The 60057-nt window shown below is 44.4% G+C and overlaps 1 protein-coding gene across 1 annotated transcript; it reads right to left on the bottom strand.

Moving 5' to 3' along the window:
• Positions 1-1881: 1881 nt before the first annotated feature.
• LOC128832113 (transmembrane protein 68-like) lies at positions 1882-32532 on the bottom strand. Its single transcript, XM_054019177.1, has 7 exons — positions 32387-32532; positions 29755-30138; positions 20759-20923; positions 13462-13655; positions 8267-8327; positions 7658-7797; positions 1882-2450 (listed from the first exon to the last, which is right to left on the bottom strand). Exons 2-7 carry the CDS (start codon positions 30065-30067, stop codon positions 2346-2348), a joined length of 978 nt encoding a protein of 325 aa, XP_053875152.1. The 5' UTR covers positions 30068-30138; positions 32387-32532; the 3' UTR covers positions 1882-2345.
• Positions 32533-60057: the final 27525 nt, after the last annotated feature.

Below are 60057 nucleotides of genomic sequence, written 5' to 3'. Positions count from 1 at the left end.
TGGAGCGATTCCCCGCCCTGAGACCAGCTCTGGCTGCATTGCTGGCTCAGCCCAGCAGACACAGTCGCCCCCCAGCAGGGCCAGTGAGTGCGGCCAGGAGGCAGAGCATGGGGGAATGGGTCTCTGGCGGGGGTGCTGGGTTGTGAGAGGGCAGGGAAGGTTCTAGTGTGTTGGGGCACTAGGGAGTAGGGTTGCCAACTTTCTACTGACACAAAACTTAACACCCTTGCCCCCCCCGCCCCTCCTCAGAGGCCCTGCCCATGCCCCACCCTGTCTCAGAGGCCCCCGCCCCCTGCTCACTCCATTCCCCCTCCGTCTGTCGCTCATTCTCCCCACCCTCAATCACTTGCTCATTTTCATCGGTGCGGGTTCTGGGGTGGGGTCAGAAATGAGGGGTTCAGGTCTTAAATACCATTTTGACACCATTTTTCTTTATTTGTAAGTTTGTCCTATATGTCATGTATGTTGTCTTATGTTCTGTGTTGTCGCATGACTAATTTTTTTTATTTGCAACAAAAGTCAATTTTATACTCAATTATAATTTATTTTTAACAAGAGTGGTATCACACTATTTAAATATTATGGTTGGGTTATAACCATAATACCACATTTTTTTTTGCAGAGCTCAAAAAGGCCTCAGATCTAAATACAGTAACTCCTCACTTAAAGTCATCCCAGTTAACGTCGTTTTGTTGTTACGTTGCTGATCAATTAGGGAACATGCTCATTTAAAGTTGCGCAATGCTTCCTTATAACGTTGTTTGGCAGCTGCCTGCTTTATCCACTGGTTGCAGAAAGAGCAGCCCGTTGGAGTGAGCTGGTGGGGGCTTGGAACCAGGGTGGACCGGCAGCCCCCCGCTCCCCTAAGTTCCCTGTGCGGCAGCCGCCCAGCAGGCTATCAATTGCTGGCAGTTCAGCTGTCCCTCTCTCCACTGCCATGTGCTACTCCTGCCCTCTGCTTTGGAGCTGCTCTCGGGAGCCTCCTGCTTGCTGTGCAGGGGGCGGGGGAAGAGGGGAGCTAATGTCAGGGTGTCCCCCTACTCCCACCCCCCGCTTACCCCATCTCCATAGAGCAGGGGGGACATGACAGGGCTCAGGACAGAGGGAACTTGCTCACAGCAGCTGCTGTCTCAACTTGCTGATCTACTTAAAAAGGCAGTGTACTTAAAGGGGGTTCAGCGTACTTAAAGGGGCAATGCGAATCTCTCTCTCTCACACAGGGTGTGTGTCTCTGTCTCTGTCTGCCATGTGTCGCCTCTCCCTCCATTTGTGCTGCCTTGTAGAGTGTGAGGCTACATTAACAACAATGTGTTAACCCTTGAGGCCTCAGCCGAGTACTGGTTCATCATTTAGCAGTAAGGCATTCCCTGGGAAATATCCCACCCTCTGACTCCACCACCTCAACCAAGCTTCACAATCATCATTGCTGTGTACAGAATTAAATTGTTTGTTTAAAACTTATACTCTGTGTGTGTGTGTGTGTGTGTGTATTGTTTGTTTAAAACTTATACTCAGTATAAGTTTTAAACAAATAATATATAATATAATAATAATTAATATAGTCTTTTATCTGGTGAAAAAAAATTCCCTGGAACCTAACCCCTCCTATTTACATTAATTCTTATGGGGAAATTGGATTCGCTTAACATCGTTTCGCTTAAAGTCGCATTTTTCAGGAACATAACTACAACATTAAGCGAGGAGTTACTGTATATGTACTGATAGATTATCTCAATAATTCAATTGCAATTTTTAAAAATTAATAAAATGCTTTTTGTTCAAAGGAAAAAATTGTAAGGGAAAAATCTCAACATTAATGCAAAGGCAATAGTGATAAAAGCATAACTTTTTTAGCCATTTCTAAATTTATTTGCACCTTTATTAGATATTAAAATACAGTTATAAGTGTGTTATAGCCAAAATGTCTCAATATTTCTCTCTCTCTCATCTGGTCTGGATATGGGCTGTTTTTCTCCTATCAACAATTGGAAACAGACCAAACATCAAAATTTTCTAATGTCGACTTCCTCTATAATCAGCTCACCTTGTGTGCTCCTAATGCTACACAAGGTCTAACTTTTATCTGAGAATAATGTCTGCTGTCATCTGGTTTAACAATCTCTAATCAATTTCTCTCAGGATAATGAACCTCTTAATTTCCTTTTCTTTTATTATTTGGATTGAAGTTGCCAGACCAGATGAGAGAGAGAGATTTTAAGGCAGTGATATGATTGAATGTTTGATACATGTAGTTTGCAGTCTCTTGTACTTTTAAGAAAACTATATTTTTCTTCCCACAAGTTACAGTAACAGTTTTTAATATTTAACAACAATATTTAAATACACTAGTCTTCTTTCTGATGTTTATCAAATCGTTCCAACAGAGCTCTTAGTATACTTCCTGGTAGTTCTTGGTGTCTGTCTCTTAGCGTTTCAATGGCAATCTTTGTCTGTTAAGAGAAAGAAAGAGGGGGAAACCTTTTATATTTCAAGAATGACTACTTCAATCATCATTCTCTTCTAGTTTTCCCAAGGATGCTAAAGGTATACATAAAACTCAGTGGAAAATGTTGGGGGAGGAGAGGGCAGGAAGGGTAAATCCTTCACAAGATCCCATGAAGACCATGCTGAGGGATAGTCTCATTCCCACACACCAGTGTATTTTTCCCTGTGATAACCAAGCATACAAAACAGCTAGATCTACATATGCAATAGTGCCATGGAAATGTTAGCTCACTACCACTCCATCTTGCAAACCCTGAGGCACATGAATAACTCAGGAGATTAGTTTCATTAACTTCAATAGGACTACATATTTTATTGAAATTATTCACTTGTATTTGCAGGTTTGAGCCCTTAAACTGTAAGTGTGACTTGATATAATTTCATATTTAAGTTTGACAGTTTTTTCAATTGGAGTTGTTGTAAAGATCTTTTAACTAAGCTATCACTGCGGAAATCCTATTCCAATGTAAAACCTCTGTTGCAAGGTTTAGAAAGCAGTTGCCCCCTACAAAAACAGCTATTACCTTTTCAAACCCTATTTTAAATGTTTACTATTAATTAAAATATGCATCAAATCATTAAATAAAACGGGAGGTTCAGAATGTAAAAGCCTGTTTTTTCGGGCATGTTAAATCTCATCCACTGTAATTTTGCTCAGACTAAAATCTGATAAATATTCAGCCTAGACCCTTTCCCTTGCTCTGTTGTAATGATTAGGGCCCAGAGGGCCTTCTCTAATTATGGGCTTAATTTATGGAAAATGGGTAAAAGTTCATAATTGTCACAATCACCTTCTATAGAACTTTATTTAAGAAGGAAAAAGGAGACATCTGAATTAAACAGAGAGGATCTACTGATACCACCCAAGGACTGTGCTTAAAATCGTGTCTGGTAAACAAGAGGAGTATGGGACTGGAACTCAATGGACCAAAATTGGTACTTCAGAAATTAATCCTAACTGGTGGACAAAATAAAAAAAGGATGGGCTATTCTGCCCATCACCCCCTTTTGGGGTCCTTTTAAAGAGAGACTTTGTGAGGGAAAGGAAAAACCATTTGCACTACTGCCGCTGCTGCTGGGGGATTTTCATTGTGACCTGGACCTTGGCACATCAATTGGGAGGCTTAACCAACACACTGCCCCAGCAAGGACCCAACTTGATACATATGAGATCCAACTCTGTCCTCCTGTCTCTTGTGTGTCCCATCCTGTCCCTCAAAACTAACTACTGTCCTCTCTCTCAGCTTTCTGCCTAATCCAGAGACCAAAAGCACCACACAGCCCCAGCACAACAAGGTGAGACGGTCCATCCAGCTCTGCCAGTCAGAGAAGGACTAGCAGAGGTAAGGGACCTGACCAGACCAACCAGATGATATCCCTGACTAGCCTCTTTGTGTCCTGAGAACATCAACAAAAGCCATATTTCCCCCAACTTTTACAATCCCATCACATCTCCTCCTGTGTCTATTTTGTCAACAGCAAAACTAACTCTTCCCCACCAAGATGGGCTGCTTGACAGAGCAAGAGACTCAAACCCTTATTCTTTATCTCTGAAAAAGGGATTGTTTGTTTTTCATAATCACTTAATTTCAATGCTTTTTGCCTTGTTTTGATTCTTTTCCTTTTGGGTATCTCAGTCAATACATTTCCAGCCTTTGCCATGAGTTTTCTAGTGTGTTTTTCACAATAACTAAGCAGCCTGAGGTCTCTGTACTCAAGACCCCAAACCTTGTTTAAAATAGTTCATGTTGTATACTGACAGTCATGTAAACACCTCCAGTTCTCTGGGCCCACTTATTCCACCCAAAGTGACACAACAGCTTCCCCTCAGCATCCAAAAAAATGTTTTAGTTGGGTGTTCAACACTTGTGGAAAGAATCATATTATTTATTTATTTAGGCACTTAGCTATGGATTAGTGAGCCTAAGATTAGGCATATATATTGGCCAAGATTTTCTAAATTATTTAAATGGATGGGAATCAGGAAATGAAAAACATTTCTGATAGTAGCATTAATCCCCACAGGGCTCCAGTAAGGCCAGAACCTCAGCCAATTCATACCAGCTGAGGATCTGTCTCATAACATTTATCATTTGCAGATATATAACTATATATCTTGTATGTAGTGTTGTTGTATCTCTGTTGATCCCAATAATAAAAGAAAAAATACCCTAATCACCCATGGGCGAACACTTTTCCTGAAATGATCAACTCCATATCTGACCTCTCTGTCCTTGTATCAAAGGAAAATCAAAACCTGCATAACATCTTCAAAAGACGAGACTGGGAGCTTAAATTCATAACCTTGCTAGACACTAAAAATCATGGACTCAACAGAGATGTTGGTTTTATGTCTCATTAACACAATCTATGACCAAACTAACTCTCCTTTGTCCTAAGACTGCAGATATGGTAATTGTCCACCGCATCTTGAATGGTCTCTTGCGACATATGTTAATTTCTTATGCTTAACAATCTGCTCCACCTTCTATTAGGCGGTGACACCCTGAGTACCTTTCCCAGACCTGAAAAAAGAGCTGTGTGTAGCTCAAAAGTTTGTCTCTTTCACCAGCAGAGGTTGGTCCAATAAAAGATATTACTTCACCCACCTTGTCTCTACTTTGTATGTGTCCATGCAAGGGAAAAAGTGACTGGAGTGTGGGTCCTTATTACACATTTTGAAGGGCTCTGCGAGGTATTTAGTGTTTAGGAGGCTGAAGAGTAGGACTTGACTATAATGTGTGTAGTACAGATTCAAGGACAGACTTTCAAAAGGCACAAAGGGCAGTCAATGGAAGTCAATGGGAACTGGCATCTAATTCCCTTTTGTCTCTTTGAAGATCTCCTCAAGTCACTGTGCAAATATCGACCTTTTCTGTCTTTAATTTCATGTTGTATTAATATATTTTCTTTGATTTATTTTCCATTTAAAAAAAAATCAAGAGAAACTACCTTTGAGTTTACATATTTCAAGATGGCCTGCAATGTGAGACCTTTCTGCTATTAGTTTCTTGTGACAGAGCGCTGAGGCCTGACAGGTGTGTCAGCACTCTGATCACTGTAGACTGAATTAGTTTCCCAGTGATGGCTGATTGAGCAAGTAGCTAATCAGAAAGCTATGCTGGGGAGGCAAGGAACTAATTAGGCCTCAGTTGGCTAACCTGATAAACCAGAAAGGAAGTGTTACAAGAGGGGAAGACTGGACTAGCTGAGTCAGACTGAAACAGCTCCCAAAACAGAGAGGTCTCATTTCCTAGGGTCCTGGTAAAGAGGGACTAAAAACTGTAGGAATTAAAAACTGTGATGCTGCACTGTAGTTGGGAGAAGGGTTTGTAATAAAATACAGACTGAACTCAAAGAAAGTGGGTGTGATCAGTTTCTGGGGCAGCAGAGGACAGGAACAGAGCATTGCTCTGAAACATTGCTCCTTTAGGATAAGTAAATTAACCAGCCTCAGGGATTTTATTTCCATATATTTTTCATTAGAAATAGACTTTTCCATTCTTCTTTATAGGAGAACTTGATAAAATCACTGTAAGATTAAATTAGTACTGCAGCCTTATGTGATATCCTGAGATAAATCTCTGTTTCCCTCCAAATAGTCCCTGAGACTACCCACAAATGGTTATTCCCTCTGTTCCTCTCCCCCATAAATCAAACAAAGGCTAGATTGTGTTTGAAGAGTTTCAGTTTAGGATACAGCCTTGTGAGACATCACTAGTCAGTTCCAATACCAAAGAAAGGGAAGTGACGACTATAGATACCTGTCATTTCTATTGCAAAACAAACTTAACGTGCCACTGAAAAATGTCTTTGGGAAAAAAAGAGTGGCCATTTCAGACAGTTGACACTACTCATTACAACTTCAAAAGTTATTTTTCATTCCTTGGTATCCTGCTGTTAATTGAATTGTCTCGTTAGATTGACCTCACACTTGGTAAGGCAACTCCCATCCTTTCATGTATTTATACCTGCTCCTGTATTTTCCACTCCATGCATCTGATGACGTGGGATCTAGCCCACGAAAACTTAGGAGTGATTGCAGACACTCAGCTGCTGTTGGACAATAATATGACAGCAGTAACCCAGTCAGCTTTTTATCTTCTTTGTCTGATTAGGACCTTGTATCCTTTAAAGACCCACCTCCGCCATTTGCACCCTTATTACCCAAGATTAGATTTTTGCAATGTGCTATCTTTAGAGCTACACATTAAAAGCATTCAGAGAGGAACACTAGGGCAGAACACAGTGACATCATTCTGGGAACGCATGCCATCCGTGCCCTGGGATTTGTGTAATAGTCTCTGGTGAGATTTAAAGTGTTGGTTATGACTTTGGAAGCCTTAAATAGCCTGTGACCTGCCTACCTGAGGAATTGCCTCTCTCTCCGTGCCACCGTGCCACAGCTGTGGTCACCAGAGGCACTCAAGCTGAATCCCCTTCACTAGAAGGGAGAGAGTAGCGGATAGCAGGACACTCTCTGTGAGGGCTCTAAGATTTTAGAACTTGCTCTAAATAGCTGCCAAACATCTGTTAGATGGGGTTTTTGGCACGGGCTGAAGTTTACGCTCTGGAACTATGAATGTGTGGAAAGAAGCTCTTCTGTGGGTGGCTGGCTGGGAGAGTTCTTCTCTGAAAGATTGTTTTAATGCTGCTGAGGTTTTGTTGTAATATTAAGTATGTGTTAGGGCACCAGAGCCTTGTGTGGGCATTTCTAAAAGTTATTAATTTACTTAAGTTTAAATAATGTAATGTATTTTAGCTTCTTTTAAGACAGATTACTATCTGGAAACAAGGAGCACAGCCAGGACCTTGTGATCAGCCAGCTCATCACAGATCAACAGCAAGTGGTCCACAGAACACAGTCCAGAAACCTCTGGTGTAAAGTATTGAGGCAGAGGGCCAGGGAGGATGGTGACGAGTTTAGAACAATGCACAAATCTGTGGAGGAATCTAACAGTGTCAGAAGAAAATGATATTTCAGCCAGAGATATGTTACACTATGTAAGATGGCTGATGTACTGTAAGAAAGTTTTACTTCATAAGAAACCAATAGACATGGAATTTAACGTCAGATACTACAGATCTAACTAACATCATTTAAACTAAGACTGTAGACTCCCGAAAGTTTCAAAGAGAACACCCAACTTACCTTTTCAACTAGTTCTGTAGCTGTTATATTTGGATCATATAGAATGGGATCTCCAATATATGTGCGAAGTTTGACTGGGAACCCTCCATACACAGGAATGAGTGGCAATCGAGAACGTTCATAGAACCACCTAAAAAACCCTGTGAATTAAAAAAAAAGGTGGGACGGGGTGGTGTTACATTTTGAGGGAGAACCTTAGAAGCCAGCAGAGTCCCTGAATCAAAATGATTCTGGATTGCAACTAACAAATTTTAAATTATATGGGTGTTTGATGAAAGGCTACATAAAGTACATCAAACAATATGCAAGGCAAATAATCTTGAAAATAATTATCTACTCTTACATTGCCTCCTGCATATTCATTATCATGTTAAGATGGGTCACCATGTAGAGAACAATTAATGTTTAGTCTAATAAATGCATAATCACATTAGCTAACCAATTTGGACTTCAGTTTACATCACAAAGAAACAGTTCCAGAATTAAAAGAGAACAAAAGATTAAAAAGAAATTCACAAGACGAGTATTTCCCAGAAACAGTTGGTTTTGAAAATATAAATAAAAGAAAACTCTAAGAACGTGAAAAGCTACATATGAAGTAAATCTTACCTATTTTTCCAAATGTCCTATATCCTTCCCGAATATTCTGTGTAAACAAAGGGATGATGGGCTAAGAAATAAGGAAAAAGAAGTGGTAAGACTTTGGACAATAGTTCAGCCTCAGTTTTTGTATTTAAATATTGCATCTATATCATGTGGTTATAGGCATCCTATTAAATCAAAATGAAACTGATAAGTTATCACGACTAAAAACTCAAAAGGAGTCACATGTTTGTCAGGAAAAACTACAGCTAGTTATGTACCAGGTGAGGCTCCATTTTCTGAGGGTTCTTAGAACCTATGTCACATGTTGCTATTATCAGGATGAACACCAAAACAACACTGACAGGATAACATTTAGAAGCAGAAAAAATAATTCCACAAATATCATAATTTTCAGTTTCATGAGTTTGTTCAGCAATTTTTTTCAGTGCCTAAGAAGTCAGAGTTACTGAGTTAGCCAAAAATCATCCAGACATATATTATTTTGGTAACCAAATCTTTCAAAAGTTCTATAGAAAACAGACTATCAATGTACTATGAAACACCTGCAAATCTTGGGGCAAGGGACAAGAAAGGATGATCATGTGTAACTAAATGTTTCCTTTCTAATGCCTTTAATACTAAATAGTTTTAAGAAGTTGTAATTTCTAAGAAAATTATTTCCCCTCAAATATGATGCAGATTATTGTCTCTCTGAAGCACATATTGAGCTAGTATAGGTCACATCACGTCACAGCAGAGGTTCTTCCTAAATCTTATGTTGCGACAGTGTCTTCATTATTGTTATTATAGATCGAGTGCCAACCAGGTACAGGCATGGTATAGAACTTTGCTTCCCCTTCAGTTCCTATCCCAAGAGGTTTATCAGAGATATGAATCAGAGCAGGGGTTCTTAAACTTTTTTATAGCGTAGACCACAACTTAACAGAGAGTGTATTTCTTGTGCAACATCCCTACAACAACTGCTTAGAGGGAAAAGTAACATCAGGAAATAAGTTATTTTTAAACTATTTAATTTTTTTAAAAAGTCACACTATCTGAACATGCTTTTCATTTAATCTTGTCATCATGCCGTCTGTTCCAAATCTCTCACTCATCCGGACTAGGCTTCTCTGGCATTAGGTCACCTTCTTTTCTCACTCAGTATAACATCTTGTCCCCCTCTCTCCTGCAAATATTGCCTGGCTCTGTTCTACCACTGATGGCTTGAGTCCTATTTTTCAGCTTCCAGGTCCTCTCCTGCCTGCAGTTCCACTCCTGCTGGTAGCTTTGGTCAAAGAAAGCAGCTCCCGTTTCCTTTCCTCTTCTTTTGAAGCAGCAGCCCCTAGTGGAGACAGCTAAGCTGACTTCTCCTTCTTTCCTTCTGCTTTTATTTCTTTAAAATGTATCTCTTTCAAGTCATATCTATACAGTTGATAGAAATTTGACTAATAACAGAGAGGAAGGATGATGTTCCTTGGACCACGTTTTATATTTCCAAGACACATTGAACTTGTGCATTAATCTTGCTCTTCGCCTTTCTTCTGTTATAACAGCTCTATTCTTCATTAGTCAAACAAAGCTGCAGTAAAAATATAAGCCAGAATACCGTATGCTGGATATTGTAACACCTACGTGACAAAATGCTACCCATAGCACCCTGATCACGGAGGTTGCTGCAGCACAGAGAAGGCTGCTGACTTAACTGAAAGCCAATAACCCATTTCTGGTGGGAGGATTACTGACACCGGGGTGCTAACTGTTGGGCTAATGATACAATTGGCTCACTCATCAGGAGTAACAGGAAGCATGGGAGCTCAGAGAGTGACCATGAGGAGAAGAGAAGGCTGTGTGTCAGTCTCCTCCTGCTGGATATCCGTGTCATGTTCTGTTTTGCTTAGGAACTGAAGAATAAATGTACACATGGTGAAAGGGAAACAGCATGAGTGAGTTTCTGACAGAGACCATGAAAACAGTCCACTGGGTAGCTGAAGAGGCACCTTGTGACAACCTACTTTTGTACATCATAAAACAACCGTACACCTGAAGAATTCTTCATTCTACTCCACTGATATAATATTGAATTTAAATTAGTCCAATTTACAGTTAAAATAATCACTTTGTCCCCTTCCCTCTTTTGGGGTTTGCGGATTTTCTACCACATTATTTAAGAAGGGAATCTACAATCTTTTCAAAAATTTAAAGTTAAAAGTCCATTGCTCCATTTCCATCACATGTCCTGTGGTGCATAACCAGTCACTACAAGGTGGGGGGAGACTCATAACTTCCATGTTCTTACTATAGTATATTTGCCTGCTAGAAAGAACAGGCCCAATCATCTTTTGCACCAGTTCTTCCTAAAGCTGGCTTAACCAGCCACATGTGGAGTTCCTCTGCCTATGAAGTGACCCAGAGACATCAGAGCAGCTCTCATTACACCTTCTTCTCCAACCCCCAGCATGGGGGAGGAGGAGTAGCTGGGGAAAAGGAAGCATGACCAGGGGGTGTCTACACCCTGGAGATCCATGGTTGCCATTATGGTCCCTTGAGGCCAAGGGCAGCCTACTTAAAATAGAGCATCCTCAAAGCATAACCAACACTGAGGCCCAGTAACCCCAGGGTCAGGAGAGTGCAAAGGTGACAAATCTACTTTTGCACCTCCCATGTTGAGATGTACTGAGCACAGATCAGATACAGCCCAAGATCTGAGCCAAAATTTTTAAGAAAAGTTTTGAGATTTTCCATTTAAGTTGCTATTGTTTATTCCTAAACGTGCCTCCTGCAGGGAGAACTTACCATTTCTCAGTCCATTAATGTTTTTGGTATCATTTATAATTTTCTGTCAATAATTCTGTATTTTCAGGTAATGCCAAATTATGTTTTCTAAGTCTTCTTCCACACTGCACTACTTATGTAGCAGTAATTTCAGGGACAACAGTCTTATAGGAGTATGACAGAATCTATATTATGGAGACACAGACAGTAGGACATCTACTCAGTTTTCCATTTAAAGCAAGGATTCAACCCGTTTGCTTTGTATGAAGAACTCCCAAATTTACAGCATATAACTGTGACTGAAGATTGACTTGAAGACTCAGAAAACACAATCTGAGAATTTATAGAATGAGAAATTAAAAATGGGCCCTTTAAGAAATTATTTTAGTCCCTTCCACTAAAAAATGTGTTAGTACTAACCCTTTAAATTTTTGAGATGGAAAAACAAGAATTCTCCATGTTGAAGCTCTCCACTGCTTCTACAATAGCCCACACAAAGGCATGTTTCGATACAATAATATTGTCAATACCAACCTTATTCATCATATTTTTATACACAGACACACACACTCACTTTAATGGTATGTATACATAAACTATGTTCTGGAGCATGACTAGAATCTATCTCAGTAAAATTATAATCTCTCTCTAGAATGTAGCTTGCACCATAACATCACTAATTGCAGTTCAGTGCTAGCTTTTGGGTATTCTTTTTCATATTTCCCTACTTCTTTTTTTAAATAGTTAAGCTATCTTTAGTTCAAGGACCCAATTAAAGTCCTATATCAAAAAATACCTTTGACATGTGGGTTAGGATCTCAGGGCAAGTCAACAGTTAAAATGCTGCATTGATGTAGCTGCACTGATGCAACTACTGATGCTGTAGTGCTTTAATGAAGATGTGCTACACCAATTGGAGAGACTGTAGTTAATCCACCTCCCTGAATGGCAGGAGAAGCTCTCCCACCGACATAGCACTGTCTACACCCAGGGGTAGGTTGGTATAACTACGCCACTCAGGGGTGTGGATTTTTCACACCCCTGAGCAATGCAGTTGTAATGTAGACCAGATCAAAGGGAAAATTAACAAACTGTTTTATCCCATTGGGGAGACAGGGTGGATGAGGTAATATCTTTTATTGGACCAACTTCTGTTGGTGAGAGAGACAAGGTTTTGAGACACACAGAACTCTTCTTCAGGTCTGGGAAAGGTATTCCCAGCACTACAGCAAAATGCAAGGTGGAACAGATTGTTTAGCGTAAGTAGTTAGCACATATTGTAAGGGACCATTCAAGGCAAAGTGGCCCGCTAACACCTCTGCAGTGACAGGACAAAAAGAGGATGTTAGTGCATTACAGATTGCTGTAATAAGCCATAAATCCAGTATCTCTGGGCTTGGCTACACATACAGTGAGGCCGCTGTGCTGCTGTAGCACTTTAGTGAAGACTCTACTACACCAACGGGAGAGCTTCTCCCATCAGTGTAGTTAATCCACCTCTGGAAGAGGCAGTAGCTATGTCGATGGGAGAAGCCTAACTTTCATTCACAGCCTGTAGTACAGGCCTCAGATCTTGCACCAGGCCCAGTGCTCCAGGCTCACTCTCTCTACTACAATAGGGCCTTCAGGCCATAGCCAAGTCATTGAATAGCCTCAGTGTATGTCCTAGGCTGAAATCTTGGAGAAATGCTGCTTGAAGCACACAAAGTAAGTCTCTCAATACTATTCCTTTTTTAGGGGAGATTCATTTTATTTCTTTTCTATACAATAATCTGGTTTACAGAAAATATCTTCTGCTGACACTTCACACTGTTATGGGATTACAATAGATTAAGTGTTTTAATGTCGGTTTTTGTTTAAAAGTGTTCTGATAAATCCAGTCTAATTCTTTGGTTAAAAAGTTAAACAAAACTAGAATGGACTCAAATTAAAAAACATAACAAAATACGACAATAGCTTTTTTTACAGATAAATAAGAGGCTACTTAACTGGAGACCATTAATCTTAAAACCAAAGTCCTCTATATTATCCCTCAAGTACACAGTCTCACAAAATTGCTATTCTTATATTTGACATTAGACTATAATAATCCTGTTAATATAAAAATAATTGATTTTGAACCTTCTTAGGTCACATTTTATAATCCCAGAAAGAGGATCCATTTTACAAAACATACTTGAAATCAGAATTACTTGATTGATCTTTGGATCCCTGTGTTGTAGAGTATACATATGTGCTAATGTGATGGCTACCATCTGGGGGATTGAATCAGGGCCTTTCAGAGCGAAAAGCATAAATATTGAAAGCTTCAGTTAAAGAGCTAGTGTTTGTAGCTAGCAGCTGTAATAGACTCACATTCTTTGTGGCTTGGGCACAGAGACGGGTATGTAACACACAGTGATCAGTGGGTTAAACATATTTATATACGCACACAAGAAACCACTCACCACTTTTGCATCTATGGCCACTTGAGCAAAGCCTTTGCGATTACCCCACAGGAGGTTGTAGTTTTCATCACTAAAGAATGCTTCTCGACCTCCACCTGGTGCGACACCCAATAAGTTGCCTTTCTTCAGAATTTCAACACTTTCATCTCTTCCACTATGCACTCCAGGTAACAGGTTTAAATACAGTTGTATTCCTGCAATAAACATAACCAGTAGAGATCAATATGGTGCATTAAACCTCATTACATAATTATTATTTGCAATCTTGAAAATAAAATCTAATCAAAAACTCTCCAACACACACACACGCCCATCCACCCCTTCAGCAATTTTAAGTGTGTCTACATATTACATATCTGATAAAACTGGAGATGTCATAGTCATCAGTAATAAATCTGTTACAAATACTCAGATATAATTAGGGGTTACAGCTTCAACCCACAGTAGCATGGAAATGTACTTGGGCTTTCCAAGTGTGGCAGAGTTCCAGCCATAATAATCAGTATGATGGACAAGGAAGGTATCAAGAGACCTTTACCCAACACTGGACAAAAGAACTGGCAAAATAGATGGAATAAAAAAAACAGAAGAGTTTCTGCAGGATGACTGGACTGTGCTGAATGGACTTCGTATTTTTCACTTACTGCTACTGTAGCTGTTGATGGGTACAAATTTAAAGACAATGTTTGACTTTATTGAGAATCTTGCCTGAACAAAGGCTGAAGAATTTGGTCCATAGTTTCACTGCTACATTAAAAAACTTCTGAGACTTTGTATCAGGCTCAACTGGCAATAAGAAATGTTTTACAAATTTACAGCTTGAACTTGAATAGCCCTTTCATGTTCGTGCCGTCCCTGATTTGAATGTGTTAAAAGAAAGTCACACATAGTTGCTTATCCAGAAATATATACACACACACACAACACATGATAATAAGCCTAACTTTACTATTACTTTATTGTGAAATGAATAACTTTTGTTTGGATTATAGGCTATAACTTCTTGTAGTCTGAGGACAAGGGGCAAAGAGTCACAACACAGGGAAACATGATATATATCCGAATACCCAGAGATAGATTACAAATGGTAGCAGACACAGATTTTCTGTTTTTCTAATTTGCTCCAATAACATAACTATGCTAAGCGTAGTAAGATTTTTTTAAAACTACAGATGTATACTGGGAAATTTTACAACCATTTCTTTCTTTCTTTCTGAGTTCACAAGTTAGTCTTTGAGATTTTGAGTTACAAATGAAATAAAGATTACTGAAAGTGAGATGTTCCTCAGCAACTGTTTTCAGTTGTCTTAAAGACACTTCTTACAAAAAACATTTAACTTTAAATGAAAACAAAAGTGGAATCATACACACCACAATGAGCACTATGGGGAGATCCTAAGGAGAATAGCATAGGTGAACAAACCACTAGCTCTTAGGGAAATTTGTATATAATTAACAAACCTCTAGATACAGTAAAGGTAAAGGTAGTGTAATAGAGTCCTTCGTGGGTTAGTGGCCTAGTGGTTAGTGCACCTAGGGCCCACCCCTCCCTCCACAGTGGGCCAGTCTTACAGTCCTGGTTGCCCTTTGCTCAGAGGTGCAGTGAGGAGCACAGGTAGTTCAAGTCCCTCCTGTAGTAAGGGCAGGGGTAGGGGAGCCTTGGCCTGCCCACCCCACTGGGAACCAACCCTGGGCCCAAGTAGGGTCAACGATATCTGGCCCTCCCAAAGGTGCCCTCTGAGTCACCCTCCCTGGGTCACTTCCTATCACTGCTTTTCTCTCCCCACCTTCAGTTCCAGATAAGGAGAAAAGAAAAAGAAAGGATAACCAAACCATCTGTCCCAACCGAGTTGAGCATATATTTTCACTTCCCTCAGGGAAGCTTCTCTGGCACTCTTGTCAGAAGCCTTCAGAGTAGGTCTATCCTTCGCCCCCATCTTCCCCCTTCTGAGCTGTGCTGCTCCCTTTTCAACCCCATCTCCAGTTGGAGCATGCTCTGCAGGCTGGAGGGACAGAGCTACCTGGGCCCAGTATTGTCCTTTAACCCCTTCCAGCCCAGTGTGGGGTTTATATACCCTATCACAGGTAGCCTAATTCGGGTGGAAAATGACTGTGAAGAATCTTGAAGCATTAAACTTCAAAAGGTGAGGTCACTATACACCTGAGAAAGAAAAAAAGCTCTTGTATACCAAAAAGGTACAGTATAATAAGATATCAATCTCTAAAAGAAAAGAAAAGTTCTCCTTCGAGTAGCCTCTGCATCTCTCACTCATGGGATGTATTGGCCAAGCAGCTCTTATGGGGAAACCTAACTTGCAGTGCCCATTGGAGAGCTGACACACCCTGTCTTACCCGTCCTTCCCTGATTCCTGAACAGTCTAAGGGTCAGGCTATAAAATGGAGTACAGAGATCCACAGCCACCTGGTTTCCTTTCAACACCTGCAGCCACAGACTCCGAATCGTTCCGGACCATTACTACAGATGCTAAAACCCCTCACGTAGTTCTGCAGGTAGAGCTAAGGATAGCAATTAATTTATAGTGTAGACCATTAGGGTAGTTTAGTTTTAAAGTAAGAATTTTAATGGAAGAATTCAAATGGTGGTTCTGAAGAGGAAACCTGGATTCAAACATGTCTCCTGTCCGGAGGGGTTTTCAGCATCAGATGCACATTCTGGGTGCCTTGCTTCCTTCCAAGAGGCCACACAAAGGATGTCCATAATTACTGTAGGCCATCCCTCCCCATCAGTCTTGAAGGGAGGTCATACCCTCTTACTACCACATATCTATTAAGGCAAGGCTCAATGGAGAATTAGGAGTCTCAGGACTCTGGCCCTCTGGGTGGAACAGAGAAAGAGGCAGTCTCAGGGCTCTGGCCCCCTGGGCAGGGCAGAGCAAGAAGCAGTTTTAAAGTGGCTCTGACCCATTGGGAAGGGCAGAGCAGTAAGCAGTCTATTGCTTGCCCTCCTGGCTCAGGCAGGCAGCAGGCAAACACAGGCCTCTTGGCCTAAGGTGGGTAGGCAGCCACCCCAGGGGTGGGGCAGCTGCAGAGGGTAGGGAGACCCAGACCCACCCTACTCCACAGGGCCCTAGCCCATGGCCCCAACAGTGGCAGATAGTTCTGCCACTGGGTCAGTGAGGACCTGGCCGAAACAAGCTGACCTGAATTCTGCCAACACAACTGAACTATCATCTGGTGTCCCTCTGCTACTTCCTACTACCCCTTTGGCATGTACTTATGTCTCCTGGGATTCCTCCGTCTCCCTGAGGTACACAGCCAGTGGCAGTCCCAGTAGCTCCTCTGGGTCCTGGCCTGTCAGCAGTCCTGCCATCTCCTCTGGGTCCTCAGTGCAGCAGAGCTCCGTCTCAGGCACAGGGCTCGGCAGCAGATGAACAACGTCTGCTTCCTTCTCTGGCTCTTGAGCAACTGAGCTGCAGGGCCTGCCTTTTAAACTTCCTGTCCCACTCCTCTGCTTCCAGCAGGGTGGGCATGGCTTGCCTGGCTCTGCCTACCAGAGGATGGAGAGTGGTTCCTCCCTGTCAGTCTTGGAGGAGGCCAGGCCCCCTCACTACAATTACCTTTTCCAAATCTGAGGAGCTCAGATTTGGCTATGGAAGGGAATTATCACCCTCAATTGCCTTCTGTGACAGCCAACATTTTGTCTGAAGAGGAGGAACATATTCAGATACAAGACATTCAGATCCAGGCAACTGAATACAGATCACTAAACTTCCCCAAATAATTGCTAGAGTAGGGGTTCTCAAACTGGGGGTTGGGACCCCCCCAGGGGTTGCAAGGTTATTATATGGGGGGTCGCGAGCTATCAGCCTCCATCCCAAACCCCACTTTGCATCCAGCATTTATAATGTTGTTAAATATATAAAAAAAGTGGTTTTAATTTATAAGGAGAGAGAGGGTGTCACTCAGAGACTTGCTATGTGAAAGGGGTCACCAGTACAAAAGTTTGAGAACCACTGTGCTAGAGCATGTATTATAGAAAAACAACCAATCTTGATTTAAAAATTGTCAGTGATGGAGAATCCATCACAACCCTTCATAAATTGCTCTAATGGTTAATTATCTTCACTGTTAAAAATGTACACCTTATTTCCAGTCTGAATTTGTCTAGTTTCATCTTCCAGATATTGGATTGTGTTATACCTTTGTCTGCTAGACTGAAGAGCCCATTATTAAACATATGTTCCTCAGCTAGGTACTTATGGATTATAATCAAGTTACCCCTTAACCTTCTCTTTGTTAAATTAAATAGATTGAGCTCGGAGTCTCTCACTATAAGGCATGTTGTCTAATCCTTAAATAATTCTTGTGGCTTTTCTCTGAACCCTCTCCAATTTATCAACATCCTTCTTGAATTGTGAGTACCAGAACTGGACACAGTATTCCAGCATCAGTCACAGCAGTGCCAAATACAGAGAAAAAATATTCCTACTCAATATTCCCCTGTTTATTCATCCAAGGATTGCATTAGCCCTTTTGGTCAGAGCATCGCAGTGGGAGGTCATGTTCAGCAGATTATCTACCATGACCCAAAATCTTTTTCAGAGTCACTGCTTCCCAGGATGGAGTCTCCCATCCTGTCAGTACAGCCTATGTTTGTTGTTCCTAGAGGTATACATTTACGTTTAGCCGTATTAAAACACATATTGTTTGCTTCTGCCCAGTTTATGAAGTGGTCCTCATTGCTCTCAATCAGTGACCTGTCCTCTTCATTATTTACCACTCCCCCAGTTTGTGTCATCTGCAAACTTTTATCATGGATGATTTTATGTTTTCTTCCAGGTCACTGATAAAAATCTAATATAGGGCCAAGAACCGATCCCTGTGGGACCCCACTGGAAATATACCTACTCAATGACAATTCGCTGTTAACAATTACATTTGAGACCTATCAATTCAGAAAACCTTTCCAAAGCATTTAGACACACATCTATGTCATCCCCCTCTCCAAAATGAGGAAGTAATCTGGAGTTTATACCACCTACCAGGAAAAGTACCTGACAACTAGTTCTACCTACTGGATTAGGACTTTGAAGCTGTTTGTCTTTCTTTCTCTCCTCATGCTGGTAATACTTCTCCTTTTCTTCTCTCTTGTACTTACGCTGTTTCTCCTAGTCTTCTCTCTGTTGCTCCTGATCTGCTAGCTGCTGCATTTCCAGATGCAGTTTGTCCCTTTCCAGCTGCAGATTCTCCTGATCTACTTGTAGATCAGTCTCTGATCCCAGTTGCAGTGATGCACTCAGACTGCATAGAAAAGAGGTAGTGCCTCTGCCAGCCACTTACCTGCTTCCCTCCAAGGAGCTGGCTCCAAGATTTACCCTGCCGGCTGTACCCTCTGCCAGTGGGCTGGAAATTCCCTGCAGACCTGGACCATTATTCCTCTTCTGTTCATTAGAATACAGCAAACCTACTAACTGTGTTTTCATCAGGTCCTCAATGCTGAGCTGCCTTTCTGTGCACACCTCAACCAGCCAAGGTCTCCTCAGCTGTTCATAATTCATCTTCCCCTGTCTCTTTTCACAAAACTTTCCCGAAAAGATTGAGACTTTTCTCTGTACTTCTCCTTTCTAGGGTACTTACCTCCACTGCTGTGGAAACTTATGCAATTCACACTGATACAGATCCCACACACACAATGCCATCATATATGTCACAGTTCAGGGCACCTGTATTTCCCCTCAGTGGTCCAGCAAGGGCACCCACTCTCAAGCTTCCGGCTCCCCAGCCATTGCCTTTGGATTGAGCCATTGGGTGGAGACATGCATCGCTCTCCTTTCTGACTAGGGTATTTCCAGGTTGAACCACTCCTTGTCTTTACCGTGACTATCCCCAACAAAACACAGGCTGCCTGAGCAGGCTTGTTTTGCCTTCTCTTCAGAGGTGGTTAACAGTGTAATTACCACTGTTAATCTACCAAACGTCTCTTTTTAAACAAGCTTATTTTAGTCTTAGTATAAAAGCAATACAGAGAAAACACATTAAAAACAACACAAAGACCTACATGTGTGCTAATAAGCTTACTAGAGATCACTCCAAATCCAATAAGGGCTCTGGCAGGAGCAATCCTTCAAATCCCACACGGGTTTTCCTATAGTTTCAAGTTCATAACACCCTTTGCTCAGAACAGGAACCCAGACTTTTGGGGCCTAAGTAGGCCAAAGTCCTTCCAACCTTCCCTAAGGATTGGGACATTCTGTGGACCACAGATCCTGTCCGACTGCTGGATCACAAAGAAGGCCCTGAATCAGTTTACCACCAGACCATTTAACCAAAAACTCTTCCTTTGTCTCTTGGTCCCTGAAGAATCCAGTCTGAACTAGTTTAGGCAAACCTCGCCAGTAGCTGGTGCTTCTCTAGAGATTTTGGAACCTGTGTGACTTTGACTAATCACCCCATATTGTTCTTAGTTCTGGGGGGAGCTATATTTACCCTTGCCATGGAAATACATGCAATCCCTGCCCCGCGAGGATACATAAACAATTCATTTAATACAATAGGTTCCAAAGATTTTAAACTTAATTCAGTAAAGTTCATCCAGGATATTTCAGGAGATTACCCTATTTATCACACATCCCATGACTGTGAATATGCAGAGTCCATCTTGAAGAATCTCAATTACAAGTAACCAATCTTCATTTTCAGAACATCAATTGGAAGAAGCCAGGAAAACAAAATTATGAAAGAAAACGTGCTGGAAGACTACATACAAAGACTATAGGCAAAATTCACCCTTGGTACCACTTCATTAACTTCAATGGAATTGCATCAAGGATAGATTTGCGTTCCGAGTCCAAATTTTCTTGTGTAATGCAAGTTACTGGTTCCTAATGACAACCTTAATGAGAGTTGGATGCTTCATAGGATTTCTATTTAAGGATTTCTATTCTCACCCTGAGAAAATAAGTTTGTTAGAATAGTTTATATTTTAGGATTTGCTCAAATATAGCCAATAATAAAACTCATTAAATGTTGCATTCTTCCAATTTACAACAGTTAATCATACCAATAATAAGTGAACATAAAGAACAGTTCATTTTTATGTTAAAGCTACATGCAAAGTTTTTTGAAATCTAGAAATCTTTAGCTCTAATTAAATTCAAAAGACCATAGAATTTCACAAATGCTTGAAATTATACTATTTTCTGTAGTGCATACCTGGAAAGCATTTTGTTTAAGTCTCAATATTTGTAATAATGTATGTATCTCTAAAATGGTATTAATTAATATCTCAGAATCCAAAATATTACTAATTCTCTTATTTACAATAAAAATACTTTACCTGGTAACTTAGCAAAGAAGTGATCAACTACTGAGTAACAGAGTCTTCCCGTCTGTATATAGAGAGTATGGATAAAAAAGCAGTAGTCTACAGGAGAGGCTCCATGGTAATAAACTATAAGCCCTGGTCCTTCCGGAATTTTTTCAATACCATGAAGCTCATAACCTGTCAAGAGTACAAAGTACAATAGTTTCAATACTAGCTTTATACCAGTCAACCTGTGATATAACATAAACTCCTTACTAGAGTTGTGGAAACTCTTGACCATATGTGGGAAAGCTGCACCAGGAGTAAGTTTTAGCATAACAATTAACTCTTGGTTCTGATAGTCAAACATTTCACTTGATAGTCAAAATGCAGTGAGAAAATAGCAGCCTTATTCTTGATTTCCTGCATCACTAGGGTGACCAGATCACCCAAGTCCAATATCGGGACGCGGAGGGGAGAGTGGGAGGGGGGAGGGTGACGCGGGGGGGGGGGGGGCTTGACGGGGGGCGGGGCCAAAAAAAAAAAAAACCAACCTTCCTCCGCAAGTGCTGGAGGGAGGCCCGGGAGACTCAGGGGAAGCGCGGGGCCGGGGTGAGTGAGAGTCCGGCCTGGTCCCGAGCAGGCAGGACTCAGTTGGGAGGTAGGGCGAGGAGGGAGGTGGCCCGCGGGGCCAGGCAGTGGCTGTTCTCACCCCCGGGCAGCGGGACTCGGGAACAGCCACTGCTGCAGCTCCCACTGCCGTGGGGGGAGGAAGTGGCCATGGCACTTGGTGGCTGTGGCTCTGGTGCCCCCGAACCCCCCGAGCCGGGGCCTGCTGCGGGGACCCAGTAGCACGCACGCTGCACCCAGCCCAGCCCCTGGCCAGTCGCGTCTGGGCTGCTGCCCAGCTGGTGCTATCGCGCGGCGGCCCCGGAGTGGGGGCAGCAGGCCCCAACCCCCCCGTCCCGCTCGGGTCCCGCAGGGGAACGAACGGGGCTGGGCTGCTGATGCCTCCATCCCGGGACCGCCGCGCGATAGCACCAGCTGGGCAGCAGCCCAGACGCGACTGGCCAGGGGCTGGGCACAGAGTGCGCGCTACTGGGTCCCCGCAGCAGGCCCCGGCTCGGGGGGTTCGGGGGCGCCAGAGCCGCAGCCGCCGAGCGCCATGGCCGCTTCCTCCCGCTGCGGCAGTGGGAGCTGCAGCAGTGGCTGCTCCCGAGTCCCGCTGCCCGGGGGTGAGAACAGCCGCCGCCTGGCCCCGCGGGCCGCCCCCCTCCTCTCCCTTCCCTACCACCCAACTGAGTCCTGCCTGCTGGGGGCCAGGCCGGACTCTTACTCACCCCGGCCCCACGCTTCCTCTGAGTCTCCCGGGCCTCCCTCCAGCGCTTGCAGAGGGAGGAGGAATGGTGAGCCTGGGGAAGAGGCGGGGATTCGGGAAGGGAGCCAATCGGGGGAGGAAGGGGGGGAGTCGGGGCGGGGGGGGGGGGCGCGAGCACTTCCAGGCTCCGGTGCATTTCCTTGTTTGTCCAGTGTCCCAACCACACGTCGGTCGGGACGCGGGACAAACAAGGAAATATCGGGACAGTCCCGATAAAATCGGGACGTCTGGTCACCCTATGCATCACTGAACCATATGTCAGCCCACAGAGGCCTAAAGTATTGGTGCACTCTTGAGTCATTGTTCTTATTTTTGTAATTGTAACCATGATTTAAGCGGAGTCAGAAATCAGGGGAAATATTCTTACCTGTAAATGGTATTTGTGACATACCCAGAGTACAATCTAGACTGGTGAATAGCTGTTCCACGCCTGCCTGGTGTGCCCTTTACACTGTCAGTTACTGTAGCTTCCCATCAGGACTGCTCACAAACAGCCTCCAGCATGTAAGTCACTCCCAGCTATGTCTGTGTGCACTTGCAGCCTGCCAGTCACACCTAGGCTTTTACCAGCCTGAATTATGCTGCAGGGTGATGACAGCATACTCCCAGTCCCAGATTTTCCCCAGAAATGTATGTCTTCTACTGCCCAGCCCTTCTCTGGACAATACAAGCTTATAGAAAGTCCATCGTTCTATTGATAGAAATGATATGCACAGATCTTGTTATCTCAAGTGGAGTTTCCCAAACACTTCAATTCAAACACACTAGTTTAGATAAAACAATAAAACAAGTTTATTAACTACAAAGAGATAGATTTTATGTGAATACAAGGAATAAGGCATAAAAGTCAGAAATGGTTATTCTTACCACATGATCTCAACCGTCTTACTGACCAAACTCCTTGGGTTAGGACCCCTTCTTCTGTGTAATGGCTGTTTCCTTTTTTCCTTCTAGTGCACTGAATTGATGGACAGAGCGTGAGAGAGGAGGTTGGGTGGGGTCCTATGGGGTGTCTGCCCCTTCTTTTTTATAGTCCTGTCCTCCATTTGAGAAGCATTTCTAACTGGGAGCATGATGCCAGGAAAACTGTGTACTCTGGAACTTTTGCTAATATGTACATTTTCTGCCCATGACCTTTTTCCTGCCAATGAATAGCCACTTAGCAGGTAATGGCCCATTGACCTTGTTTATACTTGGCTGATGTGTCAGTTTGCCCTTTGTCTCTGAGGAACTGGTTTGACCACTCCCCAGACTTGGAACATGTTTCAGTAACATCATACAAAGGAATGTTATAACTTCAGATACAATATCACCACACATATTTTACCAGGACAATAATGACCAGCAAATTATGAGTTTTCAAATGGTACCTCACAAGGCATACTTTGTACAGAGATTATTACAATAGTGTGAGTATAGGAGTACAGTCCATCACAGTATTCAACTAAAGATCCAGGCTATTTTCTAACTTGATGGGTTTTTTGTTTATGTCGCACTTGGATAGTTATTAGCAACCAATGAATCTACAGACTATTGAGCACCACTTCAAATGAATAAGCCTTCTCATAGTTTTCCAGAGTTGTATATGCTACAGCTCTGAAAACTAAAAACACGTCAGACCTAGAGGAGAGACACATGGATGGGATTAAAAAAATATCCTACTCAAGGCAAATCTAAAGTGGGGGAAAAATATCTAGAACTTGAAAGTGAAATCATGAGTAAAAACAAACCCCAAACACAAAATAAAACCATGAAGCCAATGCTCATTAAAAGGATGTCAAAGACTAAAACAGTAATAAAACAATAGAAAAATCACCACATAATTAGAATGACTATAGGGCTGGAAGTACAAAGAAGGGCCTAGTGAACTGAAAAATACCATGTCCTATTAACTAACTTTAACTGTTCAACTTGAACTAACAATGCACCAGCTCAAGTATTGGCTTTGGAGATGTTGGGATATTTCCTCCAGCTTCAGATTGGTGGATGACCGCTCAGAGATCAGTGACAATCAGAGATATGTGAATGGCCATAGTTTTCCTCTAAACCTTCTCAGTTGTTTCTCAGCCATTTTTATGAGTCCAGGGATGCTTTAGGGAACTACACTGGAGGAGGTCTGGAACACTGGGGAAGAGCTCAGCACTTGCACAGTCTGCTCACTGGAAGGCAATGTGAGAATAAAGAGCTAAGAAGAAGCTTGACATCATCTAGACTCAACTGGCTTTCAAAAATTCAGTAATCTCATTGGTCACTTGTGCCTATTCAAGTGTAATGTAAACAGAAAACCCATCAAGTTAGAAACTGGCCTTGTTCACTCAGAGACAGAGAGTGAAGAATGCTTTTGGTAGATCAGGATTTAACGTGATAAATTTCAGTCACTGAGTGAGACACGGTTGATGGCTCAGATACCAGTCTTGAACAGTGCAACAAAATGAGCTGTCATGGAAATTGCTTATCAAATCTACCCCATCAGAAAGAACCCATGGTATTGTTTCTGTGTTAGCTTTCACTACTATATCTTTTTTGATTTAGTGCAAAGTTCTGTCAAGAACAGTTATATTGTATTTTTCCCCATTAGAAAATCAGCCTGAAATCATACTTGTCTATTCTCTGAAGTGTCTACCTTTTCCCCAATAATATAACTTTTCCAACTAAATCTAATGATTTTATTTAAAACCCGTTAGTTTATTAAGTACTATCCTAGTTATTTTTCTTGATGCAACATGCAGTGCAGCTGCATTATGCTGACCATTATTCCTAAATTATGAATCCTAGGAGAATCTTGAGCACATGGGGCCCAATTCAATAACCTTTGAAGTCAACATAAGAAGCCCCACTTATGTCAGTGCCCATACTGGGAAATTCACCTTGGAAGGCCTGCGCAAGCCTTTTGCCCAACTTAATCCTAAGAGTGAAGCTGCTGGAAAGTGGTAACATAGAAAATGCTACACAATATTACACCAATGGTCCATCTAATTCAGTAGCCTGTTTCTAACAATGACCAACAGAAGATGCTCCAAACCTCCACAATGGACGATTACCAAAAAACATATCTGGAGAAAGGGTTATGTCTAACCATGCAGTTACAAGTTGGCTTGTGTCCTGAAGCACAAGAGTTTATATCTATAATACATTTTCAACCTCATAGAATTGTGGATATTCATATTCAGATAAAATTGTCTAATTCTCTTTGCCTCCATAATACACTGTGGCACTTAATTCCCCAGTTTCATGATGCTTTATGTAAAAATAATTTTCTTTATCCAGTTTAAATGTGTTGCTTTTAATTTCTCCCTTCTTGTAATATGGTGAAAATGTAACTAGAAGCACATGATTAACTTCTCTATACTGTTCAATAGTTTCTCTCTAAACTACATACTCTTAATCATTTTAATCTTTCATCATATTTTTCATCAAGCTTTTCCATGGCTCTCATCATCTGCAGTGTCCTTTTTTGGACCTATTCTATTTCTACTATATTCCCACTTATAGTTTCGATTTATAAGCAGTGCTGATAATAGTCCGGAGGTGGGAACAGAGTCCCCATTGAACAGTGACTGAATCACCACTCTCCTGAATGTAGCATCAGCCATAGCGACCAAATCCAGAGCATATTGCCTGGTGAACGTGTGTACAGAATTCCAGGTTGCAGCTCTTCAAATTTCAGCGGCGGGGACCTGATTATGGCAAGCAAAAGAAGTTGCTACAGCTCTAGTAGAATGTGATTGTACTGAAATAGGTACAGGAATTTCTGCTAATATGTAACATTCAATAATACATTGTTTAATCCATCTAAAAATAGTCTGTGAAGAAACCATAAAACCCACATGATTCTTAGCATGAGACACAAATAATATACATGATTTTCAAAAACCTTTAGTTCTATCTAGTAACAGAGGGTCCTGTGGCACCTTTAAGACTAACAGAAGTATTGGGAGCATAAGCTTTTGTGGGTAAGAACCTCACTTCTTCAGATGCAAGTAATGGAAATCTCCAGAGGCAGGTATAAATCAGTATGGAGATAACGAGGTTAGTTCAATCAGGGAGGGTGAGGTGCTCTGCTAGCAGTTGAGGTGTGAATACCAAGGGAGGAGAAACTGTTTCTGTAGTTGCAAAAAGAAGAACAGGAGTACTTGTGGCACCTTAGAGACTAACAAATTTATTAGAGCATAAGCTTTCGTGGACTACAGCCCACTTCTTCGGATGCATATAGAATGGAACATATAATGAGGAGATATATATACACACATACAGAGAGCATAAACAGGTGGGAGTTGTCTTACCAACTCTGAGAGGCCAATTAATTAAGAGAAAAAAAACTTTTTTTTTTTTCTTAATTAATTGGCCTCTCAGAGTTGGTAAGACAACTCCCACCTGTTTATGCTCTCTGTATGTGTGTATATATATCTCCTCATTATATGTTCCATTCTATATGCATCCGAAGAAGTGGGCTGTAGTCCACGAAAGCTTATGCTCTAATAAATTTGTTAGTCTCTAAGGTGCCACAAGTACTCCTGTTCTTCTTTTTGCGGATACAGACTAACACGGCTGTTACTCTGAAACTTTTCTGTAGTTGGCTAGCCACAGTCTTTGTTTAATCCTGATCTGATGGTGTCAAATTTGCAAATGAACTGGAGCTCAGCAGTTTCTCTTTGGAGTCTGGTCCTGAAGTTTTTTTGCTGTAAGATGGCTATCTTTACATCTGCTATTGTGTGGCCAAGGAGGTTGAAGTGTTCTCCTACAGGTCACAATACTTGTGTTAGTCTTAGAGGTGCCACAGGACCCTCTGTTACTTTTTACAGCTTCAGACTAACATGGCTACCCCTCTGATAGTTCTATCTAGCTAATCAGCAAGGGCCCTTCTCACATCCAAAGTATGTAAAACAGATTCCTCTTTATTAGAATGTGCCTTTTGGAAAGATATCAGCAAATTAATTCTGTGATGGATATGAAATGAAGTTATTTTCAATAAGCTCCAAGGCTCCTGATTGGGCCACTTTTTACTGTTTGTCAAAAACCGTCTCTTCAGATTTTATTCCTAATAGACATGAGGGTTTCCTGCTTTCAGAAGTGATATTTGCTTTTAAAAATATGAACCAAGGCTTTTAAAAAGAAAATTAAGAAAAAATATTGTTTAAGAACTTAAACTACTAGCAAAATACCCATACCACTTTAAATTTACAAAAAGTACATGTTTAAAGATATAGAGATCAGTCAAGGACCTGTGAAAAGCTGGTTGGTTTAACAAAAGAAGGTCTCTTAATAAAAGAAATATGCCAAGTGTGGGGATATTCTGGGGCAGTTTCTTGAGACAGGAGGTTGCCTAATAAAGGAATGCAATCCAGGCTGGAAGCTTTTCTTCTTTTAACATGCAGATTCAGAGTCCTGCATGTCTCCTGCAAGAGCTGACAGTGACACAACAAGAGTTCTTTAAATATTTCAGTTCCCTTTTCTGCTTTAGGTGTTTGCAATGTTATGAACACTTGCACACAAAAAAATTACAGAGGTCATGACAAGTAAATGAAATAAAAAGTGATTTTTCCGCTATGTTATTTCACAGTGTATTTGTATATATACTTTAGTTATGGATTTAGGATCTTAACTATTTCCTTGTATTTGTTTAAAAAAGCATCTCAGTTCATCCCAAAGTGTAATTTTAGTCTAAAAAGACTATGTAAAAGTAGCAGCTTACTCACAAATTAAAACTAGAAAAAAAGGTATAAGTGGCTTTCCCATCTATTTGTACAGAATCTAAGTACTGGTTTACCCCTCACAGGGTCCCAGAGCCCAGGCTCCAGCCCGAACCCGAATGTCTACACCCGCAATTAAACAGCCACTGAGCCCGAGCCCAAGTCAGCTGACACAGGCCAGCCGCAAGTTTTTAACTGTAGTGTAGACATATTCTGAGAAGCTGAAATACACTGATTCTGCTACAAAGGCCTTACACTTTCATGGGCAGGGAAGGGGGGAGGGAATTCAAGGCCAAAAGGAGTGAACCCCTTCATTAAATGAAGTGTTGATGCTTGTGTGTCTTAGTTTTACCCCTCAAAACTAGTGTGTGTCTGGAAATTCTTGGAAGCTTCAACACTCCCCTCTCATCCACACAAAAATTTGTGCACTTTGAGCAGCAGGTAACATGATAAATAGTCTCACCAAATCATACAGTGAGGAATTATTAACAACTCCCTGTTTCAGATGTGATGCATTGGTCTTTTGTGCTGTCATATTGTATCGCAAATGTATATCCAAAATATGCTACCTACTTTCACTCTCAAGCAGGTTCCAGTGTATTCCATGATTGGAGAATCTGATGCAGAATTTACTCCGTGGCACACAATTGTGCTCCAGAATCCCTGCGCTCTCTTTTTTAATTGTTTCTAGCCTTTTATGGTTGCAGAGATAACCCTGACAATGTGAAGTGTGTAAATCAATGCAGTAATGTCTTCTTGAGTCTACAGAGAGTCTGAAACAATACCTGTAAGAGGTGTAAACTGCTCTGCTCATCTCAATCAGGGCCCCAGGAACTCTGCCTCCTTCTCTCCCTATGAGTGCCAAGGAGTGGAAGGAGACAGAAGTGTAGGATGGTGGGCTGGGCTGCCAAGGCACAACAGCCAAGGCCCAATGAAGCCAGCTATGTGCGCCACTTTCCCTGATACACAGTGGGGGAGGGAGAGGGACATTCTTACTCAGACTGCCTTGCCAACATTGTAGGAGCCAAAATCCTGGGAATCCCATTCCTGGGTCATTTGGAGAGTTTAATCAAAATCCCAACCTCAAATAATCACTATTCAATTCAACATCAAGGAGTATTTTCAGCTATAAATGACATGGTCTGTTTGTGTGTGTCGTGGCAGGGGAAAACATGGAGAATGAAGGGTATTTTCTAGTAGTGAATGAGTTATTAATATTGGCACCGAATTTAGGGCTTGTTACTGCAGAATTTGGTTCCAGTGCACCTATTGCAGGCCTTGAAATTGTTTATTGTGTTACTGAGAAGGCAAGGCCCCCTAACCCCAAACTGTTGGGAAAGGGGAGAATGCAAAAGTTTCTGCTAGGATGCTGACCCTGGTCTCTGTTTGTGGGTTTCATCTTTTATATCAGCCTCTAGATAGCGGAAGTCATAGAAATTAGAAACTTTCTGTATCAGGGGAGTTTTTCAGGTTCTGTGTCTATTGCATTAACTTCATCCACTATGCCTATAATTCTAATTTAGCAAAAAACCTACAATCTAACATGTGTCTGGCAGTTCTAATATTTATAAACCCACACCAGTACTTATGTTCCTTTTCTGCAGTAGGCTTTTTCTTAAAAATTTCCCACCACTGCTACGAGAGGGAGAGTCACAATGATGATAAGAACATTTTTACATAGAAGTCAAGTGTAGACTCAGCCAGGGAGTAACAAACAGCATCAGCTGATAAAAGCTTTTGTTACTACCAACTTGGGCTGGATAAGATCCAGTGGCCTAGCTGAAAGCCTCCATCATTCCTATTATCTATGATGGTTCAAAGTGCCCAGGAAATGTCAACAGTGAACCCCATCTGTATAGTGTAACTATAGTTCAGCCACAAAAAGTTCAGGATACCAGTTTTTAATAATCAAATGATAGCATCTCACAACACAATAGTGTTCAGAGAGAAAAACGTCTTACCGTGCAACAGTTTTCCACACATACTAAATATGGATGCCACCATGAACCTTCCGTTGTCCCATGACCTATTGGAGAAATCCTCATCTAGGCCATTCTTTCTCTTGTAAATGTGCAGGAGAAGATTTAAAAAACAACTAAGGCTTATACAAATTAAAATAGGTGCAAATATTATGTTTAACACACACAAGATGAAGCCGATATAGTATAAATAGTGGTACTCCACACCAGTCCATTCTTCTAATATGTAAGTCAGCCAGGTCGAGCTAATCATTGATTCCTGCCATGAAGTATGGGATTCACTTTTACTTAACATCTTCAGTTAAAAGAATTAGGCAAACTGAGTCAAACTCTCTTCATAATCAAAGCAGCTTCTTAACCTTGCCCCTAGAAAGAGAGAACACGCTGTTCATTTATTCCTACTACTACCAGAGAAGTTACAGGCATGCTTTCATTGTATTTAAATTATGTTCTTAATATCCTATTTTTCTCATGTGAAGTAGGACTTTGATATAACTATTTTTAAACACATTGCAGTAGTGCCAGAGGAAAATCAGCAGAAGAGGGGACTGACCGTAGCAGAGGAATCCTGGCAGTGGCCAGTGATGGACCAAGAGTCATGGAAGGCCTGTGCAAGGGGGTAAAGAGCATCATTGATGGGCATTAGGTGATGGTTAGAGAGAGGGAGTGCTGAAAGAATAAATCTGAGATGCAAGAATTTTTATTCAGAACAAGATTCAATGAGTGATCATCTTGGTGAGCAAAAGAGCTGTTCCAAGGCTGAAGATCAAATAAGGCGGGAAGGATGAGGAAATGAGGCTGAGGAGGCAGCAACTAATGGGTCAGAGGAGACATGGACACGGAAGGTGTATTCAAAGAGTATGAAGGAGGACTGCATAGAGGCAGAGGGAAAACTAGTAGTCAGAGAGGAAGGTGGTCAAGGTAACAAAATAAGGAACCTGCTCCTTCCTAGATGGTCCTCTCCCCACTTGCTTCTCTCCCTCCCAACGGAAGCCATTATGAAACCTTTGGAGCTAGGGTTTATGATTTGGCAGGGTGTGACCTTTGTGTCAATAATGTGCCTTTTATTATCCCCATGAAAATCCACCCAAATTTGGTGAAGTTATAAACCTTTGAAAAATCACAGTTCATCCATGCTCAGTAGAGACTTCAATTTTAGCAGCTAAATTCCCCTAATATAATATCTGCACTGAGGATGCTCCAGCGCATGGGTGAGCAGGGCTCCCATGACAATTTTGGATTGGTAATATTTAATAGTCTCATCATAGGAAATATTTCTAAAATTAAGACTACAGGAAAGCTTATACTTAAGGTCAGAAGCTTCTACAAATGCTAAAGCTAATGACTGAAAAATAAGCCAAATAAACTGATACAAAGTGCAACTCCCACAACCCTTAAATTGGAAACCTGCTATCATATTTGACAAATATCCTTATATGGACACTATCGACTTTAAGTCAAATCAATTTTAAAAATAATCAATTAGAAATAGTTTCAGCTCCTATATGTGCCCCTGACCCCATAGGCCAGTGTTTGTGGGTTTTCAAACACATTTTATTCTTTAATTATATTTTCTTCCCTTTGCTCCATGAAAAACCCAGCCAAGAGAACTTGACTGGCTGTAAAATGGAACTGGTGAAACTGGCTATACCCGGAATGCAATCACGTGAATGTAGGAATTGCCAGATGGGCCAGTGTTTCATCTGGTCCCCAGTGTTCTGTCTCTAGCAGTGACCATTACAAGATGCAAGAAACCCCGAAGTGGGCATTTATGGAATAACCTGCTCCTATTCTGTTCTCCTTATACTCTACAGAACACCCATCACTCTGCTAATCTAATGTCCATCAATTAGAAGTTAGTTAATCTCTGAAGAATAAGAGTTGATCACTTCCATTTTTCTTAAATATTACCTAAACTTACTGCAGATGTTCTCTGAATCCTATAAACGTCTAACTTGTGTGTGTGTATGTGTGTCCTACTAAACTCTTTGCCTAAATGATATATTGTGGCAGAGTTTCCACGTGCTACTTATGCATTAGGTAAACGATCCTTTTATCCCTTTTAAATGTGAGCCTGTTAACTTCCTTGCAAGTCCCATTGTTGCCTTATGAGAGAGGATAGGGTTGAGAGAAGCAAATTATCGCCTCTTTCATCTCCATCTCTAAACAGTCCCGATCTTCCCAAGCTCTCTTCCAACACAAGCTTCCCCCGCTCCTCAGCGTCATTTTTGGTTGTTGCCCCGGCAGAGCCCCCTCCACTTCTGTCAAATGCACAAACTAAACTAAAGTAACTACTGTACTCGCGCGAGCCGCACCAAGGCGCAGGGCACAAGGCGGAGGGAGGTGCCCGCGCAGGGCAGAGGCTGCGCCGCAGCCCGGGGAACGGGAACCCTGCGGCTGCTCCGCGGGCCGCTGTCACGCTGCGTCGGGCGCGCTCGCTCCCCACCTTGTGCCCTGTCGCTGTAGAGTCAGTGGAGCAGCTGCCGCGTGGGGCCCGCGTCTCCCCGCTGCCCCCCGGGACCGAGAATCCCCCGCGCTCCCAGGCGCCGCGCTGGGAAATGCCGGCCGGGCCTTGCGCGCAGCCCTGCCCCCCAGTCCGATTCCTGCCCCTCACCTGGCTACGGCTGCAGCTCCGGCTCTGCGCTCCGCTTTGTCTCATCCACTGGCCGCCTCCAGTGCCGCTGGGTCCCGGCCGGAGGGCGGCACCCGGCAGCATTGCTGGTGTTAGTTTTGGGTGCTTGTGAAAATCGCCCAGCGGCACAAGTGGGAGCCGCCCCATCCTGGGCCCTGCCCCCGGAGTCCCTGGCCTTGGGCGCGAGCATGAATCGGCATTTTAAACCTATCAGTTAGCCAGTTTTTAATCCATTTAATGCATGCCAGGTTAATTTTATATTGTTCTAATTTTTTAATCAAAATGTCATGCAGTACCAAGTCAAATGCCTTACAGAAGTCTAGTATCAGGGGGTAGCTGTGTTAGTCTGTATCTACAAAAACATCTGTTGTTTTACAGAAATCTAAATATATTATATCAACACTATTGCATTTATCACCCAAACCTATAATTTCATCAAAAATAGAAGTCAGGTAAGACAGGATCTATTTTCCATAAATCCATGTTGATTGGTATCAATCATATTACCCTCCTTTCATTCTTCATCAGTCACTCCCAGTTGATGTCAGACTTGCAGCCCTATAATTACATGGGTCATCCTGTTTATCCTTTTAAAATATTGGCACAACATTAGCTTCCTTTCAGTCTTCTGGAACTTCCCTAATGTGCCAAGACTTAGTAAAAATCAACATTAGCAGCAGGGCCGGCTCCAGGCACCAGCCCACCAAGCATGTGCTTGGGGTGGCGCCTGGAGGGGGGCGGCGGGGCGCTCCGGCCCGAGAACGGGGCCGCGACTGGGCTCGCCGCCCTCCCCGCAGCGCTCCGGCCACCGGGGAGAGCGGAGCCGCAGCGGGCTTGCCACCCTCCCCCCGGCGCTCCGGCCGGTCAGGGAGAGCAGAGAGCCACGGCGGGCTCACCGCCCTCCCCACGGCGCTCTGGCCGCCGGGGGCTCTCCGCCCTCCCCCCAGCATTCTGGCTGCCAGGGAGAGCGGAGAGCCCCAGCCGGGCTCTCCGCCCTCCTCCCGGCGCTCTGGCCGCCGGGGGCTCTCCGCCCTGCTCCCGACGCTCTGGCCGCCGGGGAGAGCGGAGAGCCCCGGCCGGGCTCTCCGCCCTCCTCCCGGCGCTCTGGCTGCCGGGGGCTCTCCGCCCTCCCCCCGGCGCTCTGGCCACCGGGGAGAGCGGAGAGCCATGGCCGGGCTCTCTGCCCTGCTCCTGGCGCTCTGGCCGCCGGGGAGAGCGGAGCCGCGGCGGGCTCGCCACCCTCCCCCCGGCGCTCCGGCTGGTCGGGGATTGCGGGCCCGCGGCCGGGCTTGGCACCCTCCCCTGCCGTGCTGGGGCGGGGGGGGGGGGGAGCGGCGGGTGGCTTTTTTGCCTAGGGCGGCAAAAAAGCCAGAGCCGGCCCTGATTAGCAGTCCAGCAAACTCCTCAGCAAGCTCTTTTAAAATTCTTGGATGAAATTTATACGGAACTGCTGAATTTAAAATGTCTAACTATAATAGTTGCTATTTAGCATACTCCCGAGATGAGACTATATGACCTGTTTTTCCCCCAAATATAGAACAAATATTTATTTATTAAACACATCTGCCTTTTCTGAATTGTTATTGCTAGTTCTACCATATCTATCTAGTAATGGACCACTACCATTGTCAGGATTCTTTTTCTTTCTAATATACTTGAAGTCCTTATTGTCCTTAACTTTGCTGGACATAGATTTCTCCTTGTGTCACTTTGCTTCCTTTATCAGTTTTCTACAGCTCCTAGCTTCTGATTGATATTCATTACTGTCAACTGCCCCTTTCTTCCATTTGTGATATATTATATTTAATAATGAAGCTCTTTTCAAGCCTTTTTCCTTAACTTTGAGTGCTAGAAGCTTTTATTAAAAATGAGAACAGATTCTTATGCAATTGCAGGACTGCGTGAGCTGAGGCTTTAAGAAAAACACAAACTGTTGCAACATTCGCAAAGTAACAATTTAAATTGTGGGAGTTGACTGCACTGCCTGCCTCTGTAATGCTTTCTGGCACTGACACTTAAATCCTGCCATGTGGAGCTGCTTACTAAATAGCCAGAATTGTGTTACATTGCTAAGAAACACCCTGAGGTTACAACCCAAAAAGCATTTAAGCATGCGTGTAACTCTAAGCAGGTGACCATTTCTACTGCATGCCTGAATGCTTTGCTCCATTGTGGCCTCAATGACTCGCTTTATTGAGTGAGCTTTTTTGAGCCTTGAGTGAGATGGGCTCCTACAAATCTCTCCTTCACGGAGGTTGGATTGTGCAAATAATGGATAGCAGATAGTTGCACTGCCCCAAGAGCACCTATGAAATTCACAGTGTAGCTCCTGTTTCCCCCTTGTTCCACAGGGGAAGGCAGCTGCCCCTGCACTTCGCCTCCATGCCACCTCAGCTGTGCTGGCTGCACTGACTGGTGCACTGAGTGTGGTGAGCCAAGTCTCCTCTCCCATCAGTGAGAAGAGGAGCAGCAACTACTCTCTTCTGTACCACACTGTATATGGTCTGATGAGGCAGATAATCCATGCACGGGAGTATGAGTAATTCTTACTCCCCCTTTAGTCCGATGTGTAAACATACAGCCAGGCTCAACTGCATCCGTAAGTTTATTATATCACCTTGTATGCATTGCCACTCAGGTCACAGATATCCATTCTTTTGTTTCATCAAGATTACATTATAGTCAAGGCCCCCTGTGTAACAGAATTATACAGCCATATATATTGCTGCATAATTTTGCTACAGAATCTAAGATTTCATTGAAGAAGTCTCTAGTCTTTGTGGTACTAAGATAATTTTCAAAATCTGAACTGAATGTACAGTGATGTAGAGGTATCTGCTTGAATTTGCAGACAACTTGAAACAATCTCTCTGAGAGCTGTGGACTGCCCCCTGCATCACAATGAAATGTCAGCTTTGAAACCTAATGATGACATTTCAAATATCTGTATTAAATATTTGGCTGCTGATTGTTTTACCCAAAATATCACCCTAATGTTCTGCTCTGTGGTTGTTGGATGTCATGGCAGATATTGCAGTGAGGGTACAGTAGAGCAGTCAGTTGCTGTCAAGATTTACTGCTGTGAGGAATGTTGTGGGTAAATTGGGAAACTGAGTCACAAGTCCACCTAATTTAAGCTTAACCAGTAAATTTTGCCTTCATGTATACTCAAGTGGGATCACATCCTGAAAGAAATCTTTCCCAAACCTCCTTTTCTGGCCTTCAGACAACCCCCCTACCTCATGAAGCTCATCATCAAATGCAAGTTTCCTACAGACCAGGACCCACCAATTCAAAATGGCACCAGACTGCCATAACAACAGATGCAAAACCTGCAGACATACCCACTGCTACAGTGAACAATACCCCTACAACACACCTTTCAAGATCCAGGGTCTGTGATGGGGTTTCTACCCCACACAAGGCCTGAAGGGTTAAGATGGCCAGATGGAGCAATTAATTGATTAGGCTCCACTGGAGGGGGACCGAGGAAGCAAGGAGGACTTATTAGAGACAAGACCCAGCTGGACAGGAATAAGAGGGGCCTGTATAAAGCCCAGTAGCTGAGCAGAGAAGGGGACTGCAGAGTGTGAAGCTGCAGTCACTGTCAAGGTGAGAAGCTGAAGTAGGAAATAGCCCAGGGACACAGCAGCGAGGTTCAGGACTGTGCAGACATCACTGCTTGTTGTAGAGTCCCTGGGCTGGAACCCTGTGTAGAGAGTGGGCCTGGGTTCCCCTACCAGCCCCTGGCACCATAAAGGGGCAGTGAATGGAAAGACTGCCTAGGACAGTGAGTCCTAAGAGATTTTGATATCCTGGATGGGGGAAGACTACAGTGACCTGTCCGGAGGGACAAGCCATGAAGTGGGAGTAGTTGAGAGCGCGAGACACAGAGAGAATAACAGAGTGCCAAGGCAGGCAGGGGCATTGGCCTCTCAGAGCTAATCCCCAGACGTGGCCAGAAGACCTGGGCATAGTTTGGGGAACTATGGTGGGGTGCATTACTCCTCCCAAACAGAGGCTTGCTCTGCTCGGCCGGGAGGAGAAGGAGCTCTGTTCTTCCCAGGCTGTACCTAGCGTTGTCAACTTTCTATTTGCAGAAAACCAAACACCCTTGCCCCGCCCCTATTAAAAGTCCAGTTGGCCACCCATAACGGGGCAGGCAGGCTACCTGCCCAGCTCCCAGAAGCAGTCGGCATGTCCTTCTGGCTCTTAAGCATAGGGGCAGCCACGGGGTCTCCGTGCACTTCCCCTGCCCCAAGCACCGGCTCCGCGGCTCCCATTGGCCTGGAACCCCCAAATATAGCTGTCAAATGTGTATGTGTATGCCAGAAGGAGGAGCCTCCCAGCAGTGAGTAGAGTAGCCCTGTGACAGGGTCATACACATGCCTATCACAATGTATGGTGTACCTCATCTAGTGCATTAAATGACTCAATAACAACTATGTAGGTGAAACCGAACAATCACTAAGCTCTCTAATGAAGTCACCCAGAAATATCCTAAAAGACAAAAACACCATATCAAAGGAAACCTGCACAACATGTTAAAAAGATGAGCCTAGGAGCTTAAATTCATAACTGCTAGACCAGAGGTGGGCAAACTACAGCCAATGGGCCACATCCAACCCGCGGGACCGTCCTGCCTGGCCCTTGAGCTCCCGGCTGGGGAGGCTAGCCCCCAGACCCTCCCCTGCTGTCTCCCCTCCCCCGCAGCCTCAGCTTGCTGTGCCGCCTGCGCTCTGGCCCGCCGCTCCTGCCGGGCAGTGTGGCGGCATGGCTGGCTCTGGCATGGCTGCGAGCTCCTGCTGCTCTTAGCGGCATGGTAAAGGGGTGGGGAGCGGGGGGCGGTTGGATAGGGGGTGGGAGTCCCTGGGGGCCTGTCAGGGGGTGGCGGTATGGATAGGGGTCTGGGACAGGGAGCCGGGGGGTGAGTTGGGGGGGGATCCTGGGGGTGGTTGGGGTGGGGGGTCCTTGGAGGGGGCGGTCAGGGGACAAGGAGAAGGGGGGGTTGGATGGGTCAGGGTTCTGGGGGGACAGTCAGGGGACAGGGAATGGGAAGGTTAGATAGGCGTGGGAGTCCTGGGGGGCCTGTCTGGGGGTGCGAGGGGGTGGATAGGGGTCGGAGCAGTCAGGGTACAGGGAGCAGGGGGGGTTGGATGGGGTAGGGTCCCAGGGGGTGGTTAGGTGCGGGTGGTCCTGGGAAGGGGCAGTCAGGGAACAAGGAGCAGGGGGGGTTGGATGGGTTGAGGGTTCTGAGGGGGGCAGTCAGGGTGGGAAGTGGGAGGGGCGGATAGGGGGAGGGGGCACAGTCTTTCCTACCCAGCCCTCCATACAGTTTTGCAACCCCGATGTGGCACTCAGGCCAAAAAGTTTGCCCACCCCTGCTCTAGATGATAATAGCCACATGGAGTGGGAAGGAAGCTCCCCAAGAATTCCTTCATGGGGCTTTTTCCTGTGTTCTTCAGTCAGGAGAATGGAGGGTCTGGCCCCACAAATCCTGAGGATCTCACAGGGTTCATGTGGAATGGGCTGGACTTCCACTTGAGGCCAGGGAATCAAGTAGTATAAATGTTTTTAAACACAACCTTAAAAAACCCAGCAACTCTGTATGAAATTGGCTAATGCCCCTTTAGGCAGCTGCCCTTTTGTGAAATATTTGAGGTGTTTGTGGAGGTTTTGTGTGTGTGTGTGTGTGCGTGTGTGTGTGTGTGTGCTGATCATGCTCCTGACCCCATCAATAACTGCAAGGTTTTTCCCCACATGAGAGTTTCTACCCTTCTCCAAAACATAGTTATGTATTTATGGATATAGCTAAGCTGGCAAACACCTTCCAGACAAGATAAGATCAGAAGCAGGCCACGGTCCAGTGAACTCTGTAAATTATTTTTAACAACATACGAGTTTTTAGATCAACTCCAGTGATGCAATTGTCAGTACTCAGACACGATGTAGTAACCTATTAACTATTTCAAAAATGTTTTAACAATATTCCAATGATGGCATTGAACATTTTTAGTTAAATTGTCCTTCAGAGAAGGATGGGAAATGCAGTGATCTTTTTAGCCTCATTCAAATATGCTTCCGTTAAATTTGATGTCTAAACATGGAGTCAGTCTCAACAATCTTCAGCATCTTTCCTGAAGATTACTATCCTAGCACAAATATAGAGGCAGAATCAGTCTTGTGTGGTGTTTGTATGATAGATATGAGAGCTGCTTGTTCTGATATTCATAATGAACCTCTATTTAATGTCCAGGCCTAAAGAGCTACTCATAGCGATCGAGATGCTAGATCAGAGGTGGGCAAACTACGGCCTGTGGGCCACATCTGGCCCGCGGGACCGTCCTGCTCAGCCCTTGAGCTCCCGGCTGGGGAGGCTAGCCCCCGGACCCTCCTCTGCTGACCCCCTCCCTCACAGCATCAGCTCGCTGTGCTGCCCGTGCTCTGGCCCACCACTCCTGCCGGGCAGCGCGGCGGCGTGGCTGGCTCCAGCTGGGTGGCGGGGCTGCAAGTTCCTGCTGCTCTGAGTGTCATGGTAAGGGGACGGGGAATGGGGGGGGGGTGGATAGGTGTGGGAGTCCCAGGGGACCTGTCAGGAGGCAGGGGTTTGGACAGGGGTCGGGGCAGTCAGGGAACAAGGAGAAGAGGGGGTTGGATAGGGGGTGGGGTCCTGGGGGCGGTTAGGGGCGGGGGGTCCTGGGACAAGGCAGTCAGGGGACAAGGAACAGGGGGGGTTGGATGAGTCGGGAGTTCTGGGGGGGCGATCAGGGGACGGGGAACGGGGGGGGTTGGATGGGTCGGAGGTTCTGAGGGGGGCAGTCGGGGCGGGAAGTGGGAGGGGGTGGATAGGGAGCAGGGTCCAGGCTGTTCAGGGAGGCACAGCCTTACCTACCTGGCCCTCCATATAGTTTCACATCCCCAGTGTGGCCCTCGGGCCAAAAAGTTTACCAACCCCTGTGCTGGCCCCTAAAAATCATGGCCTTAAAGACATTGGATTTATGGTTTATTACAACAATCTGTAACCCACGAACCCCCCTTTTGGTTCTATGACTGCAGGGGTGTTAATGGGCCAATTCACCTTGAACGGTCCCTTAGAGCACATGTTAACTAGTTATGCTAAACAATCTGTTCCACCTTGTATTTAGTTGTGACACTCTCTGCCCTGGTCTACACTACAGGGTTAAGTTGAATTTAGCCGCGTTAGGTCAATTTTATAATGAATGCGTCTACACAACCAACCCTAAAGGGCTCTTAAAATCGACTTCTGGACTCCTCGCCGGCAAGGGGAGTAGTGCTAAAATCGACCTTGCTGGGTCGAATTTGGGGTAGTGCAGATGCAAATTGACATTATTGGCCTCCAGGAGCTATCCCTGAGTGCTCCAATGTGACCGTTCTGGACAGCACTTTCTACTCCGATGCACAACCCAGGTACAAAGGAAAAGCCCCAGGAACATTTGAATTTCATTTCCTGTTTGGTCAGCGTGGCGAGCTAAGCAGCACAGGTGACCATGCAGTTCCCCCAGAATCGCAAACGAGCTCCAGCATGGAGTGACCGGGAGACACTGGATCTGATTGCTATATGGGGAGAAGAATCTGTGCAGGCAGAACTCCGATCAAAAAGAAGAAATGCTAATATATATGCCAAAATTGCACAGGGCATGATGGACAGAGGCTACAACAGGGACACACAGCATGCAAGTCAAGGAGCTCAGGCAAACCTACCAAAAGACAAAGGAGGCAAACAGTCGCTCTGGTCAGAGCCCCATACATGCCGCTTCTATGATCAGCTGCATGGCATTCTAGGGGGGGACCCTACCACTACCACACCACTGTCCGTGGACACCTGCAAGGGGGGAGTCTCACGCAACATGGAGGAGGATTTTGTGGATGAGGAAGAGGAGTAGTAGGAGGAGAATGTGTAGCAGGCAAGCAGTGAATCCGTTCTCCCCGGCAGCCAGGACCTTTTCATCATCCTGGAGCCAATACCCTCCCAAGGTGGGATCCCCGACCCTGAAGGTGGAAAAGGCCCCTCTGGTGAGTGCACATTTGTAACTACAGTACAGGGTTTAAAAGCAATAGTGTTTAATGTTTGATTTGCCCTGAAGATGCATTTGTGGCCAGTAAAAAAAAAAATGGAGATATCCTATCTCCTAGAACTGGAAGGGACCCCAAAAGGTCATCAAGTCCAGCCCCTTGCCTTCACTAGCAGGACCAAGTACTGATTTTACCCCAGATTCCTAAGTGGCCCCCCTCAAGGATTGAGCTCACAATTCTGGGTTTAGCAGACTAATGCTCAAACCACTGAGCTATCCCTCCCCCAGCTACTGGAAAAGTCTGTTAATGTGTCTGAGGATGGAGCGGGACTCCTCCAGGGAGATCTCCATAAAGCTCTCCTGGAGGTACTCCAAAAGCCTTTGCAGAAGGTTTCTGGGGAGGGCTGTCTTATTTAGTCCTCCATGGTAGGACACTTTACCATGCCAGTAGTAAGTAGTCTGGAATCATTGCAGCACAAAGCATGGCAGCGAACGGTCCTGGGTTTTGGTCGCATTCAAGCAACATTTGGTCTATATCTTTCTGTGTTAGCCTCAGGAGAGTGATATCATTCATGGTCACCTGGTTGAAATAGTGGAATTTTTGTAAGGGAACAGTAAAAGGACCCCGTTCATGCTGGGCTGTTTGCACTTGACTAAAAGGGATCATCCCTGAGAATAGCCACGTGGCGGGGGGAGGGGTGAAGGGATCATCTCAAATAGCCACGCAGAGGGGTGGAGGGAAGTGTGTGCTGCACATCCACCCGAAAACTGCAGCCCCTTCTTTTAAATGGCAAACCCAACCGGCATTGCTTGCTATGGGAAAGGAGGGCACTGCAGTTTGAAAACATTCCCACATGTTATGAAGGCGTTAGAAGCCAAACCAGCGTATCCTTTGGCTTACCATGGCTGCCTGGAAACCGAATTCTGTTGTCCAGCTGTGTGTGATGTGTCATCATACCAGCAGGCACTCAATATAAAAGGCAAAGTGAGGCCTTGTACCTAAAGCACATGTGCTGTCTGCTGTGAATTGCTTGATTCACTGTGAAAGAGTCTCCCTTTTGTTCTCAGAAATGTATCATCTTAAATTTTACTCTCCCTTTTTATCCCCCCGCAGGTGCAAATGTTTCTATGCTCCCCCTATCATCTCCATCCCTGAGGTTATCGCAGATTAGTCTGCAGAAGAGAAGAATGAGGGGGAATTTGATGACTGCTTTCAACTACCTGAAAGGGGGTTCCAAAGAGGATAGATCTAGACTGTTCTCAGTGGTAGCAGATCACAGAATAATGGTCTCAAGTTGCAGTGGGGGAGGTTGGTTGGATATTAGGAAAAACTTTTTCACTAGGAGGGTGGTGAAGCTCTGGAATGGGTTACCTAGGGAGGTGGTGGAATCTCCTTCCTTAGAGGTTTTTAAGGTCAGGCTTGACAAAGCCCTGGCTGGGATGATTTAGTTGGGAATTCCTGCTTTGAGCAGGGGGTTGGACTAGATGACCTCCTGAGGTCCCTTCCAACCCTGATATTCGATGATTCTATGATTCTATGATTAGAAGACGGAAAAAACACACTCGCGATGACATGTTTTCTGAGCTCATGCAGTCCTCCCACACTGATAGGGCACAGCTGAATGCATGGAGGCATTCAGTGGCAGAGTCACAGAAAGCATTAAGTGAGTGCGATGAGCTGAGGCAGGATGCAATGCTGAGACTAATGGGGGAGCAAATGGACATGCTCAGGCATCTGGTGGAGATGCAGGAAAGCCAACAAGAGCACAGACTGCTGCTACATCCACTGTACAACTGCCTGCCCTCCTCCCCAAGTTCCATATCCTCCTCACCCAGACACCCAAGAATGTGGAGGGGGAGGCTCCGGGCACCCAGCCACTGCACTCCAGAGGATGGCCCAAGCAACAGAAGGCTGTCATTCAAACAGTTTTGATTTGTAGTGTGGCTACAATAAGCAATGTGGCCTTGTCCTCCCCTCCTCCCCCACCCCACCCTACCCCACCCAGGATACCTTATCAGGTGGTCCAGTGCCAAGATAGGGATATGTATTCCATCTATCACCCCACCATAGTTAGGGAACCCCATTGCAGCAAAGCCATCCACTATGACCTGCACATTTCCCAGAGTCACTACCCTTGATAGCAGAACATCAGTGATTGCATTGGCTAATTGAATCACAGCAGTCCCCATAGTAGATTTGCCCACTCCAAATTGATTCCCGACTGACCGGTAGCAGTCAGGCGCTGCAAGCTTCCACATCGCTTCTCAACAATCAGGGCAGCTCTCATCTTGGTATTCCTGCGCTTCAGGGTGGGGGAAAGCAACTCACAGAGTTCCAGAAAAGAGGCCTTACACATGCGAAAGTTTCGCAGACTCTGGGAATCACCCCATACCTGCAACATTATGCGGTCCCACCAGTCTGTGCTTGTTTGCCGGACCCAGAATTGGCATTCCACTGTATCAACCAGCCCTACTGGTGCCATGATGTCCCAGTTGCCACAGTCCATGCTTTCAGGATCCTCTGTGTCCATGTCCTCATCAAAATCGTCCTCGTGCTGCCGTCTCTTAGCCAGGTTCTGCACATACTGCAGTATAATGTGCGAGGTGTTTACAATGCTTGCAACAGCAGCGGTGGGCTGAGCGGGCTCCATGCTTGCCGTGCTATGGCAGCTGCACGGGTAACCCAGGCAAAAAGGTGCGAAATGATTGTCTGCAGTTGCTTTCGCAGAAGGAGGAAGGGAGGGAGAGGAGAGTGACGACATGTATCCAAAACCACCCACAAGAATGTTTTTGCCTCACCAGGCATTGGGAGCTTAACCCAGAATTCCAATGGGCAGTGGAGACTGCGGGAACTGTGGGATAGCTTCCCACAGTGCACTGCTCAGTGAGTCGATGCTAGCCACGGTAGTGAGGATGCACTCCTCTGACTTAATGCGCTTAGTGGGGATGTACACAATCGACTGTATAAAATCGATTCCTAAAAATCGACTTCTATAAAATCGACCTAATTTCATGGTGTAGACATACCCTCTGAGTACCTTTCCCAGACCTGAAGAAGAGCTCTGTATAGCTTGAAAGCTGGTCTCTTTCACCAGCAGAAGTTGGTCCAATAAAAGAAATTACCTCACCCACCTTGTGTCTACTCCTCTCTTAGCTAATTTTTAATTAGATTTTTAAACTCCTGTTTACTTAGAGGCTTATCTACACTGTGACATTGTGGACAAAACTTTTGTCTTTCACAGGTACTTAAAAAAGCCCCCACACACATAGGCACTGACTCCGTGGGTGCTCTAGGGCTGGAGCACCCACGGGGAAAAATTAGTGGGTGCTCTGCTCCTCCTGGGGCAGGGGCTGAGTGACGCCACCCCCACCGGTGCCACCCCCCACTTCTCCTACCTGCTTCTTGTGGGAGCAGGCTGCTTTCTGTGGCTCTGCAGCTGAGCAGCTCCCAGCCTCGCTTCAACCTCTCAGGCAACTAAAGGCAGTAGCAGGTAAGTGTATTTCAAAGGGGGTCTTGGGGTGAGGGTGGCTGGGGGGGGGACTGAAACCTCTTCCCAGCCCCAAGTGACTGTGCTCAGATCCGGCACATGGCTGCTGGAGGGGTGGCCATCTGCATGGGGGGGCACCGGCTGCAGCCCAGCTCTCTGCATCTGGCAGGGGGCTCAGTCAGAGGCGTCTCCAAAAACATCCCGGGGACCCCTGCAGCACAGAGCGACTGAGAGTATCAGCCCCTGCTGGGCAGCTGGACTGGGATGGGCATGGAGCGGGGGGACATCTCCTGGGCTGCTGCGGGATGCAGTGCCCCCCTCCTTGCCCTCCCTGCCCAGGCAGAGACACCTGCCTCTCAGAGACAGTGGCCATGTCCATGCAGTGCGCTTGGTCCCCCTCCCTGGCATCTGGGTGACTGCCTCTTATGGGGGTGAGGGGGTGGAAGGGAAGAGGCAGTGGGGAAGGGGGAAGGGATAGGGCGGGGGGGGGAGAGGGAAACTCAAGCTATCAGGGGAAACCTTCCAAGCAGTGCAATCTCTGCCTCAGGGTGTGGATGGAATAGTCTGTCAAGGGAAGAGCTAGTGTGTGACTCCTGGGTTACAACCTGGGCTGGAACTATCTCCTGTTTAGTCCATGTGCTCTGGAAAACACAAGTCCAAGCATCATGTTGGGGGGAGAGGGGCATTGCTAAGTCCCAGGGTTGAGTAATTCTCTGGTGATGGTCATTGAATTGTTAATTGTCGTTCATTTGCTGCACAGTGGCTTGTGATGGTTGTGTAACATCCACCCAGCCATTTGGTCAAGTGCCTTGTTGTTTCTGGGGAGTTGCCTTCTGGGCTACTCCCAAATTTGCAGCATATTTCATTAACACCATACAGCACAATCTCATAATTTCATACACTTTAATGATATACATATTTCGACAGAACAGTGGGTGTCAGCAAATCATAACCTTTCCCATGATACCTTACATGGCATGCTTTATATGAAATATAAAGAATATATACAAATGATGAATATATTTAACACCATTATAAATGCTGGAGGCAAAGTGGGGTTTAGAGTGGAGGTTGACAGCTTGCGACCCCCCATGTAATAACCTTGTGACCCCCTGAGGGGTCCCGACCTCCAGTTTGAGAACCCCTGGTATAGAGTGTCAGCTAGAAACTCCAAGGCTTGAGAATTTTAAAAGGAGACTGGACAAAACATGCAGTAAGGATCAGCCCTGCATTGGTAGGGAGATGGACTGAGCCAGGATGATCATAGAGGGCTTTTGCCCCTGTAACTTCTATAATTCCATCCCACTCTCCTGGGAGTACAAATTCTGGTACTAAAGACCTGGTGCCTGGATCCCATATTGCCTTGCACTGGGATTGGGAATTAGTGCCCTGACATGCAACTCTTCTTATTGGGCCAGTGTAGATCCTGCTGTTAGTACAGCTATTTGCAGGTGCCCTTGTGTTTAGGTGAACCCTTGGACTCAGTCCCTGAGTGTATCCCCACTAAACTGAGAGCTAAACTGACATTACTATCCTGCCGTGTGGATCCCACTGTGCTTGTACTGTGAATTTTTGGCATGCACACATGGCTATATTTATCTCATTGTGCGGGTAGCGCTGCTTCCTTGGTGTGATGAAGACATTATGCTAAGATGAATCCTGAAAATAGTGCTCTGGTGTGATGCTCACTCTGTGCTGTTCATGTGAATCCTGCATTTCTGTATGCTGTGTTGTTGTAGCCCTGTTGTTCCCAGGAAATTAGAGCGACAAGGTGAGTGAGTTAATATCTTTTATTAGAGCAACTTTTGTTGGTGAGAGAGAGAGACAAGCTTTGGAGCTTTCACAGAGTTCTTCTTCCTGAAGAAGAGTTCTGTGAAAGCTCAAAAGTTTGTCTCTCTCACCAACAGACAGGGCCGACGAGCGGAGGGGGGAGGGGAAAGCCAGTACAAATTACCGTGGCCCGGCGGTCTGGAAGGGTGCCCGGGGCCCAGCTTCCCTGGCTTCTCCCCCCTCTCGTCGGCCCTGTTTAGCCGGTCCGCCCTTGCTGGGGGGCCCAAAATTTTTTTTTCACCGGGGCCCGAACCCGCTCTTGGCAGCCCTGCCAACAGAAGCTGGTCTCTCACTCACCTTGACTCACAAGAGACACTCATCTTGTCTCTCTAATGCGAATAGCCTCCCTCCAAAACTGGCAGAGGTGCTTGGAGGAGGGAGCAGAGAGGAGCGAGTGGTGGGCAGGCGGGGGAAGGGGTGGAGAGGGAGTGGGGCCTAGGGAGGAGGTGGAGCGGGGGTGGGGCCTCGGGAGGGCACCCACCAGCAAACCCAAAAGTCAGCACCTATGCTCCTAGGAAAGACAAAAGTTTTACCAAAGCAACTGGCAGTGTGAATGCGGCTTTGTCGGCAGAAGCGCTCTCCTGCCAACAAAGCTAACACCGCTCGCAGGGCTGGAATTATTTTGTCGGCAAAAGTGCCGACAAAATACCAACAGAAAGCGTTTACACACGCTGACTTTTAGCGACACAGCCTTGTCGCTAAAAGCTGCATAGTGAGACGAGGCCTTAGTGAGATCACGCTGACAGTTTTTGCATTTTTACAGCAATTTTTTTGCTACTCTGTTTGCCACCTTGTTTCCTGCTATACCTACATGTGCTGGGATCCAGGCTATTTCAATGTTTACTCCCATCTGTGCCAGTAACCATTTTTCATTAATTATATCATTGCTGCTATCTGAATTCCCATTTTTGATTGCCAGCAGTCCTGATAGTGAATCTCACAAGATGACAATGGTGATAGGTTGCATGTCCAGTATGCATTATAACATCAACATTATCCCTGCTAGTTTGACCATCATAATGGCTACAAAATTTGATAGTCTAATCGATTTCTTTATTCCAAGTGTCCCCATCACCTGGTTTTCTCATCTTCAGACTTCTTTGTAAACATCTGGAAATGTTTGTCTCACCCCCTATATTACTTTATATTGATTTGCTACATTTAATACATTTAGCTCGCCTTTCCCCCTTTATATAGTTCCACATTTATATTGGGGAAGGCATGATTTTCCACTTATAATTCATTTTCTCATGGCTATATGTGCCAATTTCTTTTAGGTCTTTCTTTTCTCTAGTTTCTTTGTCCATACTTTAATTCTATTAACATGAGGTATGTTTGTTTTTTCCCTCCATGGTATCCACTGAATTTCCAGCATTTTCATTCTTTAATGTTCCAGGCATTTCACCAGCAGCTATCTGCACTACACACAAAGGGGTCATGATAAAGGCATCACATACAATGCATAATGCCTGGGCTCGAATTGCATTTAGCTTCCTTAGGTTCATTTTTGATGCTGAATTAAAAGCTTGACATCCATACTCAGTGCCTGGTCTTATTAATGCTCTAAAAGCTTTACTATTGCTTTCTTATCTGTGCCCCAAATGGTTCTGGAAACACTTTTAAGTAGATTGATTTTACATTTACATTTATCTCCAATATTTTCAGTGTGATCCTTCCATGTTAGCTTGCTAGCAAATGTCACACTCAAGAATTTGTAGCTTTTAACTAAACCTAATTGCTGTCCATATAGAGACAGTTTGCAATCTTTTTAAATTTTCCTTTAGTTTTGAGAATTGAAAATGTAAAGCCCCACATTTCCCCATTCTGCATGTTTCCTATGTGTTTCATTAATTTGCTTCTCAGATATTTCCTGGTTTCTGTTTTTATCCCATATGGCACAGACATTTGAAAACAAGGAAATGCCTATTCCTGCACTCATCCTTGGCGGGAGATTGTCTATCATTATATTGAATTAAGGTAGGGATGATGAGACTTTCCTGTGGAGTGCCATTTGTGATTGCTAGAGTAGGCACAGATTGCCAAATCTAGTATTTAGGAGGTTCTGTGGGAAAAGGACAGTCTGTTAATAAGGATAGAATTCAGGTGATAGCATCCTTACCCATTTCCACAGATGAGGCAGTTTTGCTCTCCTTGGATCTTGGTATAGGTTCAAGTACCTGAAGCTGAGGTTTTCACTCCAGAACATACAGGAGGCCATTCTGTAGTCGGAACTTGGATCAGGTCAGGTACCCACATTGTTCAAGGACTGGCAGATCTGGGTTGCAAATGGGTCATCGGGGAACAGGAAGCAGATTGAGGACATCAGATTGCTGTTTATCATCCTGTTGACAAAGCTGAACACCTTGAGCATGGTGACCAAGGGCTCTTCATCAGGTTTGGAGACCTGGACAGATGGTCCTCTCCTTTCTTCTTCCTCTGATCCTAAAGGTCCTTCAACAGACTCTTATACAAGGCCAGACAGTTCTCTGTAGCTTTTGGTTGGCCTTTCTTGTCCCAATGAACTAATCATGCTTTTAATAAAAAGAAGAACAGGAGTACTTGTGGCACCTTAGAGACTAACAAAGTACTCCTGTTCTTCTTTTTGCGGATACAGACTAACACGGCTGTTACTCTGAAACATGCTTTTAATAAGAGATCCAGTACTGCTTCCTAAAACCTCAAATTGCCTGTTCCACAGCAATCTAAACGCTTCAATCCCCTTGCATGGATGTTGACCACAGAGATTGAAAAGTAGGAATTTCCCTCAAGTCCTTACTACTCAGCTAAAATTTTGATGCCCTACCACTTCTAAAGTATTTTACAGAATTTGCAGAAGTCTCTATCTAGAGCTCTAGTAGAAATGTTTCTAGCCATTGGTTTGTGTTCGTGAGTCTAGCTTTGTTGCAAGAAGGATTAGATTAAGAAAACATCAATTCAAGTACCTTAAAGATCCAAGACTCTTCAAGAAGTTTGGTGTGATTTCCAAGGAAAGCTTTAGTCTCTTCCTCCTCTCCCCTCCCCCAGGTAAATCTAGATTTAATTCTCCTTCTCCCCTTTGTAACTAGGGGAAGATCTCCTCGGGGCTAACCTAGGCCCAGGCCAGGGCTTTGGCCTACACACTTGCATTTTTAAGGGATTTTTCCTCTGTCTTTGTTTAAAGATGCAGACAGCCAAATCCTGAGTTGCTATTTTGATACTTGATTATTTGGAGGCTGATGCCAAGTTTATGGCACAGGCTATGTTGCCCAAGCAGTCAGCCAAACCTTGCAGACTAAGGTGGGGAGTGGTTGCAGTACCAGACAGGGCATTGAAGGTGCACTACAGAGCAGCCCCACCTCCCAGAGATGCACCTATGTAATTATGTGGCAGATAAGTAAGCCCTTTTGTTTTCAATTTAAACTGATTTTTACCAAAAAAAATCCCAAGTTTTACAAAAAGTATTATTCAGGTTTTTCTTATTTTCACCCTACTTTTGTATCATTCAACTATATAAAAAATAACTTGTTTTATTAGGAAAATACAATACATTGCATGATATATATTTATTTTATTTTATTTTTCCTGGGAATTGATCAGTGTTTATTACCACAACAACAAAAATTGGTGAAAATCAGTGCAAAAATTATTAATAATTTTTCTGGAAAAATATCAGGATTTATTTTGGTGGCTGGAAAGACAGGGGAAAGAAGTATTCAGTAGACAAATGCTTTGAATTCCATTCATCAATGTGGTTTGCTGCAGAACTAAAACAGAACATATACATATTACAATAATACATTAGTCTGTGTGTATATGCAAAGCTGCCTGTTGAAGTAAGACTAAGTATTAGTCTAGAAAACACACACAATAAACAAACAGGCACACACTCAAGCTATGAAGTGTGTGTGCATCTGAATGTACTGATGAATCTCACACCCACCAGTTATACATTTCAAGCTGCTAGCAGATCACTGTTTAAAGATTTGACACACTAAAATGGTAAGAAAAAAAATCTGTATCAGAATATATTTCAGAACACAAGGAAGTATTCGGAAGTTTTTAAAAAAAGCAAAAACAGGAGAAAAGGATGAAGTTGAGTGTATGCGCTGCAAATGGTGTGACCCAGTTATTAAATGTAAATATTTATAGGCTAAAAGTTCTAAGTCTACAACAGTAAACTATTTATTCAAATGAAAAGTTTTATTTGGGGATTAGAGATATATTGTTTTCTTAAACTCAGAGATGGCATTATGTTTTGAGTTCTGTTTTAGTTCTGCAGCAAACCACATTGATGAATGGAATTCAAAGCATTCATCTACTGAATACTTATTTCTCCTGTCTTTCCATCCATCAAAATAAACCCTAATATTTACCCAGAAAAATTATTAATAATTTTTTTCCCTGATTTTCACCAATTTTTGTTGTTGTGGTAATAAACACTGATAAATTCCTGGGAAAAATTAAATAAAATAAAAACTGAAAACTAAGGACCTTACAGATCAGCTGCTGCGCTGGCCCAGACTGAACTCATGACATCTGAGCAGATAACGTGACTGTACTAACTAGTCACAAAATCACTGGTTTTGGTGGTTGTTGTGGTTAGGTCCCTAATGTTCTATTTAGCTTGAACTAAAGCCTCAGACTACCAGACTCCATAACTCAGCCTTGGTCTTATCAAGTTGTCCCATCACCCTTGCTTTGTGCTCACTCCCCATGGATAGTTCCCGCTCTCCTTGCTTCCAAGGTCAAACCAATTTTTAAATGCCACAGTTCTCAGGACCCCAACTCAAAAACTCTCATGTAGGAAGATCTTGAGGCTCTGATCATACCAGATGACTGCTTCGTGCAACAGATATGAATAATTTCCCAGTGTGGAATCTTGGTATCTGAAACTGTTTCCTATTCAGAAGCCCAGGACTAGCTTAGGTAGTACTTCTAGTCAGTGTAAACAAATGTTTTGGGGAAAGACTGTGATCATAGCACTGTGGCCTTCGCATTATTTCTCAGCAAGACCAGCTTAGCAGACCTAGATAGTCTGGGGAAAATCTTTAGAGCCACCATTCTGAGATTATCTTTTAAGAGCCAAAATTATACCTGCATGAAGTATAATGTATCTGTAACACCGACAGATCCTGGTTGTCAATGGCTGGGACCTCTGGAGCTTAGTGCATGAGCTAAAAGCCAAATTGCTGTTAACTAAAACTGTAGAGCAGACTCATTAATCTCTTGCTCTTTAAGTAGTCTTGGTGCTACTAGATGGGACAGAGCACCACACTCAGAAGGTGTGTGGGTTACATACCATCCGATATATACTAATTCTGTCTAATCTATCTCTGCTCCACCCCACCCTGTAAAGTATCCATCTGTTCATCCCTATAACACTTTAATATATGGAATTTTGTTTGGAAGAATAGAAAAAGAGGAAGGAAGATGATGGATAGTTACTGGTACATAATATATTTACTCTGAATTACAGCTGAATGATTTACTGATTCACTTTGTTTTTGCCAGTGTCAGCCACATTCTAAGTTTCATTTAAAATAAGAAATTGGATATTCTAAAGTCTATAAGACATTATTAAAATTAGGCATCCCTAAACTCTTGGTGTAATTACCTTCTTATGCCTAGACAATCAGGGTTTGCCAACAGTCTAAACTTTAATAGGCATGTTTAATAGGCATATTTATTTATATTTGTATATAAAAATGGTCATCTGTGTCCATAATTTTTAACTTTTTATCTGAACCAGAAGAAACTCAAAGAGAACAATGAATTTAGGCAATGTGTAGCTGTCTGTTTGCTAACAGACATATGAAGCTATCCACTCAAGGCCAAACTCTAATACAGTAGCAACTATAGGTAAAATTTATCACCATATAGACTACCTTCAACTGTCCTTAGACCATTATGGTCACCCATCAGCAAGCCAGTTTTTGCATTGTTCTGTCCCTGTAGTGTGTCTGCCAACTATTTCCCTCTCCCTCATTGCTCTTATTAGGGCAAAAACCAGATACCTTGTAGAGGAGGAAACAAAGAAGCTAAGGGACAGAATGTATTACTGAGCTGAGTGGAAGGAAAGGAAAATTAGAAAAGCTGCCAACTCCCTTTCTCACATGGGCTAGCCCTACTCTGACATCTCTAAGGCTTCGTCTTCACTAGGAAAAAAGGAATATTCTAAACTTGCGTTAGCTAACTCAGGGTAAAATCCTAGGAAAGACAAGGCAGTTTTCACATGAGTTAGCAGATCAACTTGAAGAGAGGGAAGAGAGGCTATGAAGACTCACTTCTAGTGTCCTTGTAGTGTAAGCAGGACACTGCTTACTCATTACCATTAGAAGGTACAGGAGAGGTTCACTCCCCATGATTAACTCAAAAGTGTACCTAAGGCCTGATCCAAAGTCCATTAAAATCAATGGAAAGACCTTCACTGGGCTTTGGATCAGGCTTTTTAGTGGAAAAAATGAGTGATCATCGGGGATGACACTTGGCAAATATCATTATAAAGAGCCTGGAGAAGAAATCGATACATCGTAAATATAAAATCAGTTCCATGGAAGCGAATCAACTCTGGCTCCAACTGAAACTGTATTTATATCTAGGGCTTTGTATATACCATATGCACAAAACATTAGATTTGAATGACTATTGAAGTACATTTAATATCTAGAGAGAAGAAACACTGCATTTGTTTTTTGTATATCTTTCTGTTTTAAATCCCACCAACCTGCTCATCACTTTTTGTTGTCTGCCATTTCTAACAGAAACATGGAACCATGGTCAATCTTCTGAGGTCAACGCAGTGTGAGTGTAGACATCATGGCAGTAAACAGGCTAGTGCATACAGGTCTGGGCAGTTTTGGGATACCAGAAGCAGCTGTGCTCTCTGTGCCTTTGTCAGGGGTGAAAGTAAAATTTAACTCTTACCGGTATTGGGATTGGCTCCGGACCCCCCGGAAGGGGCGGGGGTGGGGGTCAGCATCCCCCAGCCAGCCCATCCGCGCTGCCCGGCCCGTGCCGCCCGGGGCTCCAGGGGCAATTTAAAGGGCCCAGGGCTCCGGCCGCCGCTGCCATGGTAGCAGCGGCGGTGACCGGAGCCCCAGGCCCTTTTAAATTGCTGGACCTAGAGCAGCTACTCCTTTTGCCCCCCCCTTCCCCCCATTGGCGGGACCCACGGCAGTGCTTTAAAGTCAGCGGTATGGGCCGGTACCTGCAGCCACTTTTTACCGGTACGCCGTACCGGTCCATACCACCTTACTTTCACCCCTGGCCTTTGTTACCCTTAGGAGTGAGATTAGCTAGTGAGATTCCACTACCTGTGGAAAATAGTGCCAATATTCAGTGCCATTTTCCTTTACTTGTACCTACAGAAATAGGGACTGAAATTTTATTGTTTCATACAATCAAAAATATTTCCCTTTGCTCTTCCTCCTCTTTCCTCCAACGTCCCCCCCCCTCCCCCGCCCCAGCATACCATGACTGGGGCTGGAGAGTGATACTGTGCTGCTGGTATCCTGAAACTGCTCAGGCCCTTATGCCTGACCACAGATGGCGGACAACAAAAAAGGGCCAAGCAGGTTTGTGGGCTTCAAAAAAAGTTGTGAAAATTATGTGATGTGGCTGGCATTAGAGGATGGAAAAAGTTACATGACGGGAACATGATGCCTAGATCCCTCTGTGACTCATTTCTACCCCACAACATGTTGCAAGAATTTCCCAAATGGCATTGCGCCAGACAGTGGCACACTGGGAAACCTACCCATAATGCACCACAGTTCATTGTCATAAGCATTCCTGGTGAATATGTGAAGTGCCAATGTAAGCAGTTAAATATACCTGCGCACAAGTGATTTATTAACTTTGGTGACTGTATGCCAATGTGACTTGCGTCGACCAAAGTTTGTAGTATAGACATGGCCTAAGAGAGGTTTTCCAAATCTTTTCTTAAGGCTGTGCCTACACTACAGAGCCTATACCTACATAGCCATGTCAGCGTAGCTATGCCAGCATAACCCTGTAGTGTAGATGCAGCCTACACCAATGAGAGGGGTGCGTCTATCTGTGTAGGAATACCACCTCCCTGAGTGATGGTAGCTACAATGATGGAAGCATTCTTCCATTGACATAATTGTGTCTACACTGGGGGTGAGGTTGGCATAGTTACATCCGTCACGGGTGTAGCTTTGTTGACCTAACTTTTAAGTGTACACCAAGCCTAAAATGTTTCCCAACCTTTCACATGTTAAGAAATGCCTCAACGACCAGCTCCCCTCTGAGTCAGGATTATGTGAATCACTTCCCTTCCCTTTTGCATCCCTGTGACAATTAAACTGATTGCTTTCATGGAAAAGAAATGGGGAAAGCTTTTATTGTAGTGTTCTTTCAGTGTAATTTACCAGCTGGTAACAAGTTAAACCGGTACCTGTGACCAACCAGCTGTCTATTCATACCCAGCAAGTACTCTATGCACCACTGTTTGGAAACCTCAGGTGTAAATTACTGAGGGTGTGTGGCTGAGAGGAGGGTTGTGAGATTAAAACTAGAGCTGGCGAATCTCAGAATTTCCATTCCACAGGAAATTCCAACATTTTAAAATTTCCCTTAGTCCTGAATCAGAATGAAAAAAGTAAAAATGTCAACATTTGCTGCACAACAAAATTTGTGAAAATGTTGTTTTGGAAATTTCAACACTACTTTATCAAAACTTTTATGTATATTATAATATAAAAGTCAAAATGCTAACATTGAAATGAAGCACTTTGCTAATGTTTCATCAAACATTTTGACAAAAATCAACATATACCTGCAAAAGGTTTCAGTTTAATTGAATCAGCATTTTCTGATAGAAAACTGTTCTGTCAGAAAATTTTCAACCCGTTCTAATTAAAACAATGTACAAATCCATCAAGAATTTTGAGAATTTAAGACAATGAGGTCACGAATAAATGATATTACAACCACAGCTGTCTGTTAGTGAGCAACTGTGTAACAGATGAGTGAGGTACTGTAAGAAAGCATTACTTTATAAGAAACTAATAGACAATTTAAATACAGAACACTGGTGATGATTTCTCTTTTCAAACAGAGAATCCAATTACTGGTGGGGGCCCCTACGTGCTAATGGAATATAAATAAATAACAGGCAACTTTCCTCCCTTGATTGTATCAACCTTGCATTGCATCAGAGAAAATGAAGACTTTCTGGATAGAAAAACATGCTGAAGAATCAGAGAGGGCAGTGCAGAACGGGGAAGAAAATTGGCAGCATGTGACCTCCAGAAGAAGAATGAGGAGAACCCATGTACCCCCTATGCAGATAGAGGTAAGAAACCGTTTTCAAGCTCTCTGCCAGTGCCATAACAAGGGCGAGGTGAGTGAGGCACTTACCTAGGGCGCCGCAAAGCTGAGGGGCGCAGAAAAAGACAAACTAAGTTTTTTAATTCTTATTATTTTATGAAAAATTATAATCACATAATATGCACATTGCCTCATGACAAATGTACAATGTAAATGGAAAATAAATAGAATACACCCTACAGTAATTATAAAGCATTGGTTCTCAAACTGGGGGTCGCGACCCCTTGGAGGGTTGCGACCCGGTTATGTGGGGGGTAGCAAGCCCCGACCCTGGCACGCAGCTGCAAGTTGTGAGCCCCGACCCCTGCGCCGGGCTGTGAGCCCTGACCGCGACACTTGGCTGCGAGACCTGACCCCTGTGTGGAGCTGCGGGGCTATGAGCTCTGACCCCAACAGGGACGCGCGGCTGTGAGTCCTGACCTCTGCGCCGGGCTGCGAGCCCCGACCCCGACGCCGGACTGTGAGCCCCAACCCCTGGCTGCGAGCCCCGACCCCGGGCTGTAAGCCCTGACCCCAACCCCTGCGCCGGGCTGCGAGCCCCGATCCCGGGCTATGAGCCCCGACCCCGACCCCTGCGCTGGACTGTGAGCCCCAACCCCAACCCCCACAGTTCATGATGAACTATGATGCACACCTTATATGTATTAGTTGATTTTGTATGTGGATGTTATGATTAAAATAAATAAACATTCTATTATCATTATTATTATTGTTATTTACGTATTTTTCTTTTTTTTTTTTTTACAAAGTAACTACTATGAAATTATATGGAGGGGGAGGGTGCAATTTTATATTCTTGCCTCGGGCACAAAAATAGCTAGTTACGGCTCTGCTCTCTGCACAGGTACTACTGCGGAGAATAATTTGGAAGAGCCATCTGAGGGAAGAGATCAGAAGGAGACCCCATCGACCAGAAGACATGAGATGCATTGTCCTATGGATGGGGGTTCCACGACCACCACTCCCAAGAGGAGGAGACGGGTGGTGGTGGTGGTCAGGGGCTCCCTCCGATGGGGGATGGAGTCATCCATCTGCCGACCAGACCGAGAGACTCGAGAAATGTGCTGCTTGCCTGGAGCTAGAATTCAGGATGTGACGGAGTGTCTGCCGAGACTGATCAAGCACTCGGATCGCTACCCCTTCCTACTTCTCCATGTGGGCACCAATGATACTGCCAAGAATGACCTTGAGTGGGTCACTGCAGACTACATGACTCTGGAAGAAAGATAAAGGAGTTTGAGACGCAAGTTGTGTTCTCATCTATCCTCCCTGTTGAATGAAAAGGCCCAGGTAGGGACCATCAAATTGTGGAAGTAAATGCGTGGTTATGCAGGTGGTGTCGGAGAGAGGGCTTTGGATTCTTCGACCATGGGATGTTGTTCCAAGAAGAAGGATTGCTAGGAAGAGATGGGATCCACCTAATGAAGAGAGGGAAGAGCATCTTCGCAGGCAGACTTGCTAACCTAGAGAGGAGGGCTTTAAACTAGGTTCGCCGGGGGACGGTGACCTAAGCCCTGAGGTAAGTGGGGAAGTAGGATACCAGGAGGAAACACAAGGAAGAGAGTGCAATGGGTTGGGGGGGAGCTCCTGATTCATACTGAAAAAGCAGGGCAATCAGCTAGTTATGTTAGGTGCATGTACACGAACGCAAGAAGCCTGGGAAACAAGCAAGAAGAATTGGAAGTCCTGGTATAGTCAAAGAACTATGATGTGATTGGAATAACAGAGACTTTGTGGGGTAGCTCACATGACTGGAGCACTGTTACGGATGGGTATAAACTGTTCAGGAAGGACAGGCAGGGGAGGAAAGGTGGAGGAGTTCCACTGTATTTAAGAGAGAGGTATGATTGCTGAGAGCTCCAGTATAAAACTGGAGAAAAGCCTGTTGAGAGAGAAACAAGGGCGATGTCCTGGTGGATGTGTGCTATAGACCACCGGACCAGGAGGATGAGGTGGATGAGGCTTTCTTTGGACAATTAACTGAATTTTCCAGAACACAGGCCCTGGTTCTAATGGGGGACTTCAATCACCCTGACATCTGCTGGGAGAGCAATACAGCAGTGCAGACAATCCAGGAAGTTTTTGGAGAGTGTTGGGGACAACTTCCTGGTGCAACTACCGGAGGAACCAACCAGGGGCCGTTCTCCTCTTGACCTGCTGCTTACAAACAGGGAAGAATTGGTAGGGGAAGTAGAAGTGGGTGGCAACCTGGGCAGCAGTGACCATGAGATGGTTGAGTTTAGGATCCTCACAAAGGGAAGAAAGGAGAGTAGCAAAATATGGTCCCTGGACTTCAGAAAAGCAAACTTTGACTCCCTTAGGGAACTGATAGGCAGGATCCCCTGGGAGGCTCATATGAGGGGGGAAAGAGTCCAGGAAAGCTGTGACTTCCCTGATGTAGCCCTTGTGTCACAAACCTTTTTATGGCCTGTCTCCACTTGCTGCTTCAGACCACCTCAAGAATGACACCTGATAGAGGAAATTAACTGTAGATATATGCTTAAATAGCTGTTGGTTTGTGACCAAGGGGTGTCGCAGAGTACCCTGTTGTCATAGTACAGCCCTGAAGGTGCGCTGCCCTCAGCTCCCTCTTCTGGCTCTTGTAAGAATCGATTCTCAGGCCAGAATACTTGGGGTTTGAACTTGCTCCCAGAGAAGTCATTAGGTATATGACAGATGTGATGCTCTGGAAACATGGACTATTCAGACTATTGTTGAGATGTGACATATGCTGTGGACACATAGAATATTCAAAGATGGTCATATCAACTTTATAAATGTTATAAGGGCTGGCTAGTGATTGTATTTTTGGCTTAGTATAGGAATTCAAATCACTGGTGGCTAATTAATGCAAATCCCTAATGCAGGTCACAAATCTGTGGAAGTTTCACCCCAGGGATTCAAGAGGCCTGACCAACAAAGAACTGTAAACTGTATAAAGTGACCACATTGATGTGGGGAGGTAGCGTCACTCATCCTTGATTCTAGAATGGGCATGGGACTGACCGAGAGGGACAGGACCTGTCCATAAACATGAAGTACTTTGGAACCTATCAGGGTCTCCATATGCTGTACTGGCAACAGGAGGTGAGCAGCATATCCCAATGGGTGAGGAGGAGGAGCCATTTGCCCCCCAAATTGAGAGGCTCATGGCCATTGCGCCCAATAGGAGGAGACAGAGTGCAGATGGTCAGGGACTCCCTTCTGAGGGGAACAGATGCATCCATCTGCTAACCTGATTTGATATCCTCAGAAGTGTGCTGCCTGCCTGGAGCCCACATTGAGACATTACAGAAAGGTTTCCAAGGCTCATCCATCCCTCTCATTACTACTCCATGCTACTCATCCATGTGGTCACTAATGGTACTTCCAGGTCTGATCATGAGCAGATCAGCAGTGACTACAGGTTTCTGGCAGCTAGAGAGAAGGAGAAGGAATCAGGGATGCAGGTTGTGTTATCGTCCATCCTCCCAATTGAGAGTAAGGACTTAGGCAAAGACATGCACATCCTGGAAATCAATGCATGACTGTGCAGATGATATTGACAGGAGGACTTTGGCTTCCTGAAACATGGGATGCTGTCCCAGGAAGAATATCTGCTAGGAAGAAATGGGGTCCACCCATGGGTGTCAGAACCTTTATAAAAGTAGGGGGGGCACTGGCACTGGAAACAAGCAGCAGGGAGCCAGGCCCCCCACTTTTAATATCAGCATAGTTGGGGAGCAGGTGGTGGCATTGACCCCCCCCAAAACTGCAAGTCTTGGGCAGGCGCAGAACCATTGCCGGAGTTCTAACTTGTCCTTGTTGAACCTCATCATATTTCTTTTGGCCCAATCCTCCAATTTGTCTAGGTCATTCTGGACAATATCCCTACCCTCCAGTGTATCTACCTCTCCCCCCAGCTTAGTGTCAACTGCAAATTTTCTGAGGGTGCAATCCATCCCATCATCCAGATCATTAATAAAGATGTTGAACAAAACTGGCCCCAGGACTGACCTCGGGGACACTCCGCTTGATACCGGCTGCCAACTAGACATCGAGCCATTGATCAGTACCTGTTGAACCCGACAATCTAGCCAGCGTTCTATCCACCTTATAGTCCATTCATCCAATCCATACTTTTTTAACTTGCTGGCAAGAATACTGTTGGAGACCATATCAAAAGCTTTGCTAAAGTCAAGATATATCACATCCACTGCTTTCCCCATATCCACAGAGCCAGTTATCTCATCATAGAAGGCAATCAGGTTGGTCAGGCATGACTTGCCCTTGGTGAATCCATGTTGACTGTTCCTGATCACCTTCCTCTCCTCCAAGTGCTTCAAAATGGTTTCCTTGAGGACCTGCTCCATGATTTTTCCAGGGACTGAGGTGAAGATGACTGGTCTGTAGTTCCCTGGGTTCTCCTTCTTCCCTTTTTTTAAAGATGGGCACTATATTTGCCTTTTTCCAGTCGTCTGGGATCTCCCCCGATCGCCACGAGTTTTCAAAGATAATGGCCAATGGCTCTGCAATCACATCAGCCAATTCCCTCAGCACCCTCAGATGCATTAGATCTGGACCCAGGGACTTGTGCATGTCCAGCTTTTCTAAATAGTCCTTAACCTTTTCTTTCACCACTGAGGGCTGCTCACCTCCTCCACATACTGTGTTGCCCAGGACAGCAGTGTGGGAGCTGACCTTGTTTGTGAAGACCGAGGCAAAAAAAGCATTGAGTACTTCAGCTTCTTCCACATTATCTATCACTAGGTTGCCTCCCCCATTCATTAAGAGTCCCACACTTTCCCTGACCGTCTTGTTACATACCTGTAGAAACACTTGTAACATACCTGTAGAAACACTTCTTATTACCCTTCACATCCCTTGCTAGCTGCAACTCCAGTTGTGTTTTGGCCTTCCTGATTACACCCCTGTATGCTTGAGAAATATTTTTATACTCCTCCCTAGTCATCTGTCCAAACTTTCACTT

This window comes from Malaclemys terrapin, chromosome 2 (assembly GCF_027887155.1).
Source record: "Malaclemys terrapin pileata isolate rMalTer1 chromosome 2, rMalTer1.hap1, whole genome shotgun sequence".
In the NCBI taxonomy this organism is placed as follows: domain Eukaryota; kingdom Metazoa; phylum Chordata; order Testudines; family Emydidae; genus Malaclemys; species Malaclemys terrapin.
The sequence above is the reverse complement of the archived record's forward strand: the minus strand, read 5'-3'. Positions and strand labels throughout refer to the sequence as shown.

Bases quoted from the DNA above. Each gene is read 5' to 3' on its own strand.
- LOC128832113 (XM_054019177.1), bottom strand. From the start codon at position 30,067: ATGTTAAGTAAAAGTGAATCCCATACTTCATGGCAGGAATCAATGATT. The intron at 13,656-20,758 runs GTAAAGTATTTT...TGTTTATTGCAG, and splicing joins CTTCTTTGCTAAGTTACCAG to GAATACAACTGTATTTAAAC. The intron at 2,451-7,657 runs GTAAGTTGGGTG...TTCTCTTAACAG, and splicing joins CTACAGAACTAGTTGAAAAG to ACAAAGATTGCCATTGAAAC.